Source organism: Diadema setosum, chromosome 9 (genome assembly GCF_964275005.1).
Source record: "Diadema setosum chromosome 9, eeDiaSeto1, whole genome shotgun sequence".
In the NCBI taxonomy this organism is placed as follows: Eukaryota; Metazoa; Echinodermata; class Echinoidea; order Diadematoida; family Diadematidae; genus Diadema; species Diadema setosum.
In genome coordinates, this window is record NC_092693.1 from 15,705,434 (window position 1) to 15,771,062 (window position 65,629).

The 65,629-nt window shown below is 38.3% G+C and overlaps 3 protein-coding genes across 3 annotated transcripts; 1 reads left to right on the plus strand and 2 right to left on the minus strand.

Annotated features, from left to right (window-relative positions):
* Positions 1-5,107: 5,107 nt before the first annotated feature.
* Positions 5,108-17,170, minus strand: LOC140232884 (uncharacterized). Its single transcript, XM_072312997.1, has 6 exons — positions 17,155-17,170; positions 15,012-15,068; positions 9,566-9,765; positions 8,349-8,565; positions 6,258-6,374; positions 5,108-5,751 (listed from the first exon to the last, which is right to left on the minus strand). Exons 1-6 carry the CDS (start codon positions 17,168-17,170, stop codon positions 5,108-5,110), a joined length of 1,251 nt encoding a protein of 416 aa, XP_072169098.1.
* Positions 17,171-23,459: 6,289 nt separating this feature from the next.
* On the plus strand, positions 23,460-47,762 carry LOC140232888 (ras-related protein Rab-2A). Its single transcript, XM_072313001.1, has 7 exons — positions 23,460-23,581; positions 32,040-32,111; positions 35,289-35,356; positions 36,510-36,592; positions 39,828-39,920; positions 42,000-42,180; positions 43,304-47,762. The coding sequence occupies exons 1-7, from the start codon at positions 23,536-23,538 to the stop codon at positions 43,397-43,399; spliced, it is 639 nt and encodes a 212-aa protein (XP_072169102.1). The 5' UTR covers positions 23,460-23,535; the 3' UTR covers positions 43,400-47,762.
* A 1,490-nt stretch (positions 47,763-49,252) lies between these two features.
* LOC140232924 (uncharacterized) lies at positions 49,253-53,840 on the minus strand. Its single transcript, XM_072313035.1, has 3 exons — positions 52,743-53,840; positions 52,081-52,299; positions 49,253-50,926 (listed from the first exon to the last, which is right to left on the minus strand). The coding sequence occupies exons 1-3, from the start codon at positions 53,722-53,724 to the stop codon at positions 50,595-50,597; spliced, it is 1,533 nt and encodes a 510-aa protein (XP_072169136.1). The 5' UTR covers positions 53,725-53,840; the 3' UTR covers positions 49,253-50,594.
* Positions 53,841-65,629: the final 11,789 nt, after the last annotated feature.

Sequence of the window (65,629 nt, forward strand, 5' to 3'; positions counted from 1 at the left end):
ACACTTGTGTCAAAGTAATGACAATTGTAGTTCAGTGCCTGTCATCCATCAAAATATTTTGTTATTGGTCGTTAATATAATACATGGGTATGCATACAGAAAGTGTGTGCAATATGTGAACACACATGCATCTATACGTACACGTTCGGTGTCAACTGATTTTGTCTAGTTCGTAACAACAATAACAACTATATTTTTTAGACGAATTAAAACTGCGAAAAGATTATGTAGATTTTCTTATCAAATATACTTGTATAAACGGTTCATCATAACACTCTGCACAATTGGACATTGCATTTACTTTACAATGATTTTGATAGATAAGATTACCGTCGTCATCTTTTTTTTTCAGATATAATTTGTATTATCAATTGATTATTGATTTATAGGGCGGAAGGAAACAATATATATATATATATATATATATATATATATATATATATATATATATATATATATATATATATATATATATATATATATATATATATATATATATATATATATATATATATATATATATATATATATATATATATATAATATATAATATATAATATATATATCATGTGATCGACTATAATGAGGGTGATTTAATGGTGTAACATTCTCTTATAATACTTCCAAATACATATGCACCAGAAAGGTTAGATTCTACTAGAACTGATGACAAATTGAAGGTACAACTTTAATTCGATACCTACTTGTAAATTCATGTTAGAAATCATTTCTGCAGTACTATAGTTTCTTGTTGTTCTTTCTGGAATTTATTGCAATTTGTTAGTTAAGAATATTGAAAATATTCCCATCTTATGTTTCTTGAGCCATCATTTTGTATAATAACCTTTGACAAAGTTGGATGTGTTTAGATGTCTTCTTCCAGTGACAATTATTTAAGGAAAGGTAAGAGTTCAAATTAGGTGGGTTTTTTTATGCAGATATCATGTGCTATAATGTCAATATACAACTATAATGTCCGAATTGTAATGCTCCTTGTGACAATTATTCGGGGAAAGGTGAACGCCTATTTGGGTCTAACATCATGTAACTAATCATGATTGTAATACAATGCCACTAATCATATCAAATATAATATTGTGGCAGTTTTTAGTAAATGGTCCACCATGAGCATTGCCTGTTTAGACTCATCAGTGCACATGCACCTTTGGTACGATGATTTTCATTTAGTCGCGATTGGAATACCATAATGCATTTCATTGTCACTGGCATCAGGGTTCAAGTTTTCTTCAATCATCACCATCACAAGCAGGAACAGCAAAGCAGTTAGCTAAACATCTACGCCAGCATAAGGCAGCGGTTATAGGACTCGAAGTTGTAATGGTTCGAGGAAGAAGGACGCAGGTCCACAAGCAAAATGAATACCGAAACTCTGCGGACGTTAGGTTTAATCTGTCAAAGATGTCTCTCCATATAAAAAAAAAAAAAAGAAGAAGAAGAAGAAGAAAGTAATAAGAAAATCTTGCAAACTTCTCCTTGGTTTCTACAAAAGGTTACAGGATTGCATCTACGGATGCTTTTATCGCTGAACTTGCATATTTCCCCTCGTATCAGAGGTATAGAGGGAGGATTCTGTTCGCCAACAATCGTAATTCCATTTTGAATAATAATAATAAGAACGACTTTTCATAAAGGGAATTTTCTTGATCTTTCCTTTTCAATAGATCAATCGAAACCGATTTGAAAGGGCAGATTGTATTGAATTAAGGTCCCCCGATGGGGCGCTGACATTTTTGTCTGCCATAATCCCGACTTCATGGCCCCGTTCATCACTGTCAGATCTCCTCTCGTCATAGCGAGGTGTAAGTCCATGCACACAACTCGTTTGTTATTGTTTTTTATTCAGGTGTTGAATATTGACTCTGTACTCAACGACCGTATAGTCAGTTTATACAGGTCTACATAGTCGGTCTGTGTTCTTTATATACAAGTTTATGCCATGCACACAGCATGGTTTGTTATTGTTTTTTCTTCAGGACTTCAGTATTGACTATGCACTCACAGACTGTATAATATTCACTTTATACATGTCTACACAGTCGGTCTGTCTTCTTTATTATATACAAGTTCATACAAATGGTGTAGAGGATATAGTGGGGGTTGACTAGTCGAATAAGTGTCTCATATAGCTAGAGGTATATTTTTACTTTTGAAAATTGATGATTCTCTTAATACCATGCAGAGTCCCTAAGTATTCAATTTTCTCTTCTTGCATATTTTATTGCGTCAAGTTTACAATCACGTATGATTTTGTTTCAATGTCCATTAAATCATTCTATGTTATTACTGCTTGTCATTAAACTTACAAAGACCCCCTTACAGGTATTTGCTGATTCTTCAACTCTATGAGATGTTTTCGTAAATACATGTTTCCGGTCTTTTCCTTGTAACCTACAGGTCAGTCTCCAGGTTTCTGCTTTATGGCATATCGTTTTCATCAGATTCCAGAAAAAAAAAAAATGAAATCAATGAAACGAAACGAACATTAGTAATAGACAAAATGTCCAGACTGAGACTTTTTGGATTGATTGACAACTTCTATATTGAATAACTGTTTTTAGATAGATGTTAGAGAAATAGTCATTATGATGAAAGCCATAACGTTTTTCCCCTGGAAGTCTTCTTTGCACGTGGAAACATATACATATCTGTAAAAAGATTTTATATTATATAATATATTTCATATATATATATATATATATATATATGTAGATATATATATATATATAAATATATATATATATATATATATATATATATATATTTATATTTATATATATATATATATATATATATATATATATATATATATATATATATATATATATATGTAGATATATATATATATATATATATATATATATATATATATATATATATATATATATATATACATATACATATTTCGGGCAGGATCGATCTCTCGCACTTACACACACATACACACATACATACATGATATACATACTGGTAAGCATTTATGGGCTCAGCAGTGTGCTCTGCCGCATACTAGTATCGCTCGAGCAAACCATTCTTCCTTTATGTATAATATCCTTTATCCTGTCACTTTTTTTCCCCCGAGCACAGTGAAATGTCTTAGGGGCGCTGCAAGGCAGTTGCAATCAATTGCAAGTCTTTTAACTAACTGCAAATTTGCAATTGATTGCAAGTTACGATCGATTCTTTCGCAAAAAAAAAAAAAAAAGTTGCTATCCAAATCAAGTGCAACTTGCAATATTGACTGCGAACTGCTTCTTGCAACGGAAACTTGCGATTGATTGCAAGTTGGGTTATCGATCTGTCAATTGCAAAATTTGCAATAGATATTTGCGGTTGATTCAACTAGACTTTCTTGCAAAGCCCCTTAAGACAATGAAGTTTCGCGATGTCCTGTGAGCTGATTGCTGGAGTTTTATAATGTCGGAGAAATTTCATGAAATTTCATGAAAAGGTGACGAAAGTCTCAGTCACCTTTTCATGAAATCTCTTGCTCTATTTATGCATTTTAATTCTGTTATCATAGTTATCGGTGGATTTGTTTGAATGATGTCCCGAGATAGGGATTTCTGTGTTTCAGGTTTTATAACTTTATACATGCTGATAACAACATGAAATGAAAAAAAATGCAACAATGACAATTAAGCATGTAAATGCAAACTCAATAGTAAAGCAGAAAACAAAAATAAGTAACAACTTGGGGCAACATTCTGACTTTGCTACTGGGAAAGACGCGTGATTGTTTTCGTGGGTGTGACAAAACTCGAAAACAGCTAATTACAAAGATCCCTCTTTTGTATTCATCAGAAATTCAACACAATCGTCTCTCAAGATTTGCGTATTAAAGCAATTGAAAAGCATATTGTTGTAGTTTATTAATTTCTAAGGTTTATGAGGTATCACTTCGAATGGTAAAAGTTGATTTGGTGCATTAATGATGGTTTATTAATTATTTTGCTATCAAGTACTTAGCACGAGTTTCTTAACATTGATGTTCGTTTAGCTCCAGTCATAAATGTTTATGATGGAACATTCTGCTCTATACATGCGACTAACATTTGAGTCCATATCCTATCCAGCTTTGACATATCGGATCTACGCAATAACCTGCCTCTCAGCGTTGGTTGTGTTACTTTGGATGCTAGTCTGGACAAGGAGCGATCACAGTTTTATAACTCCTTGGTTTGGAGGTGACGCGTCATTTCCGGTAGAGAACACCATACATCAGAGTTTAATAGTCAGGTGTTCGACTAACATTAAATGCGTGATGGACTATTGTATAGCATCTAGTGAGATGAACTAGAATTCGAATATGCAGCAGTCATCGCTTGTCTTTTGTCTCTTACTGACGTGGGCTTAATAACCCAATATGCTTTCTCATCAAACCATTGAAGAGATGCGATGTCATTGCAATAATTATATAGCCTACCTATGCCGGGTTCTGATCTCTAAATTATTTCCCCAAAATGTGCCATGATGTGGACAAAATAACATGAGACAAGCGACAGTGTATAATAGTTCCGTGCATGATGTCATTCCAGACATTTTTTTAATACGACAAAAATAAATGTCAAATAATAAGTCACAAATTGCATGCGTGTCACTTACATAACATAGTGTGACGTGACTGTATTACCAATGTGTGTACGTTCAATTGAGCACATACTAAGTATCAATATCCAATGATTTACTTAGACGACTGATATTAAAGATGATAATAGCATGAAGTGAGAGTGCTATATAAATAGGTTCAATAAAGACACCTGAAGCATCCGGTAACTTTCGCTAAGGGCATCGTTTCCTTCCAGATATTGGATTACAGCACAGTGAAAGCCTCAGAAAGGATATTTTTGGTGGATCTATTTTATGAGATTTTTTAGGGTTATATTTGTGATTGTGATCTGCCAAACAGAGAAAAGCACCTCGAAGACTTAATCACATAATAGAGTCTGCTGGATTGCAAATCATCCTCATATATAGATCATGAACAGTTGTCCTCTTTCGGTTAAGGTAATGATGCTACAATAAATAACTATAATCTGTATTTACACACGACAACGAAGAGTCATCGCTATACCAAGTAGTCTTTGTTTCAGGCGTGTTCTGGAGGAAGCGAGACACGAGTCTGATGCTGTCCTGTGAGGTACTGCCATCTCAGTTCCTGCTGCTCAATGAAGGACATGTTCGTTACGTAACAATCTTGTCTCGTCATAGAGGCCATTTCCGCGTGGTAGTCGACGCCGTTGGGGTACTTATAATTTTGGCGGTTGTCATAGGCCTCCTGGTTCGAAAATCCTGCTTGACAGCCGTCGCCTGAACTGCGACGAGACTCCCACCAACCAGGAGAGTCGGTGCTTAAGGCGCTGGCCGCGCTGGTTGGATGACAGCCAATCACGGCATCCGACACATCGGCGTTGACGATTTCATAGCGACCCTCGCTGAGATGGCTGCTGTATGGTCTCTGGATGTGAACTTTGTGTCTGTCCACCGCAGTATTCATCGAGTTGACATCAGATTTTGCTTGCTGGACGTAATACATGTTGGCATCGGCGATGACCTGCGAACCCGAAGCGTCGCCGAAGTTTTCCGGAGACGGCCGATGACAGCAGCAGCAGAAAATCAGCGAGACGATGATGAAGAGAACCGCGGCTCCGGCGAATGCCATGGCGAGGTGCGTACCCGTCCATGACAACCACCCATGATCGTCTGAACTATCGTCTCCAGGCTCATTTGGATCTGAAATATATATATAAAAAAAATGAACATTCATCGCGTTAGATTTTAAGTATTTGTGATATCCTTATTACTTTGCACTGCAGTTCGTGAATACGAACCTTCGATCCGAGAGAGCTGTGGCACTTCCATTTTAATTGAAAAGCCTTGCTCTGATAGGAAATAGTGCGGTCAAGGATGCTGTGTGTCTCCCTATAATTTGACATTTCATCGCTTTAGAATAATGAGGTGATACCATCAGTCACATTTTTGAAGCGTTTCAATTAGAATCAAGTAAAAAAAAAAGAAACTCTTAATATATGCATAGAAAAGGAAGCTATTCCCGAGAATAGCAACTAGTTTTTGTATTCCGAGGACACAGAAAACACTGTTTAGTCAGAAAATTTCCAGAGGCTACTTACAACGCACTACCATGCATTTCTCTCATACCTCCTTTTATGTCTTTGTGTATATATATTTTTATGTAGCATTTAGTTATCCCCCCCCCCCTCCATATACATTTGACTTACCATAGCAGAGGTCAAAGGTCTCGTCACTCCCTTCCGGACAGTGCCACAGGTTGTCACACATCAGATGACGGTCGATACACATTGCACTCTCCTGGCACGGGAAACAGTCACTCGATTCTGTATCAACGAGAGCCAACACAAAACAAAACAGAAATCAATCGATAGAAGATAAAGATTGAATGATAAAGATATGCCCTTTTTGTCATTGCTCTCATACCTAAAGCATAATAATCCCATCCATTAGGTACCCTACCACTGGGTATTTGGTACATATAGGATTATGATAGTTATGTATGCATCGGTATATCATATTAGCTTATATCATGTACGTCCCAATTACCCCTGAAGAAGACCTGTGAAAAAGTGGAAAGCTTGGCATCAGTAAAAGGTAATAAGTGAACTACTACAAATTTCTGCTAGCAGTCCTTCTTCTTCTGTCACGACTATTATATTATTAATCTCAATTCATCTTCTTGACTTATAGGTCATTAATATACTCATGATATGTAATGATGTACACAAATATTCATACCGTTGCATTACAATTCTGTTTTCCCAACGTTCATAGACGAAATATCAATTTTTAAATAGACTGAACAAAACCATTGCTTAGAGTCGGAAGTAAAGTACGTTATTATCTATAAATTGTAGAAAAACTGATGAACGCGTACAAAAGTGATGCGGGACAATGTAATCTTTGGTTTATGTTTGCACGACGGAACTTAGGTAAATAATGGCAACTGCAAATATCGAAGGTGCGAGACATTCCCATGTCGTAATATTCAGTAGACACAGGTCTTTCTCACAAAATCGCAAAAAAAAAAAAAGATCCTGCATTTCAACCAACACGAGGTTTGAACTTTGCACACTGGAATGGTGGACTTGACACTCTCTACCCGTGAGACCTAGACAAATATTAGCCTTTTTGGACGTCCAATCATTCTATCTGCTTCTGGCAAATTATGATTTAACGAACACGTTTGTTTACTGGACAAGGTTAAAAATGACGAGCCGGTTCCGACAAAAACAAATATTTGAAAAATGATTTTCGTCGGCACAATGTGTTACCACGAGATTTTGTACACCACTTCCTTATCACTTTTGACCTGTGCGTTCTGGGGTAACCTACTTCAGAGTGAAACTCGATATGATTGTGACCAGCTGATTCTTTGAGGGTCTTGCAGCTTGCAGTATAAGTTGTAGGACACAAAAGGATTTTACATCGTAATCCTTCGCGCTTAAAGTAACATTTCCTGTATTAAGATACCAACGATACCTGGTATCCATGCAACCATCTAAGGGACAATGTGTCATTAGCGCGATTAGCATCTGAGGAAATTTCATTACTTAGTTGCCAGAGGGTATAATGCCAGATCTAATCGGAAAAAGAGCGTTAAATTGTCACACCATGCTAATTAGACTGAAATACCTTGGTAAGCTCGTGTATCATAGTCATCACACTTTATAGGAGTATAGTAGGGTAATTACAAGTTGGTGCATCACAGTACATAATGATATGTCATGTTTCAAAGAGGAAGATTTTCTTGGAAATTTCCATTATGTTAAGGCCAAGACATGCTGACGTTGTGATTCTACCGCAGTGACGTGACATCGGAGGTGAAGAAGAAGGCGTTCATAAATTTGGTGGGCGTTTGGAAGAGCTGAATAGAATGTTGAAACTGACTTAATCAGACTTTCATGTTATTTCGAACAGAATCATTGCTGTTGTTTTTTAGAGTAATCCGAAGTAAGTTTAAAACAAATAGCGTGACCTGATGTACAAAAAGCCATTTACGTGAGATATTTTCACCCCTAAATCAAATGTAAGTTCAAAACAGTGGTTCTGATTCTTTAAACGTCGCAGAACTGAAGATGCCTTTGCATCAGCGTTAATTGTGACTCTTATATGCGGCTGCGTACTTGAAATTTCCCTGAATTAATGTTGGATTTCATACTAGCGACCTTTTAATTGTCACACAAGAATCAAAGGGATGACGATACATGTATAGCAAACTTGACTGGAAGACCTGGCTCACTCTTGTGATTTAAAAGGCAATACGATGGAAACCAATCATGGCCACCAATACTTACGAGATGCAGAGGATCCGGTAGGAAAGTAGCTGACGTAAGAGATGGCGAACCCACTATTATCCGTGGTGACGCCATCGGTGATGAAGCGAACGGTGACTTGGTTGCCGCTGGAGTGCATGGCACGATACTGTCGCGGGAGGGAGCCACACAGCCCATAAAGTCGACCAGTGAGCATGGGGCTGGTTACGCCAGTACCGTCATACACCAAAACTTCGTCCTGCGAGAAATGGTACACATCATATTTAAACGTGAACAAAAATATAACTGATATTCTCAAAAGAAGCAAGAAGACGATTCACAAAAATGTCGATAGCAATTCTATTTCTTGCTTTGGTACAATAATTGAATTATTAGTAAAATATTTCGTCAAACTGATCTGAATTTGTTGAGAAGAAAATGTAACATACGAGAAAAAAAAAATCATCTGTCTGTGCAAAACCAAAGAGATTGTAAACAGTCTCTTCATTGTGAGCCTTTATCTCGGGATCCCGGGTTTCGGGAATGTGTCTTCGAACTCCGAAGTACAGTGTATTGTCGGTACTTGTAACAATCCCGACAAGAGATGGCGCTGTAACGATACAACTCGCGGAGCGGGACGAGCGTCGGACTCTCTCCCGTGCACAAATTCGACTTGTGTTAGAAACCCGAGATTGTCCAAATATGTGAAAAAACGGAAACAATGGGCACTGATGGGTAATGCACTCGAAGAATTCACCTCTTTTCAACGAATGCAACGTGTCTATTGAAGCAGTCACGAGTTTGAATCTTGACCTTGTCAGAAGCATTTCCGATTCTTTTCTCTGCAAACATGTCCCTATGCAACAAACAAACGCCATTGTCGAAAGTAAATATGGACGCCAACCAACAATGATATCCGTTGTGCGGATTTTCCGTTCCCCTTTTTGAGCATGTACCTTCTTCATCGTATTCTTGTTGCATTTTTGTATATTTATGTGATAACAGCCATCGACAAGCCGAAACATTTCTCTTCCTTGCTTCTTGATTAGAAACATAAGTTTGCGTATGTTTTTCTTCGATCTGTACACATGGTCTAGTACACCTTTCTGAAAACCGCTATGATGTTTTATTGCTACTTTTTCTGTGTATATTAATGATAGAGAGTCTTGATCATTTTTGTTGATGATGAAAGGCAAACATTGATTTTATCAGACGAAATGAGATTCACAATGAAAAGGGAGTGGGCATGATTTTATTACCTGAAAGCAGTTAGTTGATCCGGCCACGTCGAAGCGATCGAAACGAAGAAAGATTCGTTTTCCCGCCTCCACGCCGATAGTCACCTGGCAGTCGGCGTCGTCCCTGTACTGGCCCGTACCCACGTGAGAGATGATTCGACCGTTGCTGTAGTGAATGACATGCTTGCATTGACCCTGGATCTCGCGCTGGATGAAAGCTGGAGAGGGGGAATATAATGGCAAAGAGAATGAAGCATGAACTTAAAAAACGGCAAAAGTAGTGGACGAACAAAGGAAAGTGACAAACAAACGAAAGCAAAACATGAATTCATTGCAATCTCATTCGTGAAGATCTTGAACATAATCATTGTTGGTAAATCCGATAACCTTTGAATTCCTACCTCCCCTCCACGCATGCACTCATTCTGGAGGAAAGAAAATAGAATTGTTGCAATTGCTGTGATTTAAAAAAAAAAGAATGCTATGATCCTCATCGTCACAACTTTGACAACTTTGACATTTATCGTATGCAGTGGAGAACAAAATATCGTAAATTCGAATTCCAGTGAGAATATTGACCAACGCAAAACGTGGCCAAAGACAGCGAGAATAATTTCGGTTTCAGGAAGGAGAAGAGGTATTTCAGGAAATAAACGCCCACGAGACAATGATAAAACATTGGAGAGCACGCCTACGCTGCCATGCAGAGATGGTGGACATTGACTGTTATCTAATTGTCATCATTTTTACACAACACATTTCGCCTCATCTCATTAGGGTATGGTTACAATGAGTACTACACTCGGGATGCATCGCCATGACGACGCATCTTGCATCACAAGGACACAGATGAAATTATCTTCTGCTGAGGCAGCACATGGCGGGAAACTGTTTGAGACGATAATTATCGCTATCGGCAATACCTGATCGACATTACCAGAGATAGAGTAAGATAATTACATTGTATGATGGCCAGGAAGAGATATCGCCATAATCGTTCATATCATAGGAGGGAGGACGTAATATTATCATATATCATGTTATATAAGTTTACAGTTTACGTGGCAAATGTACATGTTTTAGTAGACATTTCGACAAGTGAAACTTTAATGTAAACAATTTTATTATATAAAATCAAATAGTATAAGAAAGAAAGAAAAAAACCAGTATAATTAGTTATTAGGATGATAAAGTGGTCGTTTTAGTCTCTCTATATATACCCATTTCGGAAACAGGGTAATTACTATGAGTTTTAGTTTGCTTGTTTTTTAACTCTCTCAGAGTCATCAACACATGGCAAGTTTGAAATTATAAACATAATAACTGCAACTGTGAAATCCGACGAGCATCGTTTTTCTTACGGAGGAGAGGTACGTAAAATCTATTGCGAGTATGGGCACTCCTAAATATAGGTATGTGCTCGCCTCCACGGCTGACACACTCATTTTGGTGCTCTGATTTCTATGTCATTTTCTCATTACTAACTGTTGGTTTCAGTCTGCATTTGTTACAATCCACCAGAAGAATGTTTGGAGCATTTGCTGGACAATTTTGAAAGCATCAACTCCAGCAACGTACCTGTAAATGTGGAGGAAATTTCCTCACTTGTAAGTGCAGAAGGACTGGCAGACATCTTGCTGTATACCGAGCATGTTCAATCAACCGAGAGCAGCTCAGAAGAAGGTCAATGAGCCCGGGGACTCATCAAGCACCCCCTTCTGAATCCCGTTTGCACCTGTTGGAGCTCACACTCGTGAGTGAGGATTTTCAGTGTCAACTTGAATGAGAAACTTACCCAACAATGAAAGCAGCGCTATTGTTCCTGTTGCCCCTTCTCTCCATTGGAATTTGTGTGAATACAACAAGGATTTCTGTGACTCTCTACAAACCCTTGGATGCATTACTACACAAACGGACATGTATACTTGTTCCCAGCAAATATGTGGGGAAAAGGGTCCTCTACACCGCCAACTCTACCGCCACTTTCCGCTCATTACTTCTCCAGTGTGGCGATGTCAATCCCAACCCCGGTCCTTTGCCTGAAACATCTAAGGATAGACTGAAATATTCATGTGAGTACCTACGTAGCAAACGAGATCAATGTAGTGATATGAAGGTATCGCCTCAAACATGGAAGGTCATAACAGATCTAGTAATCAATTCTAAACCTAAATCACACAGGGGGAAGCGTGGTGGTAAATCAACAAAAATGTCCTCCTCCCCTGAAATCTCGTGCACAAGTCTCGATGTTGGCCAAAAGATTCCAGTGATCCATAGACCGAGAGGAGGAAAGAGCTATCCCCCTCAACAATACCGCAGAAGGAAACAATTCCTCACTAACATTGATACTCACCACTCTCATCATCAGTTTTGTGTAAAAGGATATGATCTGCCTACAGTGTTACTGTCAAATGTGCGGTCTCTACATAATAAGTTGGATGATCTCACGATTGTGGCCACATATAATAATGCAGATGTTATCGCCCTGACAGAGACATGGTTTGACCCACTGACACCTCTGGAGCAATATTCCTTACCTGACTGCTCTCTCTTCTCTAATCACCGGAGTGGACGACCTGGAGGTGGAGTAGCAATATACGCTAAGCACCATCTTAAACCAAGTCTTCTGTCTGTCAAAATACCAGATAACATTGAAACTATATGGTTACATCTGAGACCGCCACGTTTACCTCGGCAGTTATCTAGTCTCATCGTCTGTGTCGTATACTACCCCCCTCGCCACCCATATGCTGAACAATATATTGATCATTTGATATCTACAAGTGATGCACTGATGTTACAGTATCCTGAAGCGGGAATATCATTCATGGGGGATTTCAACGATTTGAATCTTGAAATGATCCTCGCTAATAACAAATTTACCCAAGTAGTGATGGAACCCACCAGAGGAAACAATGTTTTGGATAAGATCGTGACCAATCATGCCAATCTTTACTCTCATGTTCAAGTTATCTCTCCTATTGCTGCCAGCGATCATAATTGTGTTCTTTGGATCCCAGCCAACCGATCACGTCCACAAAATACAACAAAGAAAAGAGTCGTACGTCCCCTAAAAGATAGTGGATTGAGGTCTTTTGGAGATTGGATTGCTCACCATACTTGGGAAGAACTTGCGCAGATTGTTGATCCTTCCAAAAAGTGTGATGTGCTCTTGGAAAACATTCGCTCTCGTCTTGACACTTACCTTCCAACAAAGACCATCCGGCTGCACAAATCAGATAAACCATGGGTTACCGCTAAAGTCAAAACTTTTATACGTCGCAGGCAGATAGCTTTTGCTAGTAAACAATTATCTCTGTGGCGCCATCTAAGAAACAAAACACTACGAGAAATAACAAAAGCAAAAAATCGTTATTACAACACCAGAATTCGCGATCTGAAGGCAAGAGATCCTGCATCATGGTATAGACAAATAAAACTCATCACACATGGTGCGCAAGATGATACTACCATCCACATTCCAGACAATGATACAGCTGATGACGTGTCAATTGCCAATTATATCAATGAATATTTCTGTTCGATAGCAGCTGACTTACCTTCACTGGACAGAAGCAGGTTACCAGCCTTCCTTCCAGCCCAACATCAGTGTCCTATAGTACGGCCTTGGGAGGTGTATAAAATCTTGAGCACATTAAACCAGGGAAAGGCGAGCATTACAGGAGACCTACCTGTACGGATCCTGAGAGAATTCGCTTGTGAATTAGCTTCTCCCCTTGCTGATATTTTGAATGCTTCTTTCCGAAAGGGTGTAGTACCACATCAGTGGAAATGTGCTGAAATAGTTCCGATCCCCAAGTGTGTATCCCCCACTGTACAGGATTTGCGCCCGATAGCTCTCACGAGTTATTTTGCAAAAACTGCGGAATCGTTCATTGCTAAATGGTTAGTTGAAGACATAGCTCAGCATACTGATCCCAACCAGTACGGAAATCGGAAAGGCCTGTCAACAAATCACTACCTCATCCAGTTGCTTCACCAAATACTGACAAATGCTGAAAATTCAAAGGCGATATCAACGATTGTTTTGACCGATTTTTCTAAAGCATTCGATAACATAGACCATAACATCCTCGTACAGAAGATGCTTGACATGAATGTAAGACCCTGCCTTGTTTCTTGGATCGTGAGTTTTCTTGAATTTCGTCCTCAGTGTGTTAAGTACCATGGAAAGCTATCTGACTGGAAAAACATAAATGCAGGTGTCCCCCAGGGCACTAAACTTGGGCCAATTTTATTTCTGATAATGACCAATGATGTATGTTCAAATGTTCCAGTCCAGCATTTAAAGTATGTGGATGATATGACTTTGATTGAGAGTAGGAAAATGACTCAACCATCCAACATGCAGCATGCTTTGGATGAAATCAACCAGTGGACCAGACACAACAATATGAAATTGAACCCCTCAAAGTGTGTATCAATGACAATAACTTTTTGTAAAAACCCTCCTCTGCATAATGCTTTGTTCATTGCAGACGTTGAACTAGGTACTGTTACCCAGACAAGGATATTAGGTGTTGTGATTCAATCAAACTTGAAATGGGATGGTCATGTTACTGAGGTTCTAAAAAAGTGCAACAAAAAGTTATACATGCTTCGCTCCCTCAAACGTTTCCACCTCCCCACAGCTGATTTAGTTACTGTATACTCAGGATACATACGTCCTGTTATTGAGTATGGCTGCCCAGTGTTCAGTGGCTCCCTCACAAAGAAACTTGAAAGTCAGTTGGAAATGATTCAGAAAAGAGCCTGCAGAATAATATTAGGCAAAAACTACACATCGTACATTACAGCTCTTGAAACCTGCAAGTTGGGCACTTTAGCTGAAAGGAGAAGACAGCTGAGTATAGAATTTGCTTGTCGGATGGTTAAAAACCCGCTCGTATCCCACTGGCTACCTGCTAAACACCAAGGGCATCAATACACATTGCGTTCGAACACAAGGTACCAGCAATACAAATGTAAAACAAAACGGTTTCAGGACAGTGCAATTCCATATTTCATTAATCTACTGAATAATAAAGATTAGAAGTTTTTATGCATTTGTATATAAAGTAGCATTTCAAGTATGATGTTTTCCGGCTGTATGTTCATCAGTTTATTTGCCTGTGTTGCTTTTGATATGGTATTATTTGTAATAGAAAAATATATTGCGGATTTGAGTAAATGACCGGATATTTGGTACATATGAAGTAATAGTGAGAATTTAATTGATCTTATCAGTTTTTGAGCCATAATTTTTTATGATTGTTATAGCAGAGACGGGTAGATTTCGCTTTTCTTTTTTTTTAATTTCGGATATTGTTTTGTTATTAAGAAAAACAATGAGTGTGGATTGAGTTGATCTCTTTTTCATTTCAGATTTTGATTTGAGATATAGTTTCTTTTTTTTCTAATGGATGTAGTTTTTTGATATGTAGGCCTAAAAGATATGTTTTATTTATGTTGAAGGATGAGCTGTCATGATGATAATAATTGTTTAAAAGAAAAGAAAGAAATACTGTTTATTTTATTGAAATTTGGCACACGTGATTAATGTGATGTGTAGGTGTGATTTTTTTTAAAAATTAAGATCAATATATGTAGATGAAATAGTAATGGAATTTTTTTAATGATTAGTTGTGTAATGATATGTTGACAGTGAATTTTTCCCTTTTCCTCATTTCTTCTTTTTTCGTTCTTCTTTTCTTTTTGAAAAAGTAATCCGAGTATTGATGGGCTGGTACCCTCACTGATTTTATTATCAGTTGTAGTAGTAATGATTTTTTTTTTTATTCAGTGTTGAGCAGTGTTGCCATGTTGACATGATATTTTTTATCTCCTTTTTCTTCTCGTTTTTGTAAAAGCAATTTCAGAATTGATTGGGCTGGTACCCTCATAGATTGATCACTTCTTGTGATTTACCACATGTGACCACTGTAATATTTGTTCTTTTTTATGTCATGTCCTTATATCATTGTTTGTACAGAGCACCGAAATAATCTGCCTATAACTATGATTGTAAAACATGTGCAATTCAGCCTTCGGCTGCCAGACATGATTTCTAATAAAACCTGTTCAATTACAAAAAAAAAATAGATTTCATTGTGATTCACAAGCGCAACTGTGTCACTGACTGGCCTGATTTCCAAAGAATCGACATTTTAATAGTCTGTTGTATAGTTGCAGCTGCGCGTCCTATTTCCTATAGGAGCAATTTAGTGATAAGATAATGTAAGATGGCAGAATACGCCATGTTTAACCACTAAGGCACCATGAGGATGGTAAAATTGTAAAACGCGTCTTCATAATCAAAATGAATCCCAATTCGTATAGGAAACACGGATGTCATCAAATATCACCTCAAAAATTTCCGCCAGTCAAATAGGAAGGGATTACTCGGACCGTATTAAGGTGTAATTGTGTCTAATAAGAACATTATAGCCTAGTGGGGGTAGCTCAACGATAAAATGTTCACTTTATTTCAACGGGTATACCTATCCAGCGTATCCATTATTACAGTAGTCCTATCCTGTCCGGTTAAATCGCGTGTTATATTATAAGCGCTTGCGGTCAAACTTCTGCGCTTCACAGTTTTGATAGAATCTTACATTGCCATCATTGTCAGTAATAGACAACAAGATGTCAGTCTGTTATATTTCTGATGTCGGCAGCACCATCATTTTGTCAGAACATGGACAACAGCGATTTGATTCTCATATAATTACAGTCAACGCGTAATTTCTAAGTGAGAAGGTAGTCCAAATACATGCAGTGATAGCTATGTTGCTGTGTGCGTCCATCTTGACCGGGGAGTGCGAGCACCTTGCACCTTCACTGAAGTCTCTTTAAGCCGGATTAATAGACAGGAGAATCCCCGCCCGGTGCAGGTTCCTATAATAGTGATGTCAAGAGGGTGCCAATCACTCTGAGTGGCAACAAACGTTCATTGTGTAATGCATGACAATTGGTGATAAACTGAAGACAGTGAGGGGGGGGGGGGGAGGAAAAAGAAGTGCAAGGCGAACGTGTGAAAGACCAAATCATCTGCATTGTCACGAGCACCGAAGGTGTAGTAGATGAATAGACGAAGACAAGATTGACGGATGTAACAACATCTTGAGAACGAGGTCATTAAGAACAATTAGGACGCATAAGAAAATAGAAAATGGTTGGTCTTCTTCCACGGGAACTGACAGGGGATTAGGATTGTCCGGACACACAAGAGGCGATTAATCGGACAATGCCCTTTCATCCCTAATCACTGTTACGAACTGCGCTGGCCAAATGGTCTCATTAAGAGTATGAAAGTTTGCTGGCACGAGATGAAATTGTTTTGCGCTCCTGAATGTTGCCTTTTTGTTATACCCCATGACCGTGAGATATACAGACTAGCTGTTCCTACGTAATTTCAGTGAGACGAGTTCTCCGTGTTGTGACGTGAGTATATCAATGATAATTATCGATGTGTACAACCATGCACAAAGAAACACCACTTAACAGAAAGGAACAAACATACATGATGCTATAATTATGAGGAAGGCACGTCACATCCCGAACGCATTATCTTTTCCTTTGTTGTTGTTTTTTTTTTTCGAAAAACTTACATGCACACTTTATCATTGCGTTACTTTTCGCACAGCGTTGAGTTGCCTTAAGTCATATTTTGGAAATTTCATGTTAGTGTCTCGTAAATGTATTAGTCTTCCCTAGATTGAATGTTGAATAATGTACAGTAACTAAAAGTTTGTTTGTTTGTTTTTTGGCAATGGTGCAGACTAGCAATGATAATCAATTGTGTACTTCTTCCTAACAGAATAAAGACAAAGTCCTGAACATACATCTATGAATGTTAAACATAATGAAAAGATGTAACAAAAGACATCCTGACAGACAGACAGAGTTAGTATGTTATTTTTGTTGAAAACAAAGGCTCTTTTACGATCATATCTGAAATTTACATTATATTTTGATGATTAAACCTCCACTCTTCGCGGCAGCCAAGCAAAAGGATCAACATCCCAAATTCTATACAGATCTGTCATTTCGCAGCACCAATGTAAGACTATATAGTTGGGAAAAAAATCTTTTCCCCCACTCATAACTATGCATTTTTATTGATACAGTGTTTGTACTTTGTTTACGCATGGTGATAAAAGTGATTAAAAAAACAACCATTAAAATTCAAGCATCATGATGATAGAATTAACATTAAAGAACATAATCCTGCTAAACACATTGTATGAACGCTATACTATAGATGTGATTTTATACACATTAAAACAGGAAGATGGGAATTATGTATAATAATTATTATACTTACTTGCATTGATACCGAGAGATGGCGAACTGGCGGCAAGTATCATACAGACAATACCCCAAAAGATGTCGATCCGTCTGAAAATTGGACGCAAACTTTCCATTTTCGAAGGAATCAATGAAACTACAGCAACATGTGAAGTCAACAAGAAATCATCTGCGATATAATCAGATGTATACTAACTGCAGTACACATAAAAAGTGATACAGGACGAGCAGCGCAGCAAACGGTAAGGTTAATACAAGTCCGCCGAGCGCTGAAACAAGGAATGGAATAGCTTGTGGATCGGGCGTATTCTTATAGAGACGTGAGGGCGTCGAGAGGGAGTATAACACAGGGGGTCAGAGAAGAGTCGATTGTTGAGGATGAGTGGGGAGTCCGCTTTATTCTCTGTCTAGTGCCCTGCTGATCTCTTTCAAGAGACTGAGCGAGTGTGGACAGAGAATGAAAGAAGCGGATGGGAGGAGAGTGGCCGAGTACGACGCGAGAGAATGGTCAAGCGCTGAAGAGGCGGCTGATGATGTTTCCTTCTCTCCCTTCCCTCCGAGTTTGTTTTCTTGACCAATACTAGAGAAGCGCTAATGAGGCCCCATGTGCTCGTTGACGAGACGGGAATGAATGGAGCCCCGAGTCGAGGCCATTGTTCGTGGAACAATAGCCGACTGCCAATCATGCATTCGTCTCGGAGTCTTTTGTGTCGGGACACAGAGATGGACCGGACACCATGTGGTGAGCCTGATTGAGTACACGGTGGACTGACACTTATGTAAATCGTATGCACAAGTAGGTCAGGTATATAGACCCTTCTTGTGCCCTGACAAAGTAATCAAGGGAGGTGGATGAAAGAGAGAAGACGTACTTCACATAGCTTGAAGGTCCACCACGTGTGTTTGTGAAAGCAAAGTAGCGAGAGTCTGCATGATAATAATATGTGAGCGGGTAAAACTTCTATGATTGTAAATGATTATTCAAATCAGTAACAAAACCAAGTGTTGCTTCATTTTCACGCTACATTCATATCAGATTCATCGTTGTTGGTTATGGGAAAATAAATGAGACTCTATTTAAAAAAATGATTTGCTCAGGCAATAAACTGATATCAAATCAAGCAACTTGATCAAACGTTGTTGTCTGCTAACAATGTCTCATCGGGGAGCCCTTAAAACCACATTAAAAAATAAGTAAATTCCTTTAATAAAAAGAAGTACATGAATGTCTTGATAGTACATGAATGTCTTGATAGCAATGATATTTGCATGTAAGTGTAACTTTAGTTGCGGAATTACTGATTCCTGCACTGGTGTGTAATGGATAATAACATTTTACTGTGCTAAAACTTAAAAAGTTGTAAGTGTATGAGTAATGTCACCTGAGGAATCATGGATCATTTTCCAGTGTGTGATGAATGATAACATTTTATAAAACGTGCACGACCTATTGACATGTCGAATATCCACTCTTTGTTTATCTTTCATTGATTTTATAATGCGCAATCACACTTAGACTTGTCATAGCTTCAATTCGAGCCAACCTTCTGCCAAAAGGGTATATGTTTTCCTTGAGATTTGGTATTGGATATATAATTACTAACTCTTCCGAAAATGTACTCTGCGTGATGATATACAATAATTGATGGCTGAATTCTATTGAACTTTTTTTCAAATCGTATTAAATAAATCTAATAAGACATAAATTTAATAAGACATAGTAACATGTTTTACAAAGTATTTTCGAGATTCGGTCAGTCTCTTTGATTTTGTTTAAAAAATGTTAAGATTCAAAAGACATGATGAGCATGCAATATATAACACCTGACATTTATAAGCAACAGTACTCGATATGTATTCAAAGTGAAGACCATCAGATATTATCTCTTAAAAGAGTGTAAGGAGGTACCATCTTTAATGTGACATTTCCCTTTATTTCATTTCATTTCATTTATTCATTTCCGACAAAAATGCAATTACAGTAAGACATGAGACAAGCATGACCCTTGACCCAATCACGAGCACTACATCTGCTGCCCCAGACACCCCTCACCCACACAGACACAGAAACAAACTACTCACTCACACACGCACACACACACACACACACACACACATTAAAAAAGTCCTTCGGCCCCACATGCTCTAAACTATACTTTTTCTGTATTTCGGGTGTCTGTATTTTTACGGCACAAAAGTTATTTCTAAATGTATCTTTCCAATTCCCAATATCATTGATCTTCCAGTATTTAAATATTAGCTTGCCGCATTGTCGTGTTTGTTTTTGGCTCTCTTTTCAAGAAAACGGAAGTTACTGCTGTTTGATCAGAGTGGGGGAAGTTCTAGCTCTTTGTTACCGATTTATCCATATTGATTTTTTCATTGTTGCTGTTCAATGTTTGTATTCAATGTATTAGATCTGTGTAAGAACAAAATAGCTTGAAAATGGTGAAGGGTTTGTTTTACAAGTAAGGTGCATGCGGGAAACCACCATAACGATTACAATGTGAATCAAACACAAAAGCTTTAGAACATAATTCTGCCAATGCTCATATGAATGGTAAATTAAATGCATACGTTTATAAATCGTAAAATGTAAAGGAAAGAAAGTTAGTCTGCAGAATATTATATTTTAAAAGTGCATGATATTACTGTATCACTACGTCAATCTCTGATTATCCACAAAAACTGGGTCTCATCATCAAATCTGTAATGTTTTATACATATCGTATATATCAATATTATATGAAATCGAAAAAAAATGCTTATTCTTTAATGGTTTCAAAATAACATTAACATCCGACTTTATTTTCTTTTAAAATCAGGCAATTGCTCAGCGACGCCGACCATCCATTAAATCTTGTCTTGTCATGGTCGTCTACTTTTTAGCTTTACATCACGTACAATAGTTTATCTCCCCCCCCCCCTTCTCTACTACAGCGACTCCAGTATAATGATCTCCTAGTATAGGAAGTTGTCCAGGGTTTTTGTTTGGGGTATGGAGCTACTGTAGCTCCATATGTTTAGGGTTATTTAGGTTTCCATGTCTTTATATTTTGTTTTGTAGTTCCGCCTTTTATGTACAGCTATTTATCAATCATGTGATTTGTTGTATCACGTGATGTGGAGGCAATACACCCTACAGGCATTGCTTATTTGGTATTCCTCCCCATTTCCTGTATTTCCGTATTCTTGGTAGGCCTATATACTCGAAATATTTTGCAATCTCATGAATTTCGTTTACTGTATACATTAAAGTGTAATTTCTGCACTCTATTTCAGCGGGGTCTTTCAAAACCCTGCAAGGACCGACATTAATAGCGAATATGACGTAGCAAAACACTTTTTTTTTCTCCTGATACATGATTTAATACCTTCATTACACAATGAATAGTTAGTTTAATTGCTTCCAAATTTCTTTGAATGTCTACTTTAAGAAAAAGAAGATACATATAACTCCCTTGTGGGCAGGTGGGGCGCTGTGGCATAGTGGATAAGACTCCCAACTATAAATATCAATCGGAGGACCCGAGTTCGATTCACGTCCTTGGATAATACGTTCTAACCCACAATGTCCCTCTCGATCCAGGTGTATAAATGGGTACCTGGCAACGCTCGAGTGAAATAAAGAAACACGTGAGAGTTAAAGAGAGAGATAATTTTCAGTGACACTGACATCCTTTGAAAAAAGTCATAAAATAACCATGAGCAGTGCATGAGCATAAAGAGTTACGATGACATTATGTATCCTCACAATTTTGAAAACGAGGGTTATTTCAGTATCAGCATGCAGTCATCATTGTAGCATGAGCCCCAACATTATGCCCTCAGATAAAAACAGAAACTGAAAGGAGCATGCATACACACAACTGGTCGAAAAAAAAAAACACAAACAAACAAACAAAGAAGCTAAGTAATTCGGTATAGGTCTATACATGCATAATGTATGTACGTATGCAGGGCTCGACACTAACGGTGGCCCGGTGGCCTGGGGCCACCAAAAATGCACGTCGGGCCACCAAAATTTCAGAAATGAAGAATTTGGTGGCCTGATCGGGCCACCAAAAATAAAAGTTAGTGTGGAGCCCTGATTATTGTATGTATGTATGTATATGTATGTGTGTATGTATGTATGTATGTATGTGTGTATGTATGTATGTATGTATGTATGTATGTATAAATCTAAAAGGAATTTCATTAAAAAAATTGTATATGACATCGATTAAGCACTTTTGAATTCACGAATAATATGACATTTGCCCTATAAGGGTTGACGTCCACTCGGGCCCAGAAAGCCTAAGGGTTGCGGAAGCAAATTCTGTCATTTCGACATTCTTTCCTTGTCAAACGCGGGGGGAAAAAAGTGTCGGCTTGTCCTGGGACCTTCCTAGGAATCTCTGCGGACAAAATCTCGATATTAGCAGTGGTCCGGTGGCCCGGGCCACTAAAATTTAATGTCCAATTTGATGTCCACCAAATGTCCAATAATGAAAATAAAGGTTTGTTATTCCGAATTAAGGGTTCGGCAAATCCTAAAACGAAATATAGGTTCGTGATTCTGAGGGTTCTTAAAAGTACGCACTTTTTTCCTTCGTTTCTTCTTGACGAACCTTCGGAATAAAGGACCTTATTTAATTTCGGTTTAACGAACCTTCGGAATAAAGAACATTATTATTACTTTCAGAATGAACCTTCGGACTAAACAAATCCTATTTTATTTTCGGGTCAACGAAAATAAAATAGGTAGGGCCTATCCGGAATTTGTGCGTTTCGGAGTAAAGACCCTTCGGGATAGCGGACCTTATAGTTGGTCGATGAACACACAGCGATGACGAAAAGGAGAATTTCATACCACTTAAAAGGTTAGTCTGAAAGAAAAATTGCAAGCACAACGATTAAAATTTGACCCAAATCAGATAGGCCCTTGATTTCTTTAATCAGCTGATCCTACAGAAGTTTCTTAGTGTTTAACAAAAGATACATAAACGCATACAGCTGCTATATCAAATACATTTGATTTTACAGTACAATAAACTTTACTCTTTCTTTTTAGATTGACTTTTAACTGGTCCTGAATTCCCTGCAATGCACTATACGTACATTCCTTCGATCTATATCAGCTTTGCTAGCAGAAGTTTCGAGCTCTTTACAAAAGATCACATAGGCCTACAGTTGCAACATTAAATACATTATTTGATTTGACAGTACAATAAACTTCACTCTTTCTTATCAGACTAATTTTTGACAGGTCTGGAATTCCATTTTAATGCCTTGTTCTTACACTATTTTCTTCCATCAGCTAGTTCTAGCATAAATACACTGTTTAGTACATTGTACTACATTGTACATGTATTAACTTGGACTGGTCTGGAATTCCATTTTAATGCATTGTTCTCACATTAACCTTCTTCCATCAGCTGATCTAGAGCACAATACAATGTCTATCGACAGTACTATTTTCTTTTCTTTGATGCACTCCAGATGGCCATCTGGAGTTCATCAGCTTTCATCAAAGAGATAGAAACAAACATCGATTTACACTTCAAGTATCCATAATCAACGTGATTATTGTGCGCATGCGTGTTGCACTATCCTCACGTTTAACCAAGTGATGACGTCATAAGTAAGGTGTATGGACACAGCCTGAAACGTGAACAGAATTTGACGATTTTCACATCAAAATGTCGTATGCATATTTATTCAAGTACATTATTATAGGAGACACAGGTGAGAATAATCGATCTTTTCATTTTCTTATGATTAGACCCAGTGTATGTGATTGTAAGTTGCGTATGTGCGTTGTTGAGTGTTGCAGTCGGTATTCTCACTACGTCCACACTGCGGAGTCATGTACGAATGGGTTTTGCGTGTAGAAATGCATGGGGGAAAACCTAACCTGGCTGTCTAACGTTAGACCTATTGCTGAATTAGAACGTAACGTGTGTGGGAACATTGCCTTCTTGTAAACATGCCAGTGAGTGTTCAGTTTGTGTGCATGTGACTGTACAAGTAACCACGTAGATCTCTATGTACAACCTCATACTTCAGGCAGACCAGACCACATTCTACTTTTTTATCAAGGAATAGACATTGCCTTGTCATTCATATGATTATCTAACCCTGCCTTGGGCTAGCGGGGCGCTCCTTGTATAGTTATGTCAATGCCTGACAATGGTGTAGAATCTAAGTAATGCAATGATATGATGGTGTCTAAAGAAGACCTGGTACTCTTTTCAGGGTAAAGATTAACCCCGGCCCGGGGAGCTATCACGAATCACGCCGGTGAGATTAGGTAAAGATCTGAATTAATTCTAAAGTTTGTAGTACTTGAGTTTGAGTAATTGTAACATTGGAGTTCGCAGAGGGTAGGCCTACTTAGAATCTAGACTCTATATTAGTAGACCCTACAAGCTCTACGTTTAATAGGCAGGGCCCATTTCATAAAAAGTTGATATGATAACATTCAAACAACTCTTGCTGGAATGGCAATTGTCCTAGTAATGACAAGAATCCAGCTTCCTGATTGGCTGAGTTGCCATTCAAGTATTGGAAGTTGCCATTCCAGCAAGAGTTGCCATCCTAACATCTTTTATGAAATGGGGCCCCAGCCCAGAACTACAGTCCAACCTCTCCTATTTATCTGGCCTCCCTTTATCCAGATCTCGCTAATTATTATTACTGATAAAATGTACTACTACTATCATCCGGACACAATCTCGCCATGATTTTGTTTTTGTTTTTGTTTTTTTAATCTAATGATTACGGGGAAAAGGGGAATTCCAGACAAAATTCCTGCACAAACTCACATGAATTACATGTTATTCCCAACATAATTAATGTACATTCACATCAAATTTTCATCCAAATAACACCCATTCAGATAATCACTATCCCCAAATCACAGCGAGAACATTGACAATTTATTTTTTTATTTTTTTATTTTTTGGGGTAAATCGGGGCACGGTACAGGCAATCATTCATTAAGCAAATTATCAGAAAATTCTGAAAGCAGACCAGCTAACGAGGACCTGACATGTTCATGCAAAATTGATAATGGATAGGCAGCTGCGTGTATTTCAAACATTGAGTCTCCTATATCTGGCCAAATCCCTTATCCAGATGAGCACAGGTCCCGACACGTCCGGATAGGAGAGGTCGGACCGAATAGATTTATTATGTGCCAAAACTCAAAGGGTTTGTCTTGATATGATTTGGCTGGCTGTACACCGGGGTACGGCATTGTGTAGCGCCAACTCGTGTTCATTGTCATACAGTTGTGCAATGTTGTCATGGCGACTATTTTCTCATCATCAGCTCCGGCATTGATCAGTGTGGCAATAATGATCCCAATGCTGATTTTCAAATCAGTACTTACAATAACATACCTGTACAATAATATTAAATAGTGAAAATTACAACTGAGCATGTAAATTTGCAATTTATTATTTGCATGCATTAATTTGCATTTGAAACAAGAAAACATTTTTGTGCATAACAATATTAAGAATTATTTTTACATATCTTTTAGTAACCCAGGGTGCAGTGCTAAAAAAAAAAAAAAAAAAAAAAAAAAAAAAAAAAAAAAAAAAAACTATGAATAATTCAACAAAATGGCAAATTTGTATTTGGTACTCTAGGGTACCTGCATCACTGATAGGCCTACTCTGTTTAGGTCTAGACTACACAGAGGGTTAAAAAAAAAATGGCAGTGAATACAACCACATAGTAATTAGTATGCATACCCCTTGTATACATGTGTCGTTTTGAAGTTTACCATCCAGCCACAGGCTGCATCCAGCGAATTGGGCCATGGCTGCTACCACACGATTGTGTATAGTTGCGTTGAGTTCATACATGTATGCCCTGTAACACAGCACCCATGAAACCAAAGAATCACACCCAACCAGAGTCGAGTGTTACTGATGAATGTATGCTTCAGTGGGCATATTTGCCGACGAGCAGTCCAGCACTAGGCATGATTTCCATGTGTGCCGCTATGAGCAGTGAATTAAGACCAGTTCTATCGAAGAATTGTAGTATCTCACTATGTGATGACCGTCTTCCTTTTAAGTTATGTACTTGTATCTTGATTATTATGGTTGTGATAAAATCTGATCAAAATACTGCACCTCACAGGCTAACTTGTGCTGGGATTCAATACAGGTCTCATTATGAGCACAAGAAATGGCAAATCAGAAGCAGCAAACTTCATGACACCACGCTCATTACCAGGTAGTTTATTGCTGAAAAAGAAGCGTAGCACACACATTCACAGTTGTGGAGTGCTACTTGGAAACAGCAGAATCGTGTTTGAAGTATTAAAACATCAATTTATTCAGGGCGTTGCTGACCACTTCATGCAGTGCATAGTATCTTTCAGTGGAGCCGTGCATTGATACTCAAATTTCTGCTGAATAACATTCATCTGGGATTTTTTTGACCTCTAGCCTGAGTTCATGTGACATTGGTATTGTGGACTGGGGGGGGGGGTTCTACTTTTCCATTTTTTCCCCCTAAATTGTATACATGGACTTCTGTCATGCCAATTTACAGATTTATGCTTGTGAAACCAATTTATTCTCACTTAGATTTTAAATTCCTTCATGGTAATGATAGCTGAGGCCCTGCATCGATGAGAGTGAACATATTCTGGTGTAGTTGTGAATCAAGAAGGGAACAAGGTCAAGATGGAGATTGGTTGTTGTAAAGAGATTCAGAAATAGTGGGTACATGTACTTGTGTGAGAGACACAGTAACTTTGATCACTTCCACAAACTTAACCCGTTGAGGACGAGTCCCGAGTATACTCGGGCAAGTGTCTATGGGAAATGTGTGTTGTAGCTCAATCAGTCCATCCTCAACGGGTTAAACTTGAGGTGCACTGGTAGCCCGCGTGCCACAGCATTCAATTTCTGTGTATTATTTTTGTCCCTGTTTATCTCGAGAGCTTGCCCAAGGTTGGTCAGCCCAAGACATACCTTACCTACACAAAGTAACATCTTCACTGTGCCACAAGTCACACTGCAGAAAAAAAAAACAACAATAATTACTGCTACAAAGGAAACAATGGCTGTGTGATGAAATAATCAGTAGCGCCAGAAACATCCAAGAAGATGAAGCATTCAGTGTGTGTGGGTACTAAGTATCTGGTGCATGCTTTAACTTGACACAGAATGTAGAAAAGAAAGAGATACTGAATACTGTAAGGTTTTTACACAATTTTTCAATTGTATGTATTTGCTTATGAACTTCTTTTTTGTATTTATTTATATTTGATGACCTTAATATGCTGTCATTATTCATGCATTTAGCTTTTTTCTGAAGGTCATTTTTTCCCTCCTTTTTTTTATTCTAGGCTTTAGGATTTTAGAATACTTACGAAAGGAGAATAACACTCAATGTATTTTATCTTCAAACAACTTAAGTGAATGAAGAGAGCAGGTTTATAAATGTTTTCTAAACTAGTACTATACTAGTAGTATGTGGGGGAAAAATACATACAAATGTCATACAAGCAGTAGAGGCTGATTGTGGGTGAGATCCATGCAAAATAGATAAATAAATAAATGGATAGATTAATAGATACTGTAGATAAATAAATGAATAAATAACCACTTGCCTAAATAGGTTACAAGGCAAGGGCCTCTTGCTTTTAGCAAGCAAATACCCATGCATGATAACTCACCTACACTGTACACTGCATTTCGTCGCCTTAAATGGCAAGGAGGTGAGTGGGCTTTTAGCACTGTGAGGTCATAACATAAAATGTAACAGAGATACCAACTGTGACTTTTTTTCAGTATTTTGTACTTTCTTTCTTTTTTTTTTTATAGCCAGAAATACAGAAGCTTTCGGCCAAAATACTGTCATTCACAAATTAATACTACACATATCTATTGCAGAAAAGGTAAACATTGTACAATGTACAATTGTACCATGTTTCTACTGAATATTATTGCACATTGATATATCTGTTGCAGGAAAGGTAGATTTTTCTACTAGATATGCATTCTTTCAGGCCTCAAGTTGATTCAGTGCTGTTCACAAGGTTGGCATCCCTGATTTAGTGCAGGAACAGAATTAGATTTCCTTTGCTAGATGTTAATTGCTGGGTTTTTTTTTTTGTGTATGTTTTTACTGTAGTTTCTTCTTGTACTGTCTTTCTCCACCCCCCCCCCCCCTTCCCCTTCCCTGTGTCTGGTCTTTGACTATTTGATTTAGATGTATCATTGGCATTTTTTTTTTTAAGTCTGATGATCCATGTTTTCTCTTCTTCCCCGCTCTCTCTTCTCATAGTAGTCAGGAAATGAAACACTTTTTGTTTGTGTATCTTGCTTTATCACTATCCTTCTCTGTAATGTGTTGTATGAGCAGGGACCACCTCCGTGGGATGAGCGAGTTGTTTAACATTTTTCATTCAATGTTTTATTTCTTTTTTTCTTTCCTGTCCTGCATTTGTTTTTCACTTTGAATTGACCTTGACAATACATGTACTTTGTCCCTTGTGGTATTGTTATGACATATTAGAAGTGATAATAACAAAAAGTACACCCAATTTTACTGTAGCACAGGTAATAACGATGTCGTCGATATGTGTACATGTATGTGTGTGTGTGTGTTTTACTAGTTTGCGAGTGCATGTTATGTCAAGTCTCGAATGAGGGGTTTTTATCTCTTCCATTTCTCTTTCATTTTGTGGTTGGTGAGGGATTTTGCTGTATTTTCTGGTTAAAGCTGAATTGTCTTTTGTCCTTGTATTGTAGGGGTTGCTGACCACATTTACAATACATCTGTGTAGAAATGACCTTGGAGAAGCAGCTTTTGTCTGTGGAAAATGAGAGTACATGAATAATAGATAAATGTTGGTTTAGTAGTGATGTACATTTCTGCAGGGAAATCAGCCCCAGGTCAGTCGGGTGACACTTTATCGTAACATCTGGTGTAGTAGTGGTAGTAGTGCCCTTTGCCGTGATGTGTGTTGTGAATGCATGATTGCCTGCTACGGCAGTGTCATACAAGGGATGCCCCACCCCATACACAGAAATGGCATGGTGGAATCAGATATCATGTACTTGACTCTGCCTTTGTCATGTAATAGGGAAATTCTGCCCACATTAGTGAAGGTTTCCTTTCAGCCATCTGTCTGCGGCCCCTTCCTGCAGTCTTTTACATCATTGATGCACCTGCTGGGTGCATTATACGCCCATCTACGGGTGGTGGATGGATGAATGCTCTGCACCGTGTTTTAGTGTACATTAGCTACATATCTTGTTCCAAGTGCTGACAGTGTCGCTGTAATTGGCATGTCTCTAATGAAGAGTTGGCCTCACCCATTGCTGATAGTCATGTTGTGAAGGGATCTTTTTATCACAGAATTCACTCCCGTTTCATCATTATGTCGAAGTGCTGCATGATATTCTGATACCTACCATTGTAAAATCTAAATTGCAGATTCAGACTTTGGCTTTCAACAAATAGAAGTGGTTTGATGATAAGGAATAATCATGAAAATCATTAGACGGTGCAAGCATTAATTGATGCATGATTGTCAGCAAGTTAGCACCTACTTTTCAATCTTGAAAATCTGTTTCTTGCTGTACAGTGATTATGTGCCTGTAAGAGTTAAGTTGTTTATTGGGTACATGTAATTATGATAATGCCATAAGTGCAAAACACAAAGTATAATTAGTTGGCAAGCACTGTATAATAAGTAAAGTGATGTAAGGAAATGAAAGCTGCAGAGTACAGAAAGTGTGTAGATTAGAGCACACAACTAATTCATATAAATTCAGTAGATGCTATGAAAAGAATGAAAACAACTGAAATGCACGTACAGACGAGTAAGGTTTAAGATGAGACTTGACTTGCCCAAGAGAAGAGCATTAGTTTTACGTACAAAAGTGTACATGATATTAACACATTGTTATTTTGGTAATGTTTTGGAAATTATATCATTACCTGACTGTTTGAACTCGGTAAAGCTGCAGCAAATCCTTCCTGCAGAATAGACAGGATGCTTATCTGTAATTGGGAAATCCAGTACAAGTATTTTTTTATTTTTATTTTAGGCAGTTGTGCAACAGAAGCCAACTGCTCTGTGTTTGTGTGTGTGTGTGTGTGGGGGGGGGGGTGGGGGTTGCAGAAGAATTCAATTCAATACATATTGTCTCAGAGTAAAGTGGAGAGAAAGCAGCAAGTGGGATTTTTCTTTTTAAATCTGTCTATCTTTATGTCTCTCTTTCTCTCTTTGTGGCCATATCAGCAAAACTTGTAGTACTGCCCTAGAGTAATAAATCTCATTTATGGATGCACTCTGGGCTTTAGTGAAGGTACAGTTGAAGTTACTGGCAGCAAGAGAGTAGGCGTAATAGCAGATATTAAAGGGATTGTATAGTTGTAGTCGAGACCTAACTTTAGGTTTCTAACATTTTTTTGTGGGATGAAAAACCTCTTTTGAAATATGAAAGAGCATAGTAGTTCCAAGAGGGATTCAACATTTATTTGATGAAAATTGGTTTTGAAATGGCTGAGATATTCAAAACAGAGCAATCCTGATAAAGGTGGGGCCCACCTCTTATTTGGATCACTTTGTTTTACTTTGTTTTTGAATGTCTCGGCCATTCCAAACCTGATTTTCATCTAACAAACTTTGAATTCCTCTTAGAATGGTATGCTTTGTATTATTTCATAAGTGGTTTCTTGGTATCTCGCAATAAGTTAACCTGTTGAGGACGGGCTGATTTTGCTATATACAACACAAATTTCTGGACAATTACCCGAGTGTACTCGAGACTCGTCCTCAACAGGTTAAAAGCCCAATCCTCATCTCCACCAATACTATACCTTCCCTTTAAGAGAAGTGGTGCATGGAATTATTTCATTTAGAATTTATGAACATATTAATATATTTCATTTCCTTCGCAGAAGGATACTTTCACATAATTACCTTCTTTCCAGACGATCCCGCTTGTTATATGATAATCAAAGGATAGAAAAAGGTGACTATGTTTCACCTTGGCAGATGTTAATCACATTACTCTCACCTTTGACTTTGTGACGTTATTGGGGAGGAGAAAAGTAAGGTGTGCAGGGAGGGTACTAACATAGTCTTCACCACACCATAAAATGGAGATTTTTGGACTTGGACTTTGTGTGTTTGATTAAGTACTGACTGTTGATATGTGAATAGTTATAGTATAAATCAATGTGGAGAAGGTTTAGTAAACAAAATATTGTGTATTGCAGGGCAATTACCCTACCCTGCCCCCTCCCCCCCCCCCCCCTCCCCCCAACTAAATACTGGTTAGTGATTAGGTTAGAGTAAAGATCAGGGTTAGGGTTAGATTTAGGGTGAGAGTTTGGGTTTGGGTTAGGATTAGGTTCAGGATTAGGATTAGGGTTAGGGGAAGGGGAAGGGTCCGGGGTAATTGCCCAGGTGGTAATTACTCTCGACCCAAATATTGATATGAATGATTTGATATTAACATCAGAATGACTCTATTACCAGTTCCCTCACATATTACATGGTCCACAGACATGCATTCTATGATCCATTGACAAGGCAGCTGCAGTGACTTCATGTAAAAAATTATTTCTACGAAGCCTGTCCCATTTTAAACAAACTTCATTGGGACGTTGTAGTTTGTTGCCGAATTGCATGTTATTGAGCATTGTTTTTCCAACGATAATGGTATATTATGCCCAGTTTTTGGAGAGTTTAATGCCTGTGACTATGACACATTGATTTCCAGTGACAGAAAATAATGATGGTGAACTCCTCACTTAACCTCACCCACACCCTCGAGGACAAAAATGTTAACTCGTGAGATTACTAGTTTGCAGAAGTGTCATACATGCGTGTATACACCAGGAGTGATGGAAGTATTCCTCTTCACAAACTGATAGGCTAGAGAGACTCCTGATAATCCAGAGTATGTCATAGTTGACCTCAATTGCTTTAGGATGTAAATTACTGTCCCATCAACAGCATGTGCTGTAGATAGGACCGAAACCATTAGTCTCCAGAAATGGTATTCAGTACATAATATGAACCTCTCTTGTAAATGGTGTATGTTTTTATGTGAATATGGTTTCATTCTCGTATGAGGTTTTGTGTGATGGTAATGCCCGGATGTGCTAATGAGTGAATTAACAGCAATGTGCATTCTTTTCTTGTACTCCACAGGCGTTGGCAAGTCCTGCCTCCTCCTACAGTTCACAGACAAACGATTCCAGCCTGTCCATGACCTCACAATAGGTAGGTTTATTACCTCCGCCAAGGGAGGAGGTTATGTTTTCGTTACCGTTGGTTGGTTTGTTTGTTTGTTTGTTTCTTTGTCTGTTTGCAAAATAACTCAAAAAGTAGTTGACGGATTTAGATGAAACGTGCAGGAAAGGTTGAGAATGACACAACTCACACAAGTAACAAATGATTAAATTTTGGTAGTGATCCGAGAATTTTGGGGGAATTTATGAAGGATTTTTGGTATTTTGACAGGTAGGGTCAATGAACTTGGGAGTTCAAGCTGCGCATTTTTGAGGTTTTCAAACGCGCACCAAAGCGCGTGCTCTAGTGTCTGGTAGGGCGAGGTGCGCCGCACAGCTGAGGGTTTATGACGTAACAAAGGCTTCTATATTGGGAAATCGGGCTATTTTTCAGCATGTATACCTATGGGTGGAAATCACTGATCTCTATGGAAGAGCCCAAAGAGCTTTTCCCCAGTGGTGGAGAGGAGAAGAATCTCTTTGGGAAGAGCAAGATCATCGGTGGAAAGTAGCTGCTTGGCGGAGGTCTGCGTTTTCAGAGTGCTTTTCTAGTTCTCCTTTATTTCATTCAATGTTTGTGCTCTGCAGAGGACATAAATAATCAGTAAAGCTTAAATGTGTCTTGTACCAGGCCAGATAGTGTGTCCAGCAAAATCAAGTTTGATTTAAGACAGTGCATGTAGTGAAATAATTGTGAAAGATTCAGATTATTCACAAGGCCTTCATGTTGCAAGTTTCTTGCATCCTAATTCTGCAAAGAATTGCAAAGAAAAGTGCAGTGTGTGTTGCCCACAGGAGGGAGTGACATGATATCAGAATTTATGGGTAGATTCCATGTGGCTTTAGTCCATCTTATCAATGAATATTCTTGCAACCATAGAACCTCCCAACACATACAATGTATAGGCCCCCCCCAAAAAAAAAAAAAAAAAATAAAATAAAATAATAATAATAATAATGATAGTAGCAAAAACTTTGCTTTGCATTTAATTAGTGTCTACAATGTATGTTGCCCACTTCTGAACTTCATACATTTTTGCTGGTATAAAGCCAGTGTTAATTTCTTTAAAAACATGAACACTAACAGTCACTTTGTTACTGTAGGATGGTGTCGTCATGTTTAATGGAGAACTTACTAAACCAAATTACATTTGAGAGATGGATGATATCACATTTTGAAGCTATATGTATGACTAGCTCAAAAAAAAAAAAAAATCCTGCCACAAGTTTTATGATAATGTAGTTTCCATCCGTGTACAGAATGTGGTACATTACAGTGAAGTTCCATTCCGCATTTACGCTGTAAGCACTGGGTTCACCAAGCCACATGAATGTCGCATCAAAAGGGCTGGGAAGAAGACCCCCTACACTGCATCAAATCTGTCTAACTCCTTTTCATTCCTTTGCTTTTGTTTTGTTTTGTTTTGTTTTTTTTTAACGAAATGGAAGGATACTATGAAATGAAATTTGTATCAATTGCTAACCTTAAAGGACAAGTCCACCTTTATGTTGATTGAGTGAGTGCAGCAATATTCGTAGAACACATCACGAAAAGTTTTGGGAACATCTGACTATCCATTCAAAAGTTATGGATTTTTAAAAGTATCTGCACAGTCACCACTGGATGAGAAGACTACTACAGTCTAAGATGTGACATGCGTAGAACAATATAAGGAAAACAAAGAGAATTTCACAAAATTTAATTTTTTGAAGAAAGTGTACATTTCCTTGACTTGTCAGTGATGTATGTTAAGGGTAATATTATTTCCCCTGTCTTCTGAAGGAGGCAAGTCAGGTGTTCTTTCATAATGGGAGAAAAGTGAAAATATAGTGAATTTTCTTTATATAGTTGTACACATGTGATATCACAAGCTGTAGTAGTCTTCCCATCCAGCATTGACTTAACAGAAACTTAAAAAATTCATAACTTTTGAACGGATTGTCCAATTTTCCTCAAATTCTCACTGATGCATTCTACCAATATTGCTGCATTCACTCAATCCACTTGTCTATGAAAGTGGACTTGTCCTTTAAAAAGAATTTAAGAGACATGTACTTTGTAGGAAGTACATTGTGATGCTGACCTTCCTATCATCTGCCCTGAGTAAATATGATCTTTAGATACCATTCTCATGAACATTTTTTCTTTCTCTGTCTGTGTAAGACTCGTGTCCCTGTGTGCTAGTCTGGGCCACTCGCCCAACTCCCCCTATGATGTGCTAGTTTATGTCTGTCGTGCCAGATTCTACTATTATGCCTCTGTCCTTATGGAGGAAGTGAGTTGAACTTGGAAGGGATGCTACCACGGAACTCTAGAGCTCTGTGGATGCTACCAGTTTCGAATTTCAGCCATGTTTTTCAGCGAAGTTAAAATGTCGGCACTGCTGCCGAGTACTTCCACTTTCACTTTTCCTACCTTTCTCCCCTGACGTAGCAGTAATTCTTGTGACATATTTTGGTAGCAGAGCTTTTACCAGTCATTGCTTTTAATATTAGAACTTGGCCTTTTTTTTTTTTAGGTTGAAATAGAGTTTGAGTAAAAGTATCCTTTAAGAACAGAAGCATTTATACCTATATAAAATTCCATTCACCTGACTTATGTATTGAATTGAAATGCTGATATTTGCTTTGTAACTCCAAATGTTTAAAGGGTGTGTACAGTTCTGGTCGAGGTGAGGATTTAGCTTTTAACGTTTTGCGAGATATTCAGAAACCACTCTATGAGATGTCAAAGAGCATGCAGTTCTAAGGGGTATCAAAAGTTTATTTGATGAAAATCGGTTTTGAAATGGCTGAGATATCAAAAAACAAGGTGAAACAAAGAGATCCTAATAAATTTGTGGCATGTTGCTTTTTATTATTAGCACTTTTTTGGATATCTCGGCCATTTGGAAACCAATTTTCATCAAATAAACGTTGAATCCTTCTTAAAATTACATGCTCTTTCATATTTCATGAGAGGTTTTTCATTATCTCACTAAGGAATGTTAAAAACATGAATCCCCACCTCAACCAGTGCTGTACAGTCCCTTTAATCACTGTGACCAAAAATCTGTATTATACGTGGTGTAGAAGGCACATAGCACAGTTTGGAAGTGATGAAAATTAAACATGACTGGATCAATGATATGTATACATTTTTATTCTTGTGTATATCTCATGGCTGCAGGTGTTGAATTTGGTGCACGGATGATAAATATTGATGGCAAACAAATTAAACTGCAGATCTGGGATACGGTAAGTGGCTTCCTTGACTGTACCTTGTAGTTAGAAGATCATTCAATGTATCAAGCACTGCTGTTGTTGTTGTTTTGGAGGGATCATTAGATGGAAGTTTAAAGGGTACTACTGGGTTAAACATAGGACTTTGTCTTTGCTATATGACCAATAAACTACTTTTTCATTTAAAATATTGCTACTGACTACACAAAAGGACAAAATTTGTGCAATCTTTTGTGGGGCTGACGCTCTCTCTAACGCTATATCATTCGACGCAATTGGTGTAACAGAGGGCAGTATATACACATGTAGCTGGTCCCTGTGTTCACCCTGTCACAACTGCCATGGGTTCATCTGTGACAATACAGCTAGTCTGTGCCTACTGTATGTGCATGCATGTAGCCAGTGGTCTGCTACATGTATTATTGATGCAGTGGACCCAGTAATTTAGAAATAGCAAGCACAGTCTTCAGCAAGTAAAAAGCAAGCAATGCACAAGCAGGGGGAAAGTTTCATCGCAGTAACCATATCATGGTTTTCTCTTCACAGAAATCATACATGCTATAGGTATTTCATTGCCATGTGTTTCTAAAGCAAAAACCAGATAAACAAAAGTCTTCCTCTGCCAGTTCATCCCCTATAAGGAAGAGTAAAAGGGGAAATAACGAGGCTCATGGTGTTACCATGAATGAGATGGTAATCACTTTAACTATCAGTGTTTTGTTTCTGTCATATTACTACCCATGAATGACTTAGAAGTGTGAAATGATTTCTTGGTTCAAGCATTTTATATTATAGATTTCTCATTTAATCTGTGATAGCTAGAGCAATGTGCTTTATATTCAAAATGGAACTTATAAAGAGAGAGAGAGAGATTGATCTGGGATGTCGGATTACAAAAGGCTATTAAATGAACAACATACATGGAGGGAGCAATTGAAGAAAATAAGTGTGACGTAGTGGACGAAAGTTTGAAAGTTCAGATTTTGATATTGATTGTACGAAAGCATACTTTTGTCTGCACTTGTATTGCCATTGGTACAGTATTAAGTCTTGCAGCATTTATTAGACCATTTGAACATAGATTTCAGTAAAGGGTGAAAAAAAAGCCTGGATATATTTATGATATCAGTAAAGAGTGGAAAATGCTTTTCTTTTACTCTCTGGCCAGGCTGGGCAGGAGTCGTTCCGTTCCATCACAAGATCATATTACCGAGGAGCTGCTGGGGCCCTCTTGGTTTATGACATCACCAGGTATATGACATATATTCATTCATTCATCATTTCAAAACACATACTACCATAGTAACTGTGTAAAATACACGTGGTACAGGGGCGGATTCAGGAATTCCATAAAGAGGGGGCACCTTTGCAAAATTAAAGCAGGGCGCAGGCACCCCTCATTTTTTTCTTGTTATTTCTTTTGTTTCAATGAAAAATTAAAGGGGGGCATGCGCCCAGTGTGCTCCCCCTTGGATCCGCCACTGTGGTACTTTTTTTCTGTTTTGTCTAATTGGTGGATGTGACTTTGCAAGTTGTCATTAGAAATGGTGCAAGGCCCATTCTCAGCCTGAAGTGTCACATGCTTTTTGCCCTCCGGTGCGATTAGCTTGAGAGTCTGCTGCATTTAACTGTGACAATGGCCTGGCAGGCCATTTCCACATTTCTCATCTGTTGGCAGGATGTGGGAGTGGCAGACCTATGGCAAGTATTCAGAGTGTTTTCTGCATTTAGCATTCTGGCTGCAAAATGTCACACAAACCTCATGCAAAGCTAGGAAAACCACACATTGGTCTGTGATTGTTCTGTTGGATTTTTCAAAAGTCATATGGTATAGTTGCCAAATAACTCTCACCCAAATGTTGAGATTTTCTGAATGTTGCAATTTTCGAAGGCAGTATGAATGGCGCGATGATTTAGATTGCAAAACCAACATTTGTACGGAGGTATGCTGAACATTTAAAACATACCACCAAACGACCGAAAAGCTATTTATGGAGGTGTTCATAAATACTTATCATTTCACATTTAGATACTTGTATCATATTTCAGATACAATAGCTCTTGTTCTGCAAATGTCATTTAGCAAAAACAAAACAAAACAAACAAACTAGGTTTTATCACGATATTTACCTCTTTCGTTAATAATATTGTGTATAAGTTATAAAGCATTAAAGTTGAATGTATATATTTAATGAATCAGCAAAATCATGCTGTGGCTTCTGGGACTTAAGGTTACTTAAAGGACTTTTAAATTCCAAGAATCATTTTGCAACAAACTTAGCAGAAAATTGTCAAGTATATAATGCATAATGATTTTCTTTATTCTATGGAGCAATTGCTTGAAATTAAGGCAAGTTTTGCTGTATTATTTTATCAGTGTAAGAGCCTGAGGGCATGGTCAAACCATCAAACAATATTGACATTCTCAGTAAGGTACAATCTGATTCTGTATTATACACTGGTCCCCTTCCAAGGGGGGTGTCCCTGTGACCAAGAAATAGTACCTGTCAGGATTCGCCATTTATGCAATAAAGCATTGGCACATTGACATGCTTTGTGTTGAATTGATGTGTGGAGAACAGTCACTCCTAACACCAGCTATCTCATTCATTTAGTTGCCCCATCCTACTGCTTAATAAAGGGATGGTACAGTATTGGAGATGAGAAAACACTTATGATATAGTACAAAACATATCATTTTAAGAGGAATTCACAGTTTATTTGATGAAAATCGGGTTTGGAATTACTGTAACATCTAAAAACAAAGTAAAACAAAGCGATCGTAATAAAGTGTGGGTCGCACACCTTATTAGAATCGCTCTTTTTTTAGATATCTCAGCCATTTCAAATCAATTTTCATCAAATAAACATTGAATTCCTCATAGAATTACATGCTCTTTCATACTTCATAAGAGGTTTCTCATTATCTCACCAAAAAAATGTTAGAAACCTGAAATTTGGTCTCAACCAAAACTATACAATCCCTTTAAGGATACTAATGCACTTCATAGCTTATACACTACTCCCTACAGCTAGGAGATCCATCTTCATTTGTGTGTTTTTCAGTCTGTCATGAAGTGTGAAAGTAGCCCTCTGTGAAAAGCAACTGTGCATCAATAGTGACGAGTAAATCTACGATGAAATGAACTGCAACAGGCCGTGGTGGTTTGTGGTTAACGATCCACTTGAAAGGATCTTTGATTTGTTATTTGTCACTTTTACTTGCAGCATTGCAATTCTCAAAGGTAACAAAAGAAGTAGCTGAACTTCTTGTCATACTTGAAAAGATGCCCTTCTCTTTTGAATGTGGATTATCGGACACGGGAAGTGCACGTACATAAAAACCAAAGCACTGCTTTCATGCACCTGTGGATCCTTAGAGTGGGTTTGTCTGTCTTAACCTAATATTGTGTTGATTGGCATGAAAGCAGACATATCAGAGAAGCAAATCAGTGAAGTATTAAGGAAAATCAGACACAATTGGCAGCTCTGTATGATATGCCTTTGACCAGCTCTCCATTTGTTTTTTACACAAAATTTCACAAATTTTCATTTTTCTCCAATACTTAAACCCGGACAGACATCCAAAGAGTCAGCAATTTGTCTTACTTTCTAAAATTCTGTAATTCTTACATTTGTTATTACATGTTTTTTTTTTTATTTCTTGGAAAACTTTCACTGATTTTGTTGTTTTAGTACAAAGCAACATAATAAAGGGACTTCCCTTGTAAATTTCATATGCCTATGAATGTGAGGCTGATACTCTGTGTTTCACATTCAGGGAGCTAATGGATTTTCCCTTTGTGTCGATGTGTATCAAATATTCTTTTGAGTGTTGTGATATGCTGTTAGTGTGTTTTACTATGAAGGGAAATTTACATCACAGACCTGTCAGGTGAAATCTTCATTTGAATTGAATAGATTTAGAATTGACTTATCTGGAGAGCTCTAGACACTAAATACCACCTTGTCATCTTGACACACAGACACACGGCATTACTAAAGATAAGTCACCTACTTGCCCCAACTGGCAAATGCCTATTCATGTGATATCACTTTCCCATTGGTGAGTTTTAGTTGCCACAGGCAAGTTGGTTTTTAGCATCCTGCACATGCATTGACACAAAATATCTCTGGTGTTGTATTGTGTGTTCAAGTTTGACGCAACATTGGGACATGCACAAGTGAGCAATTTTTGTCTGTGTCTTATTTGTGTGCCTCATGATCTAACTTTTAACACTCTGAATAGCCCGTTTGTCTTGCATATGTTGTAAACACAACACACTTATGCTCTCATATCTCAGATAAAATAAATCATATAAAAATTACAATTGTTGCGATAACAAGTTCACATGAAATCATATGTGCAGTAAAGGCTTGTCTGGCCATACATTACCATGAAAGTGCATATCCGAACTTACAATATAATAGTAACAGTAATTACATTGTTTGTTATATCACTTCTGAATTGTCTTTTGATCAATAGGCGAGATACCTTCAACCATCTCACAACATGGCTAGAAGATGCGCGCCAACATTCAAGTTCAAACATGGTCATTATGCTGATTGGTAACAAGAGGTGAGTGAGAATCTTTAAGTGCTCTGCATGTATACCTCGTAGCAGCCTGGTCTTTGAAAAATCTTATTATACTTGGCAGCATAGGTAGGTACACATTGTTACTTTGACACGCGTCGGAAAATATATTGATTTTTATACCCCCGCCAAACGAAGTTTGAAGGGGGTATATAGGAATCAGCGGACGGTCGGTCGGGCGGTCGGTCCGTTGCAAATCTTGCGTCGCGAACTACTTCCTCAGTTTTCAACCGATTCCCATAAAACTTGGCACAGATGTGTGCCTTGGGTTGTAGATGTGCAAGACGTATTTTTTGACAGTACCCAAAATTACGTTGCCATGGTAACGGCATATTATGGGCAAAAATGGGTACAAATCTTGCGTCGCGAACTACTTCCTCAGTTTTCAACCGATTCCCATAAAACTTGGCACAGATGTGTGCCTTGGGTTGTAGATGTGCAAGACGTAGTTTTTGACAGTACCCAAAAGTACGTTGCCATGGTAACGGCATATTATGGGCAAAAATGGGTACAAATCTTGCGTCGCGAACTACTTCCTCAGTTTTCAACCGATTCCCATAAAACTTGGCACAGATGTGTGCCTTGGGTTGTAGATGTGCAAGACGTATTTTTTGACAGTACCCAAAAGTACGTTGCCATGGTAATGGCATATTATGGGCAAAAATGGGTACAAATCTTGCGTCGCGAACTCCTCCCACAGTTTTTGATCAATTTTTATGAAATTAGGTACAGATGTTCATCTGAATATGTTAATGTGCAAGACACATATTTTCGCAGTGGCAAAAAGTGCGTTGCCATGGTAACGGCATGTTATTGGTAAAATATAGGGCAAAATGCTTCATGGCAAAACTGCTTCATCAGTGTTCTTCCAATTCTCATGGAATTCATATTGAATGTTTGTCTTAGGATATAGGTCAGCATGACACATTTCTTGACAGTGACAAAAAGTATGTTGCCATGGTAACAGCTCACATATTATGAGCCAAAATGATGGAAAATTTTGTGTTGCAAACTACTTCCTCAGTTTTTGCCCAATTTCCATGAAACTTGGTACAGATGTGTGCCTTTGGTTGTAGATGTGCAAGACGCATTTTTCGACAGTACCCGAAAGTACGTTGCCATGGTAACGGCATATTAATGGCAGAAGATCAAGGAAAGATCTTGCGGATTTAACTACTTCCTCAGTTTTTTGACCAAAGCTTATCAAATGTTGTTTTGACCAAATCTTATGAAATGTTGTTTGGCGGGGGTATAACCAGTCGCTGTAGTGACATTTGTAGTTGATATTGTAATCATTCTCCAGCCAGTCCATGTGAACTGTAACAACATATAGACTTATGTTAACTTTGAAGTTGGAATGGCATGCTTTCAACTGACTTGTCAATAATTTGTATAGCTCTTATTTTGCCCAAGCTCTAGATTTGGAAGGATATTTTGTATTAGAACCCTTATCATGCACTTCTTTGAATCAGGTCATGAAATGGCACCCAAAGCACTGGACAAAAGCCAGCTATGTGTAGTAAACGGGTATTCAGTGGGTAGAGATGAAGTATTGCTCTGATTGTGACTTCTGTTAGATAGTTGTGTACTCGACATCCACATTTAACATTAGCAATGCATCTTCCATCTAAATGATGCATTGACTCCTTAAAGTTACTCCATTATTACCAACTGAAGCTCCTCCCCCGAGCCTCAATGTCTGGCTGTATGGTAACTGCAGAATTTGTTTAGTTGTATGGAATGTTACTCAAATCTCCAATATGAAGGGTACATCAGAACATCTTGTCAGAGTATGGGAGATCCGAATAATACTTAGATAAGAGTTAGCAAAGTGAGTATCTTGAAGAATCACACATATAAGAAAGAGTCGGTCGTTTCACATAAATTTAATTGAAGAAAATGAAGGAGTGCAGAGAGTAGTTGACTCCTTGACATGCTGACCTTTGAAGAGCAAACACAGAGTCCAGCATATGTAAATGCATCTGCAGTTGGTCAATACCTCTCATACTCTATGGGCCAGAGGTTGTGCAAACTCCTTTACGTTGACATGCTTTGTCTTGACAGTGACCTGGAAGCGAGGCGCGATGTGAAGAAGGAGGAAGGCGAAGCCTTCGCCAGGGAACACGGCCTGATCTTCATGGAGACGTCGGCCAAGACTGCGGCCAACGTGGAAGAGGCCTTCATCAACACTGCCAAGGAGATCTACCAGAAGATCCAAGAGGGTGTCTTTGACATCAACAATGAGGTAAAGTCTTTCCTGGTTGTATGACCATGTACACAGTTTACTTGATTGTTCACAAAATGGCATACACATTTTTTTTTAATTTAAAAAAAAAAATATGATTAATGCATAGTAATTGTATGTATGTACATTAAATATATACAGTCCAGTTGCTGTAAAAATGAGACAGGGCTATACCAGGGTGGTGCACAACAACAAAGCAAACACAAAGCGAACATGGCGATCACGTTGAGTTTTGATACTTTACATCATTTTTGTCACCTCAAACTCATTAAAGACAATCTTCATTTATCAGACTTCATTTCTATGTTATTGATATTGACATAAACAATTTACAACTTACCGAAAATGTAGGTTATATGCAGCGTATGTGAACAGTACATCATCTTTCACTGACAGCCCTTTTGAATAAAGTGCAGCTTCGACTGCATGAACTACCGATTATTCAAAATGGCCGTCAGTGAAAGACAATGTACTGTTTGCACATGCTGCATATAATCTTCGTTTTTGGTAAGTTGTGAATTATGTATGTCAATATCGATAACATAGAAATGAAGTCTAATTAATGAAGATTGTCTTTAAAGAGTTTCAGGTGAGAAAAATGATCATAACTCAAGGCGATCGTCATATTCGCTTTGTGTTGGCTTTGTTGTTGTGCACCACCCTGGTGCAGCCCTGTCGCTTTTTTACAATGACTGGGCTGAGTCGAGTTAGTATGTACATGAACCATCTACAAAGTAATAACATCAGCTTTCCTGCATTCCCTTACTGTGGAAAAAAGCAACAACAAACAAAGAAAGAAAGAGCAAATACATTTGCTTCTCATTCATATTATTTTCAGTGACTGTCCTAGGGAAAACATATACAAAAATTTTCTACTTTTTCATTTGTGAATTAAGCCAGTTATCATAAAGTTTTGCCAGTCAGTAAAATCATATGAATACCTTTGCAAATGTATGTGTTCTTAATGGATGTAGCATTTCCACACTTCTTGGTTGTGCCTGTAGATGCTACACCTATGAATACATGTATGTCAAAAAGCATTATTCTGCATAATTTCTACTCCTTGTTTTCTTATCTCTTTGTTTTTTCTTCACCCCGTGTATTTCCTTACTTTGCCTGGTAGGCTAATGGAATTAAGCTCGGCCCACAGCATTCAACCGTCAATCCTGCACAGCCGTCGGGTGATAGAGGGCAGCAAGGCGGCCAGGGCTGCTGCTAACTCCTGTTCCTGTGACGTCACATCCGACAGATAGTCCTCTCCCTTCCTCCGGGGGTTGGAGAAAGGAGCCCCTGTAACTCCCCATTCCCTTGGTCCCTGCCCTTTGACCCCTTCTGATTTTTTCGTCACACTTCGTAGCTGCTGAGTAATAGCATAGCCCCCACAGCAAGCTGTCACACTTAGCTCTTATTCCCTTCATTTAGAGCTATCCACCGAGGGTCATGTTGCTGTTTAATGACCCTCGACATATGTATCCGTGAGATGTACTTACTGAGAATTTCGCAAAGTAATGAGGTCGTTTTTCTCTCCTCTCATCACGCTTTACCCCCCTTGCCTCATCCCGTGCATCTATCACCCCTTCCTTCCTGTCTAGGATGATATAAAGAGATTATGACTTGTCAGGACATTTCTGAAAGAGAGAGTTTTAAATGTGCGCAAAATGTGTCACAGTATGTGATGGGAATTGAGTCGGTATAGGTTTACAGTCCCAGCATTTCCCTTGTAGGTTACTTAAAGACAATTCTCTAAAAGCTGTGAATAAGCTTGCGTATATTGGGGCCTAGTTCAAACTACTGTAAATAAATGTGTACTAAGTGGGTGTAGTCGAGTGGTCTTGTAATAATGTGATGTTTTTGAAGAGAACATTTTCTAGGAATTATTGTCCTTATGTATGCCATTTCTCTGGTGCATTTTGTGAAAAGTAAAGAGCAGTTTGCATACATATAGAGTGAGCACAAAACCTCCCCTGGAAAATTGAGAATCAGTTGGAAGCTATGATTTTGACGATGATTAAGATTAAAAATAAGATATGAGTGACTAGTTGCGTGACAGGAAGTTCACAAGTCTTGCCGATTCTGCCAAGGATTTCTTCTACAAATTTTCTATTACAGGCAATCCCTTTTGTCTCTTTAAAAGCCAACTAGTTACCATGGTAATTGATATCTTCTGTATTCATATGCCTAATTCTAGATGAGAAGCAGTGTGGCCTGTGAGGAAATGCTTTGATGACTAAAGGCAGTAGATTTTTTCACATAGATTTCTGTGTATTTGTCTGTCATTAGTATTAATCAAACAAGCTATAAGTGTAGGTTGGACCCGTACATTTGAGTATGTACTGTAACTTTTATAGCAAGTAGGAAGCTTTTGTTATTGTTTTTTTTTCTCTCTTCTCTCAGAACTCAACTGAAAGTCTCACTGCACTAGAGTACACTATATACTCTGCTCTTTTATGGCATTATAGGTCAACTGCAAGATACACAGTATTGCCAGTCATTGAGCTGGTAAACTCAGCAGTTGTTGAAAAGAAGTTAATGGTATGTGACTTTGTGTATAAGAAAAAACAGTGATTTAGTATTAAGCCAACCAAGCATAGGACTTTGTTTTAAATGTACAAGTGTCATGTGGAGTAGCATCTGCTGAGCCTTGCACGCAGGTGCGGGTAGCTATTAGTGTAACGTGTCTGTATGAGAAAAGCAAGGGAAATACAAGGAGGTATAGGTTATTACTCTGGGCTAATGGCAATGATTTCAGAATTCTTTGACTTTAATTTTACAGAGATAAAGAGTCTATTCATGATGATGCATTCCATTTATGCTTTCTCATGTACTCTGTATATCAGATATTTTTCTTCTTGTTTTATTCTCAGTGTTTGTTTTTTCTCTCACTTTCTTGGTGATTGCTTTTCTGATATATAGGTGTGCTTATTTAGTTTGTTTTTATTGTTTCTACGAGTACTTGTCAAGAGCAACGGTGTTCTGTGCTCAAGAATCGAAATAGCAGAGAATGGCATCAGTTTGTAAAGTTTTAAAGTTAGGGTATCCACAGTAGGTGTAGTGCCTGGATGTATTTGTGTTCTATTTATTGAATTATGATATATAGAATGGATATGAAATGCGCATCAGTGTTCACGGTAATGTGAAGATCTCAAAATAGGATCAAAGTCTTCACTTCCATTGCCACATCGCAATGTCTTTTTTTGACAGCCAAAATTTCATTTCAATGGCAAAACTGTAACCAGATGGTAAATATATTAACAAATTTGATATCGGGAAGGCCCATTAGATTTTGTGCCCCCAGAAATTTCAGTACAACGTTGGATTAGCTCTGATGTTCATGAGTTGTATGTAAAAATGTGCTGCCAATCATGAAGATTGTGCAGATGGTTGCATCTTCATGTTGCTTGCGCTTTTTACAAGTTTGGGCGTCGATCTTCGACAATTTCCCAGTCTTCAACACGAGTTCTGATTTTTTTCTGACTGAACAGTGTCTGAAGAAGCTGTGTTTGCCTTTTGTTACTTTTACTTTTGTGTTGGGCATATACAAGTACATGTGTGTTCAACTGTTTGAGCCTCTGTGTTTCTCACTCTCTTGTACTGCGTCATATATGCAACATTTTTGTCTCCATCATTCAGTTGTGCAAAGCAGGCATCTCAAGCAAGAACCACAACAAAGTCATAATTTTTATGAACATTGGCAGGTTATCTTAGTTCCTCAAAAAAGCAAATTTAATTGGCTGTCAAGAGATCCAGTGCCGAAAATGGAACTTAACATGAGTAAAATGAAGTTGACAACTATTGTGCATTGTTTCCTGTTCGTAGGCACTGTCTCTTCACAAATAAAATGCAAAATGAATATTGCAACGTGTATGTTGATAAATACTAATTACTTGCACTTTCTCTGTGTTATCTGGTGTTCAGAAACAATAATCATCAAGAAATCTAAAATACCCAGTAGCTCACATGGATGATGGACAGTTGGTTTGTAGGATTATCATATGATTCTAATGTGTTGGAGATGAAATGCAGGAAGGGCCTTCATCTTTTTCATTTATTCCAGCTGCTTGTTTTTTTCTTTTCATAGTTTACAATTTGTCGAATGATTTCATGCCAAGGATGAAATGAGCGTGTTTGTCTTGTCCTGTGTTAGGACTGGTTTAAGTCCTAAGGTCAAGTATGGCAGGTGTATCCATTTCCAAATTCATTACTACCACCTTTACTTTGTCTCCAAGTCCACTTTAGCAGAATTCACAGATGGAGATGCTCAAGTATGTACTGTGTCATTCATGTATTGTAAGAACTTAGCTAAAATCTGTATACAGCACCACGTTGGACAGTTGATTTGTGCACTTCTCTTTAATTCTCCTCGGTGTTCCCATGAGTTGTGGGAGTGGGTTTGATGAAAGACGAATTTTTGTCATGCAAAGAGACACATTTGACATATTTTTGTTATGCCTCCTCCCCAAAGGATGCCTCTAAAAGGATGCTAGAGGCATTACTCCTTTTTGTGAAGGAAGTCTCACTCTGTGAAGAGAGTTGGGGTCATGTGGTGGTGTGTATATTTGTAAAAATGTGCTTTAAAACAATGCAATGTAAGAGCATATTTGGAAATGATCATTTAGATTGCTTTTCTTTCTAGTGTAAATTTTTCAGTCACGTGTACAAAGGCTCCACTAGTCTTCATAGTTTTCTTCCACCCACGAAACAGAAAGAAAATTCTCACTTTCTCTGTTTAGGGGGGAAAAATGGTCCTGTGGAATACCAAGCATCATCAAAGGAAGCCTGCTACCTGTTTATGACCACCACTCGTACATTTACCTTTGACACAACACATTTTAGACTGTGATGTTAGAAGTAGTCAATTCACGCACCCATGGAACTGAGATTCTTGCTGTGAGACCCAAGTATTATTATGAGTTCAAACTGACGTATGTTGCGACAAAGTAACTTTAAGGTGCAATCAGAGAAGGAATAACATTGTAGTCGCTGTGATAATCCATATCCTAGCAGGTATCTGTAACAACTGTGTTTTAGATAATGTGAAGTGCAATTTCACAGAGAAGCAAAAATTCATATTTTACTTGTCGAGGCACGCAGCACTATGCAGCAACCAGGAAATAAACTTCATGTATCTGCTTTTGCACAAACTTGTGTAAAAACCTGTATATCATTTTTGAAATGCACTTTGTCTGTAACTGATGTAACTTCTTGCAAGTTTCCCATTTATTCGAGCTGTCACTTTTAAATGAAATTGGCAATGCCAGTGCAGTTTGTTAGACTGATGAACTATTCAGAAGTTGATAAAGTGCTTCAAGTATTATGAACTGTGTAATGCCTTTATTTTATATTATTCCAATTGTCCATCTCCATATACTCCGTTCCTCTATACTTGTGATTCCAGCGAATTGAAAGTGCACCCGACACAGATCCAAATGTGCTGGAGCGGTTAACACAGGCTCCGATATCAAGCCATCATAGGGACAAGTAGGTTAGAATTGTCTGCTGATTCATTCTATGTACTTCTGTATATCTGATCTTCAATCATAATGACATGTGGCATGGAAAAATAAAAACATATTGTTCACCAACCAGTTATGTTAAAAAAAAAAAAAATGCTTGAGCATGTTTCCTTCTTTGTTAGAAAGTGAGAGTGCAGAGTTCTATAAAGTGATATACTGGTACAGTGCACAACCAGTGAGGACATACAGTGTAGGTTTTGATAACCCACTTGGGATGAACGGGACAGTCTTAATAATGCATAAGGGCAAGCTGATTATGTCTTGGATAGTCACAAAACTACTGGACTTGGTTAATTTCCACACTAGATGTGTGGATTGTAGTCCATACTGTTGGCATTGAGTTAGCCTGCACCAGGCATACATCTCGCCTTGAGAGTTTGAGCCTTTTGATACATGTATGGCATGTGTATAACTTTTTTTTTTAATTTATTTATTTTTAAGATATCATTGAAGGGGGAGGGGCAAAACCATGTATCATTTATGGAAACAAGCAGGTGTTGGGCAAATTCAGGGCATGCTCAGCATTGCTTTTCTCATCTCAAAATTACAAGTTATTTGATGTGCGGGATTTTATGAAACTCTCATCACTTAGATTGTAATTGCATCACATAAAAATTTAATGTAATTTGTGTACCGCAGCCACCAGATACCATAACATGCATTTTCTTAATATGTGTCGATGGCATTATGAATCTGCGATTTGTTGTGCAGTGATATACATTGTGCCAAAATATTCGCCGAGGATATTGTTACTTCCACACAAAGCTTCGCAAATATTGTTTGTATGCGTATGCTGCCAGCTGGTTGGACTGGTGTGTATTGCAAGAGAGTAATAGGCTGACTAGCAGTGATACAAACATGATGTACTTGTGAGGACTGTCATAGCTGCTGCCAAACCCCTGTAACATACAAATGATGCGCAGGTCCGAGTGTGTCAGTAGGAATTATGTGCACAAGGTAACTATGAAGTTACATTATGCATACCAAACAGCACCCAACTATGAAATTGTGCATATCAAACAGCTCTGTATAAAATTGTGTTTAACCCATGAGGCTGCTGGTGTAATGATTACATTGCCTAAGCAATCAATATTCCTGATGGTGCCGGTACATACCTCCCTATCTGGTGATAGGACTAGAAGTTGTTTAAGGAAAATTAGGAAAAGAAGGTGTGTTGCATAAAGAACTTATGGGGGAGAAAAGGTAATTTAGATTACGATTCGTATTTCAGTACATGAATGTATATATATAAACACACACTCACATACAGTGTATATACATACACATACATGTGTAATGGGGGGAGGGGGATGAGCAACATCTTCTATTGCACATATCTGTAGGCCTAAATATAACTATCTTTATTGCAACTGACTAACAAACTGGCCTACATCGATGTTGATGTAGGGCAATTTGTTAATCAGTTGCAATAAAAACAGCTCGACAGAAGACTTTATCAGTTTAACTGTACACTTATTCATATTTGTTTATTCAATTTTTCATTTTCCTTCTCTGCCACAGCAAACAAGATATAACAAACTGTAAAACTTGTATCCATGTACAGACAACATCAATATTTATTTGACAAGCATAGATACAATCATGTACACCACATTCTAGGAAGTACAAATGTATATGAACAGTGTTTGAAAAATAACGACATTTATTTCTTTTTTGTTATATACTGTAATCATAGATATTGTTCAAAGAAATATACTTTAAAGAGAAAATATATTCAATATTAATTCTGTGAAATACCTATGTACAGCTTGATAATCTCAATAAAAATACACTTGTAGTCTTTTTTTTTTGTCCCCTGTATATTTCTCCACCTTTTCTAACAATGACAAATGATGACTGCATAAAGATATATGCTTCAGTTTAACATAGCTTTTCAATTTATCTTTAACAGTACAATTAACATTCAGACCAAGAGAATATTGTTAACAGACATATTTCAAAATATACAACAACAAAAAATCATTTTTATCTTCTTTTCATTCAAGAAACAATTTACAAATCAACTGATTTTTGTTCCAACACAAGTGACACGAACTTCTTGTAAACTTGTCAGGTATACATAGATATACTATTCAATGCATTGTTTTTTGAAGGTATATTGTAAATAGCCAAGCAATAAATCCCATTTAAAAAAAGAAAAAGAACAAATAGATACTTGCCTATATTGCCTCATATATGAAGAGGTAGAATGTACTATAGTTGTGTATGGTATATTTTTAATACTGCATTGTAACACTACATGAGTGCATATACCATCATAATGGATTTAGACACTGGATATCTTAGAAGTGACATACAGTAATTCCTTACTTATTACAAGTGCTCATACCATGCATATTTCTGAATGAACATCAATTTATCACAGATCTCAAAACTGCCTGATGTTAAAACATCTTTTCAGTGACTTCAACTTCAAAATGATTACACCACTTCAGCACAAACTGTTGGGTTTGAACCAAGTTCATATCAATGTGAATGTAATTTGAGAAAGTGAACAATTTCTGCATATGTGTATATTACCCTCAGCACAAAGAATCTTATATTTCATACCAAGTAGACTGGAAATCTCAGAACTGCTGTGGAAGTTAACATTTTTCTTCCTGAGATGCAGGGTAAGGGAAATTGGAACTGTTTTTGAGGTTTTGATCAGCAACTCGCCCTTTCCCACATTCTCATTACTAACATTATTATTAGAGATGTACAGGATGATTGCTATACCCACAGTAACACCTCTGGGAAACTTTGACTACTTTATAGTATTCCAATGAAGAATTCAAAAATATAAAGCGCAGCAACCCGACTGTGATGGACTGCATGGGACATGTGGCGGTGAACGCTAGCAGTCAGTGTAATGATATGCTGCCATGTCTCATCCGTCGTTCACTCCAGATCGTCCGCCATGGTGTACAGCTCGGTGGTGGAAATCCCAATAGGGTATGGGCTGTGGCAACCATCTCCTCTGCCAATATGGTTGACAGCAGACAGCACTACAGAGCTGTTTCCCACCTTATGCTCCACAACAACTTTCTTGAATGGTGAAGAGGGCTCAGCTTCGGTGTGGCTGTCCTCCTTAGTCTCGGTGCCCCCATCATGGGAACACGGCTGGCAAGGACTGCTGTCGTGAAGATCCTGAAAGTCCAGTCCACCTGTGGCGGATGCTACCGGCTGAGAGTTTGAATCTGTGCATGCAGCATCTGAGGCATAGTATGCACCTGTGTCCGAAATCAACATGGTGAGACAAGAAATGATGCAGATGAGAAGTTTAAAAGACTCATTTGAGTTTGTGAAGCTACTTCAAATTGAAACACTAAGAGCCTATTGTTATAAAACCATGTTCTTGAAGAGTAGCTTTCTCCATGAGACATTGAGATAACACGAATGCACCTTTCAGAGACTCCAACCCCAAGCACCTTCTGATCTGGATATTCTCCTGCCTGAAACCCCTAGCAAACGGGAGACTCCAACTTGATGTGCGCGAAGTGCACATCACGAGCGCGAAGTCCCTTGCGGTCCAAGGTTTTAGATGCTCTCTCGTGCTATCTAAAGGCTTATTTTTCAACATACAATGAAATTAAGTAAGAAATCATTTCAAGTGGGAGAAATTAAATCTCAAGCAGGAGAATGGGAGATTCTGCAAAAATGGGCTTTTGGCGGGAAATCTCCCGTCGAAAGCGGGAGAGTTGGAGTCTCTGACCTTTACAAAGTTCTTGCAATGTCAAGTACCTCAACCCACTGAACTAACAGTAAATGTATGGAGATCAAATTGCAGAACAGGATGATACAGATATACATCACACACATGCCCCCCCCCCCCACACACACACACACATCCACACACATACAAGCACAGTCCCAGCACAATTTCCATACTAGTACATGTATTTGAGAGGGGTAGCCATGGGTAGTTCAGGGGCTCAACATTAACAATTAAGAGCCATATCACAACAGTCAACAGGTATACCTGCTCAATGCAGATCTGACCCAAACTGTTTTGGTAAATATCCATCTCAATCATCATAAACAGTCCACTGCAACATAATGCCACATACATGTGTGAGAACCAAATTTAATGCAATTATTGTTAGGCCTATTAATTACCTTGAGACTACTGAATGCTGAAACTGAATTAATGGTAATTACCCTGAGACTACTGAATACTGAAACTGACTTTTCAGACTCTAATCATGACATTTAACCCCTGCTATTTATAATACGTATATGAAAAGGTCACACAGGTGATATGTCGGACATAGAATCACTTAACATTTCATGGGTTTACATCTTCTTCTAACATGTGTGGTTTTTCTTTTTTGTTTTTTTGTTTGGCTTTTTTTTTAGCTGTGTCTATATTGGAGTTTGTCATTACCATGTGAAGAACTCTCAGGGTAAATGGATGGGAGGTACATAAAATCTTGCAGATATGAAGCAGGGTAGCCAAAAGCTGTGCAGGGGTACTGAGCACCAGAGAAATCCAGCAACTGGTATCCATATGAATCAGCACTGACAATAGGAGCAACAGAGTGGCTTGAAGACTTGGAAGCAGGCCAGACGGCAGAGGTGATTGCAGAACCAGCATTCATGTGATCTGAAATATAAATCAGCGTTGATCAGGAAATATGAAACAGACTTGACTCAAAAGCTAACATTCAAGCCTATAGGCTATATCATGGATGGAAATAGGTCTTATTGTTTGTTTGTTTTGTAGAGTCAGCAATATTTTAAAAGCACTCAATAAATGATTTGACCCTTGAGCTAATTACAGTGAGAATGCACAACTCCGCAAGTCTACGATCCCTCATCAAATGCATAGTCCAACTAACCGGGCACTATCAGTTACTAGTACCTGTGTTTGAAATAAATTCAGTTTTCTCTGGTTATACTGAACAAATGTCATGCACTATAAAACAAACAAACAAACAAACAAACAAAACAAACAAACACATCTGAAAACATTAAAGGTCCAAACCCTATCCTCAATTTAAAAGCCTTAAACACAAAGTAGAAGTAATGTTAGAAATATAACTTTACCAGCCACATGATTTAGAGTAGGGAGACTATCTTCCGGGTTGGGGTTCTGCTGAATAACGACGAACTTCTGGAGGCGTCCTTGCGTGTCGTAGAGACAGGAGGGAAATGCAACCACCTCGTCATTGATTCTTGTTGCTTTCACTGAACCCTTGTCTGCCTTTGCGATGAGGGTGAGTTGAGGAGAGGACGGAGGACTTTCTTCTTCGCTTGATGGTGACTCAACAAATGCTGATCCCCACAAAATATCGGCACTTGATGGTTTTGCTAGGGCATCCAGGTGTGCCGTGTCACTGTCAGTGTCATCTGACAAGTAGGTAGACCTAGTAGGTGAAGGCGACGGGGATGCAGAGCCAGTTTTCGAATCCCTAAGCACGGCCGTCTGGGAGGAGGAGGGCGTTTGTGAGTCAAAGGATATTGGTGGGCAAAAGAATGATGGGGTCGCCACCGGCGATTGCGTGGACGGTCGAGTGTAGTATGGAGTCGATGCACTCTGTCCATATCTACTCAAGATTCTAAATGTGTTGCCATACTGCCTGTAATAGTAAGTGTTGTCGCTACCAAATGAAGAACGACGCTTAGCTGCAGAGGTAGCTGTTCTTCGAACTTTTGACAGAATGTCGGGGCGATGCTGCACGAAATATTGGTGAGCAAAGCAGTGCAGGGCATGAGAGCGAGAGTAGCTTCCATTTTTCATGTCCGAAAACTTTGTGTTCGCGGTTGTCGCAAGTTTGCGGAATCCGTACAGATTTAACTGTCGAACAAAACTCGAGAAATTCTGCGTTTTAAAGACACTGTATTCTCCTGTTCGGAGTACCTCCTCCTTAAAATCGTAAGAATCGATGATGACCGTAGTTCCACAGCTGCTCCATCGTATTGACGGGTAGTTCACGTCATTCACGAGTTTCCAGAGTTTCCCTGGGAAGGTGTTTCCGTTCACGGGACATTTATCAACGCAATTAACCTTTGGAAGACTGACAGACATGATTTCAATATGGAATGATCTGAAGGCCAGAATCAGGTTGACGATGATGCATCGGTTTCCTTTTGGCAAGCAGTATTAATTGGTGAAACGACGATTCTAGGCCTAGTAATACACTCCAGTAGATCCCCTAGACGAAACTGATGAAGCTTCCTATCAAAGACGCTTCCTATCCTACGCATACACACTACGCACACGTACACAAAATCAACAGTTCAGGTAAAACATTAACAATTCGTATGCGTAAAAGGCACAATGGTATCGCGCAAATGAGGCGCAGTGTCAATGGTGTCAATGGTTCACGCATAACGCGCTTTGATTTCAACCACTCCGCGACCGTTTCGACCAGGGACTTGAAAGCGCGTAAGCGCATATAACCGGGGGGCCAAAAGCTAAAAACAGAGGTCGAGTTGCACTCTCTCTACAAACTAAGTAGACCATGCTTATTTTCAAGTTTTTATTGTAACAAACAACATTCCACTGGTCTACCTCAAAAAATTTGTTGCGAAAGCCTCCAAATCCAAGATGGCGTCCAAGATGGCCGCCATATTTTCTGAATTTGTTATTTGCAAGATAGAATTTGATTGAAACATCAGACTTCAACAAATTTGATTTCATATGAAAGAGAATAAAATTATCTACAAGTTGATACCATTATTGTGGGTTATTGTGAAAACAAGATTGAGATTTTAAGGAAAAAACACTCATTTTTTGATATTTTTCTGAAAAAAGGAAAATCATGAAAATGCTTGATTCAGCATAAATCAAAGAAAGACTAAAGGATCATCTTGAAACGTTTCAAGAATTTTGTTTGACATATAATTGATATTCAGAGAAAATTAAGAGACAGTACCATTTTCGGTTCAGGAGTTATAATGTCTCAAACTTGAAAACTCACTACGTAAAAATGGCCACTTTAGTTGTGACCGAGACCTTGTTGGTCATAAAAAAGTCTGCGCGCGCCAAGACTACTACACGCACCACTGGCGCTGGCGCTTGTAACAGTGCCAGTGGTGCGTGTAGTAGTCTTAGCAAATGCAGACTTTTTCTTTGACAAACAAGGGTTTGTGCCTGCTAACTAACTTTTCATACCAAGTGGTACCTCAGGTGATACTGATCGCTATTATTTCAAAGTAGATTGTTCTGAAGCAGATGAGATGAAGCCCCCCAAAAAAGTCAAACACAGGTAATAGCTTGAAACTTGGCACCAATCTTGTTGTAGATAGTTTAAGACAGAATTTAGATCAACCGCTCAAAAAAAAAAAATCAAAATGACAGCCATCAAAGTTGACATAGTGTATTGCGCCAAATTAAATGTATTATTTCGATTTTGATACAATTTTGTCTGTTGCGCTATCTTAAACCGTCTTAGGTTTTTATGGACATATTTTTAAAACCAGTGATATTCTACTCTCCGAAAAAGAAAAAAAAAACAAATCGAGTGGAAGTTTTTACTTTTGATGTGAGGAGTGAATAACAGAAAACGGTGAATTTAGATTGAAATTGGAGTGACTTTTGAGCGAAAATGTTCATTTTCACTCATTTTAGAGTGACCTTAGGCAGGGCCCCACACCAACTTTTATTTTTGGTGGCCCAAAGGCAAATATCCGACCTTTTTCGTTGGCCCGATCAGGCCACCAAATTCTTCATTTCTGACATTTTGGTGGCCCGACGCGCGTTTTTGGTGGCCCTGGGCCACCGACCACCGTTAGTGTCGAGCCCTGCCTTAGGGATCACTCGTCACTCTTCGAGTGATCCACGAGGTCACTCTAAAATGAATGAAGATGAACATTTTCACTCTCGAGTGATCCTTATATCTAATATGGGAAAGCATCTAGACATACCAATGGCATAAGTTCAGATCAATTGTGATACTATAACCCACATGAAATCAGCCTAAAAACATTGTAAGAACATCTGATAGCAGTAAATACAGTTTCAGCATGCTTATTTGTAAATGTGAATATACAGCACGAATAATAAATTTGGACAATTTCATTCGAACAATGTACTGAAAAGTAATTTCGCAAAACACATTTAAGAGCAAAGTTGAGAAATTGCCGCCATGTCGGATTTTTTTTTTTTTTTTTTTTTTTTTGGGGGGGGGGGGGTTCGGATCAGAAGGGCTTTCAAGGACATCTGCGGATGAGACATAATTACACATATACCATCATCATTCACGTTTCTACAACAGCAGAGTAACATACAAGCAAAAAAGCATATCTTTGATACAGAAGCATTTCTTTTTTATCAAAGATTGGGCCTTATCCAAACACTGGAATGAGCTCCATCCCCTCCCCCCCCCCCCCCCCCCCCCCCAAAAAAAAGACCCTCAATATGGTTTACACTCGTACAATATCGTTCGGATGTATAGAAACATGTAATAGACAGCAATATAAGAAGATTAAAAAAATATATTAAATTATAAGTTACAGTGTATAAGTTGAGATTTAACTTTCACGCAACACACTAAAGGTATTCCATTGGGAGAAATATCACATTCGATTTATATGTGCAGGTTAGTTGTATCACAAAACATTCTACCGTGTAAAAAAATATAATAAAGCCTAAACCATACGGAGATAACACCATTTCTTTTCAAGAAACCATAACCATGATAACTGTTAACAATTTAGTATATAAAAAAAAAAAACATTCTTATCAGATCTATTTAGTATATCTAACAATATTTAGCATTAATTATACTGATTTAAGTTTGTACATTAGTTGTTCTATCCCTAAGTCACAGTTTAGAACTAGTTTGAGGCATTATAAGTAAAGCTGGGTTTTTGTTTTACGTGCACTAATGGTAAATAATGCCTTGAACGACAACCTTGATTAATTACCGCCATCTTGAATTTTGTGTGGATACTATTTTTATTGCTAAATATTACACAGTGGCAAAATTTGTGCCAAATTCCAAGCTCCTATCTCTTATGGAAAATACTTTCTGTTCAATCTTATCTGCCTCAGAACAATGTACTATGATGAAATGCTACAGTTATAGCGACACCTATATACCACTTGGCATGAAAAGTTAGTTTGCAGGTACTTGCAAGTCACTAAATCATAACAATATTGCATGTGACCATGTAAACACATTGTATGCAAAATTTATAATGCATAAATATAATCTTTTCAAGTTTTAGATGTTAACTTGTCAACAGTGTATGATATTGCCTATAATTCAAGAAATATGAATTATGTCTCAATCTCAGTAAATCTCAATCTCAATCGCAGGTTTCAAAATAATTCTTCAGTTCTTCTTTGATAAATATTAAATCATGCATTTTTACATTTCTTCTTTTTTTCAAAACAATGTAAAGATATGTATTCCCTCCCTCCCCCCAAAAAAAGCAAACAACCCCCCCCCCCAATTTATCACAATACAGAGCTAAAGTGGTATCAACTTTTATGAAGTTTTGCTCTCCTTCATATGACATCAAATTTGTTGCAATCCAATGTCTCTATCAAATTTTATGTTTGAAATATTAAATTCAATAAATATGGCGGCCCTATTGGACCGCATCTGTACTTTGGAGGGTTATGCAACAAATCTACTGAGGTGTACTTACGGAACATTGCTTAGTACATTATGTATGGTCTTATTTATAGAGAGAGTGGAACTCGAAAAGTAAGCACGATCTTGGATTTGACCCTCTGTGACGTCTTTGGGAACAGATGCGTGCAAATATATATTATGTAAAATTGGATTTCAAGTTTGAGATATTATAACTCCTGAACCAAATACAATTCTGACTCCTAATTTTCTCCAAATATTGATTATGTTATGGGAAATATGTTAATTACTGCGTGGTTTTCATAAACATTTAATTTTTTTTTTTTACTTTTTAGAGAAATATTCATGGTGCATTCTGAAAAAATGTCTCCATAAAAACCTAAGATGGTTTGAAATACCAATAAAATGTTCAGAACATATAAAAACCATATAAATAGACAGCAAAACAGACAAAATTGTATCAAAATCAAAATGATACATTTACTTTTGGCGCAATACACTATGTCAGCTCTGATGGCCTGCAATCTTGAATTTTTTGAGTGATTGATCCAAATTTTGTTTTAAACTTTCTATAGCAAGGTTAGTGTTTCAAACTTCTCCCTCTATTTGAAAGATATTTTTTGTTTCATCTCATCTGCTTCAGAACAATCTACTTTGAAATGATAGCAATCAGCGTCACCTGAGCTACCACTTGGTATGAAAAGTTAGTTTGCAGGCACAAACCCTTGTTTGTCAAAGAAAAAGTCTGCATTTGCTAAGACTACTACACGCACCACTGGCACTGTTACAAGCGCCAGCGCCAGTGGTGCGTGTAGTAGTCTTGGCGCGCGCAGACTTTTTTATGACCAACAAGGTCTCGGTCACAACTAAAGTGGCCATTTTTACGTAGTGAGTTTTCAAGTTTGAGACATTATAACTCCTGAACCGAAAATGGTACTGTCTCTTAATTTTCTCTGAATATCAATTATATGTCAAACAAAATTCTTGAAACGTTTCAAGATGATCCTTTAGTCTTTCTTTGATTTATGCTGAATCAAGCATTTTCATGATTTTCCTTTTTTCAGAAAAATATCAAAAAATGAGTGTTTTTCCTTAAAATCTCAATCCAGTTATCACAATAACCCACAAAAATGGTATCAACTTGTAGATAATTTTATTCTCTTTCATATGACATCAAATTTGTTGAAGTCTGATGTTTCAAACAAATTCTATCTTGCAAATAACAAATTCAGTAAATATGGCGGCCATTTTGGACGCCATCTTGGATTTGGAGGCTTTCGCAACAAATTTTTTGAGGTAGACCAGTTGAATGTTGTTTGTCACAATAAAAACTTGAAAATAAGCATGGTCTACTTAGTTTTGTAGAGAGAGTGCAACTCACTCGTTAAGTAAGCGACTTTTTGGGGTTGGCCCTCCGGTAATATATGCTTGCATTACGCATACTGCAGTTGATTGCACTTTGCACTCGGAAAAAAAAATAGCTGCTATATTGACCGATTCGGGTTCGTTGAGGGCAGCAGACATTTTAACCCGCTCTGTTTTACGGCACGCTTACGGCACAGGGCGCAGCCATAGTGGGTGTATCAGCCGACCCCCCCCCCCCCCCTCCTCTCCCCCACCCCGGGGCAACATGTTTACACGCACTTGTAACAAGGTTCCCGCACTACGCAAGCATTCGCGCACTCAGTACGAGACGCCTATTGGCTAAAGCAGTTTTCATTCTGCGCGCGTGCTAATGTAGGGAGAGGGGTGGGGGAGTGCGGAGGGGGGGGGGGGGGGTCGGCTGATACACCCACTATGGCTGCGCCCATGCCAAAAATACACATAGCGCGTCACAGAATCGGTCAATACAGGTACTTGTAATTCTGTCGTAACGTAGAAGAGCAATGTAAACGTGAGATGCAGTTTTCAGAATGATAGAATATCAAGTATGCCACATACTTCCTATGGTAAAGATTGAGGGTAAGGATTAATCAGTTAAAATGAGAAGTAGGCTATAGATAATTTCGTAATGACAGCATGTTGATTCGTGAATGATTTGTATCTATAGAGTAGTTTAGTACTCAACATTTTCGACTTCTCAAAGTTTACCGCAGTCAGAGAATAGAAAGAAACAAAAAGACGGTATACAAGCTTTATCACTATTCTTCTGTTTGTTTGTTTCCATATGAAGCTGGTAATCTACTTTAGTTTTAGATATATTTTGGTATGATAATTTCATAGTCTTTTTTGAGAATCAACAGCAAAACTTTAGGACTATACTGTTCATCAATTGAGATATTTTTTAAAATACAAAAATAATGTAGCATAGACGTGGAGGACTTCATTTAAACTTTTATTATAGAACAGTGGCCCGTTGCATAAAACTTACCATTGAATTTCAATGGTAACTACCGTCAAAATTAGGCGTCACAGCCAATCAGCATCAAGAATGATAAAATTTACCGCTAATTTGAAGACTTACCGCTAGAAAGGAGCGGTGTAATAAGTCCAGCGGTAAGGGTTTATGCAACAGGGCCCAGGTTCTAAATGGACCACGGCTTACTAGTAGGCCTAGGGATCCGGTCATCTCACCATTACACAAAGAATTTTGTGAGGCTCCTAGTTCTATGGTGTCCAACGATGATTAAGTGACTATATTAATGCATAGGAACTTCTTAAACTATATACGTGTAGGCCTAAAGGGACTGTTCACCCATATACATTTGGATTGAGTGAATGTGCTCATCAGTGTAAAACACATCAGAGAAGTTTGACGTGTTTCGGGAAAATCGGGCACTCCCGTTGAAAAGTTATGAACTTTGAAAGTTTCGCTAAATGCACTGAGCCATCACGCTTTATGAGAAGACTATATATCGTATCCAACGTAAAGAAAAAGAAGTTCCACAAATTGTCATCTTTTTTGAAAAGTACATTCACACTCTCTCTACTAACACAGTTTACAGACATATTTCTTGTTTCGTAAAGATGTAATTCAAGTGGCAGTTAAGACAATTAAGTGCTGTAGTTGCAGGTCGCCCTTAAAATGGGGCCCGGGGGAGGGGGGGGGGGGGTGGACCACAGACAATGGCCATTGCCGCCATTCCACCAAAGAGTATAGAAGCTACTTTAGCTTCTATACTCTTTGATTCCACTATGCATCCCAAAATAACTCCAAAAGAAGCCGGAGGGATAAACGTTCCACAAATGACAGAATTATCTGACAACATGCAAGTAAGGAAAATATGACATATTAAAATTTCACATTTTTCGGAAAACATTTCTTGACCAGTCCTTATGAATATTCAAATTGACGATTTGATGTTGTCTTGCCATCACAGTTTTTCATGTGTAATCTTTATGTAATTCGGAAAATTTTTCAATTCTAGGTAATAGGTAAAAGCATAGGCCCTATAATTATTCCCATACTAAAATACATCAGCGGTAACATTTTTTTGTTCTTTTTTTTTCTTATTTGGGTGGTTTTAAGGCAAATTCATTTAGGCCTATGGGGGGGGGGGTCCTATTTATAGGGCCTACAGCTGAAAATACGACATGTTTGTCATCATATTGTGAGATCGAGCATAATATCATCGACTTGTTGATTTGAATCTTATAAAGACTGGTCAAAAAGTGCATGTTTTCTGGAAAACGTTGAGATTTCAGAATGTCATTACTTCCTTATTTCTTATCCAGTTTTGAACGATTGCACGATTCCCCCTTTTCGAGGATTTTTGATAGATTTTGTATAGGCGAACCTGCTCAAAAGGTTATAAGGATAATGATATTAATATAACGACAACATTAACATGCAACAACAACGACTGAAAATTTTCCAGATAGTCTACCTTTAATTCTGAAAGTGCAAAATTTCCGTCTTGTTCTTCTCTCCACCTCCGCAAATGACCGGGGTAGTCCGCCCCCCCCCCCCAGAGTTCCCCCCAATGTATGCACATTGACTCGTTGGATTTCAATTGTATAAGAATATAAAAGCTCCCATCGTGTGGAGGTGTGTCTTCCTCCCCCTTTGATCCTCTTCCATCATAGACTAATATAGAAAAGGATACCGTAAAATATATAAAGAGCGGATCAGGACGAGATGTGACAGATGCCGTAAACATCTTTTTTCTTTGTTTGCTTGTTTGTGTGTATTGTTGTTGTTTTTTATCCATTCAAATTGTCCTTTAATATTTGATTTTCTTATACTTTCGGGATTGAAAAAGAGTGCAAATACTTTGCCAAAGTGTGCACCAGACTGCTCAATTTCAATTCTAAAAATACAAAGTCTTCCATGTGTGGGAGAGGGACACTCCTCCCGGTCGCACCCTTCCCCTTCGGTCCATGCACCTCCAAGATGCATACGCTGATGTATAGAGGTGAAAACGCCATGATTTATTCACAGTGTCTCTGAATACTAATTTTTCTTACTTTGTGATTGAAAAACGTGCAGATATTCCAACAAAGTGTGTACCAGATAGCTCAATTTCAATTCTAGTAATGCAAAAGCTCCCTCATTTGTGAGGGGACCCCCATGCAGTACCCCTTCCCTTTTGGCCACCTCCATAAACTTTATAGTTTCTTATATTACAGTATTCACACAGTGAAGACACACACGCGGATCAAAAGGTATAAAACCGCCCACCATTTAGCCATCCACATTGTCCATGAATATTCACTGTTCATTTTTTTTTTTCTGCTCGGAAATTTCGTAAATATTTCACAAAAAGTGGGAATTACCATCGACCCTTGACACCCCTCCCCCTCGCAGTGATCAAAGGTCTTCTCGCCCCACGCCTTCCCCTCCCCCCCCCCCCCCCCGAAAATCCTGGCCACGGGCGCCGCGCCGGCCTGTAAATCTATATTCATGAAGGTCAGCCTGAAAATGGTATGGAATTGTATTTTACTGAGATTAACGAATTTATTAAATCACTGATCAAAATCAAATTTGCTGTGTCACGGGTGAAGTATCAAGTCGGACAAAAAAGACGGGAGAAAGAAATCGAACTCCGCAGTACAATGATGCATGATCGTATCAACTTCGGGAAACATCGGTCGCGATCAATGACGTCATTCAAGCGGAGCATTTCCATTGGTGAACATGTCTCAGCCATGCCATATGGCTACTAATGCTACGACATAACAAGCCCTTTGATTGGTCATCTAATCTAGGCTTATCTTTATATTTTGTTCAATCAAATAAAAAAAGCATTTTTTAATTGAAATAAAATTCAATATTTAGGATCTAATTAATCAATTTGTATGTTATGAATAGAAATGAATGCATTTTGACGAAATTTACTATTATTTGTAGTGCAATGTATTATGATTGCTCTTATTTTCCGTATACCAATAAGAGCGCCTCTCTCAATGTACACCTGCCGCACCAGCTTACAGTCACTTTGTGTGTCGTCCATGCCAGCACATTGATGTTGTCAGCCCGCTGTTTTCGGCTCAAAATTCTACTTTCACCGGTAAAGTATCAATATAAGTAGTAGTATAGCATGTAAACATTAATTATTACATATGTTTGAACTGAATTTCAAGTATATGATGTATGGATATCATGGAAAAATATCGCGTTTTGTGAAATTTTCGGTAGATTTTGTCAGGGTTTATCAATGATAATGCCGTATGCGGTGCCGTACAAAGTGAATGGGCAAATACTTGGCTGCAATGCCTTGGTTGTATTGTGTGCAGTGTGTTTGCAGTGGACAAATCTACGAGCACGCGTGTATGTAGAAATCTATGTGATACGTAAGGTCCGTGTTGCCGTGCTTGCGCGAGCGAGCCTGCCAAGCCGCTCATCTATGCTACACTCATGCAGCTGCAGCCGCTAGATAGGGCTCTGCTCTGTCGTGGTGTGTAGGTAGGACCACAGAGGTGATTTTAATAGGCTGGTAATGGCAAATGCCACAATAATGGTAGGCTACTGCAGTACTGGTACTGTACTGGGGTAGCCACACAGCTGCACAGACAGCAGTCACAGCTCTCACACATTAGGAATAACAATTTTTGCTAGAAAATAAGGATGTAGGCCCTCTATGTGCGGCTGTGCAGCTGGTCCCTCTTCCCCGTGGCCTCAGGTTTTTATTTTAGTAGGAGAGTTGATCGTATCACCGGACGCTTTTTTTTTTTTGTGGCCCTGAATTCCATACTTAACTGTTAGGCCCTACTTAACGTTAGAGGACGAAAATTCTGCCAAATATAGCACGAATTATTCACAAACTCCTGAAAATTACAAATTCGGCAAAATTATGAAAATTATTCACTCCAATTTTTGGAAAATAGAGTTCAAATATACCCCTCTCCAAAAAGTTGTCATTTTGCGCGGTGTAAAATCGCATTTTAACTCCGGACACGATTTTCGCAATGGAATAATCGATGTCTTTCATAGTCATACCTTGTCCTTACACCAGAATCACAATTCACCCCACAAATCACCGTACACTTTCTCACCGAGCGGGCAACAAAGAAAAAAATCAGCAAATGAGGCTCGAATTTCATATTTTACGGTAAAATGTCTATCTTAAATATTTCGAACAGTTCACGCGATAAAACCTTATGAAAAATCAACAATTGAATTTTACGTGCTTTGTCTATGGGAGCGCGGGTGACGAGTTGCGGGCCTTGCGGGCCCCTTCCTTAGCGCACAACTTTCCACATCGATCGCGTTTGAGGACGATAGCTGCAAATTTTCGGTATCGATCAGTGAACTTGTGATTCTTGGAATCTTCAGCATTTTTCCTGTGTGTGGGTGGGATTTCATAGAATTTCAGTGACGAAATGTGATTTAAAAATGCATAAATATCAACGTCGACGAGGTGCGGGTCACTAAACTATAAATCTGAGGTAAAATGTGAATTTCTTCACGTTTTTACATTTCTATGTCGCGTTTTTTGCTATTTCGGTCCACACAACTCTGTGAGGTTGATCTACAATTGTACGAAGTCTTGCGCGTACTGAATGTCATCAGTACTCAAAAATGTGCGTGTCCGGAATTGCCATGCTGTCCGGTAATACCATACAATGTACCTGTATCTACCCTCACCCACCTTTCCATCATGAAGCTATTTTCTCAAATGATCATAATGGGCGATAAAACTTGATAGACAAATTGGTATGTAATTTAGAGTTCTACTATTTGTACAGATGTGCGTGTCTCCGTAACGGCACTACCTTTTTGTATTCAAGTGCGACAATACTCTGCAAGAGGGATGCACTAACTTGGAAGAAGAAGAGGAAGATGTGGTATTGCGTTGAAAATTAAGTCAAACTAGAGTGGAGAACTGTCAGGCCAGGCCCAGTCCAGACCAGCCAGAGATGCACAACTCACTTTGCAATAGGTCTACCGCTACCAGTAGGCTGTAGGATAACAATAATGCATTTGTCAATGTAAAGTCCCACTCCACTACCCCTGTACATGGGTGCGTCATGGCTGTTTTTGGAATACTCGTGAAATCGGCCCCACCACTGCATGCGCTGTGCTAATACTACGGCGGATTTCCTGTTATACACGTGAATTCAACTCAGCCCCACTGTGTGGTGTTCGATTGGTACATAACCACAGCGGTGGGACTTTCTTCCACAGTATGATACTGTATATGGCGAATATTTCGCGAGTCAGGTGCTATTCGCAAAATTAAAGACTCGCAAAAATATTGAGTGTGATCCCGAATGTGGATGTGACATACGTGTTTACATTTCTCTGTTCTGTACAGGACCCCACGGTCACGAATGTAACCACTCGCGAAATCGTCTGGAATTCCTGATTCGCGAAAATTTAGACTCTCAAAAATATATGCCGTATACAATACTCGAGAATGTGGCCCCACCAAATGGTGTTTATGTGTGATTGACACAGCAGAGGGGCCAATTTCCACAGCAAAGCATCTTTCCTCTTTTCATGCTTGCCAACTAGTAAGATTTTATCAGATTCAGTAAGATTTTTTATGTTAAAAATAGCAAAATCAGATTTTTTGTCAGAGAAATCAGATTTTTAAAAGATATTTAGATATACCTTTCATGTGTATTTTCTGAAGATTTGACCGAAAGTAAGATTTTTAACTTCAGTTTGCATATAAGATAATATTTTTGCAATCCACGAGTAAGATATTTCATCTTGAAATGTTGGCAGGTATGTTTCTTTTGTTCCTCAACCTTCTTTTCCTGGTAGGACTTCCTAGTGTCCCTCGACTAATTTATCAGACAATTTAACAACAAATACAACCCTAACCTAACCCTAACCCTATACCGAACCTAACCTAACCTAACCTAACCTTGCTTGCTAACACACGGGTGCACGTGCACTGCGGTGGGGCCGATTTTGCTTGTTTTTTGGACAACCATACATGGTTTTTGATGCACCCCTCGGTCACAAGTCACAAATGTGATGGACATAACATTGAAAGT

Coding starts and splice junctions, on each gene's coding strand:
- LOC140232884 (XM_072312997.1), bottom strand. Junction 8,566..9,565: donor GATCAACTAACTGCTTTCAG/GTAATAAAATCA, acceptor CATTTCTCGCAG/GACGAAGTTTTGGTGTATGA. Junction 5,752..6,257: donor GACCTTTGACCTCTGCTATG/GTAAGTCAAATG, acceptor TATATATTTCAG/ATCCAAATGAGCCTGGAGAC.
- LOC140232888 (XM_072313001.1), top strand. CDS start 23,536: ATGTCGTATGCATATTTATTCAAGTACATTATTATAGGAGACACAG. Junction 32,112..35,288: donor TGTCCATGACCTCACAATAG/GTAGGTTTATTA, acceptor TCATGGCTGCAG/GTGTTGAATTTGGTGCACGG. Junction 35,357..36,509: donor AACTGCAGATCTGGGATACG/GTAAGTGGCTTC, acceptor CTCTCTGGCCAG/GCTGGGCAGGAGTCGTTCCG.
- LOC140232924 (XM_072313035.1), bottom strand. CDS start 53,724: ATGTCTGTCAGTCTTCCAAAGGTTAATTGCGTTGATAAATGTCCCGTG. Junction 52,300..52,742: donor TACTCTAAATCATGTGGCTG/GTAAAGTTATAT, acceptor TTTATATTTCAG/ATCACATGAATGCTGGTTCT. Junction 50,927..52,080: donor CCCTGAGAGTTCTTCACATG/GTAATGACAAAC, acceptor TTTCGGACACAG/GTGCATACTATGCCTCAGAT.